This window comes from Hibiscus syriacus, unplaced genomic scaffold (genome assembly GCF_006381635.1).
Source record: "Hibiscus syriacus cultivar Baekdansim isolate YM2019G1 unplaced genomic scaffold, ASM638163v2 tig00110770_pilon, whole genome shotgun sequence".
Classification (NCBI taxonomy): Eukaryota; Viridiplantae; Streptophyta; class Magnoliopsida; order Malvales; family Malvaceae; genus Hibiscus; species Hibiscus syriacus.
Window position 1 is genome coordinate 368,368 of NW_024062854.1, and position 58,011 is coordinate 426,378.

The 58,011-nt window shown below is 34.1% G+C and overlaps 5 protein-coding genes and 2 pseudogenes across 6 annotated transcripts; 2 read left to right on the forward strand and 5 right to left on the reverse strand.

The window, feature by feature from the left end:
* Positions 1-1,071: 1,071 nt before the first annotated feature.
* Positions 1,072-3,237, reverse strand: LOC120139735 (putative protein phosphatase 2C 53). The gene is given in 6 exon segments (XM_039154880.1): positions 1,072-1,755; positions 1,843-2,022; positions 2,117-2,458; positions 2,677-2,729; positions 2,732-3,064; positions 3,067-3,237. Coding segments are annotated over 6 exon segments (1,170 nt in total). The 5' UTR covers positions 3,164-3,237; the 3' UTR covers positions 1,072-1,590.
* Positions 3,238-11,844: 8,607 nt separating this feature from the next.
* Positions 11,845-12,323, forward strand: LOC120139736 (annotated as a pseudogene).
* Positions 12,324-19,834: 7,511 nt separating this feature from the next.
* LOC120139715 (disease resistance protein RUN1-like) lies at positions 19,835-23,570 on the reverse strand. The gene is made up of 5 exons (XM_039154863.1): positions 22,947-23,570; positions 22,081-22,900; positions 21,784-21,968; positions 21,315-21,623; positions 19,835-21,223 (listed from the first exon to the last, which is right to left on the reverse strand). Exons 1-5 carry the CDS (start codon positions 23,418-23,420, stop codon positions 19,835-19,837), a joined length of 3,177 nt encoding a protein of 1,058 aa, XP_039010794.1. The 5' UTR covers positions 23,421-23,570.
* Positions 23,571-35,822: 12,252 nt separating this feature from the next.
* On the reverse strand, positions 35,823-38,027 carry LOC120139716 (TMV resistance protein N-like). The gene is made up of 4 exons (XM_039154864.1): positions 37,543-38,027; positions 37,288-37,457; positions 36,740-37,143; positions 35,823-35,879 (listed from the first exon to the last, which is right to left on the reverse strand). The coding sequence occupies exons 1-4, from the start codon at positions 38,025-38,027 to the stop codon at positions 35,823-35,825; spliced, it is 1,116 nt and encodes a 371-aa protein (XP_039010795.1).
* A 4,525-nt stretch (positions 38,028-42,552) lies between these two features.
* On the forward strand, positions 42,553-43,224 carry LOC120139718 (omega-3 fatty acid desaturase, chloroplastic-like). Its single transcript, XM_039154865.1, has 2 exons — positions 42,553-43,063; positions 43,152-43,224. Exons 1-2 carry the CDS (start codon positions 42,588-42,590, stop codon positions 43,222-43,224), a joined length of 549 nt encoding a protein of 182 aa, XP_039010796.1. The 5' UTR covers positions 42,553-42,587.
* Positions 43,225-44,800: 1,576 nt separating this feature from the next.
* Positions 44,801-46,865, reverse strand: LOC120139740 (N-(5'-phosphoribosyl)anthranilate isomerase 1, chloroplastic-like). Of its 2 annotated transcripts, none has more exons than XM_039154882.1 (5): positions 46,651-46,865; positions 46,029-46,091; positions 45,587-45,954; positions 45,351-45,514; positions 44,801-45,233 (listed from the first exon to the last, which is right to left on the reverse strand). In XM_039154882.1, the coding sequence occupies exons 1-5, from the start codon at positions 46,658-46,660 to the stop codon at positions 45,008-45,010; spliced, it is 831 nt and encodes a 276-aa protein (XP_039010813.1). In that variant the 5' UTR covers positions 46,661-46,865; the 3' UTR covers positions 44,801-45,007. The 2 variants fall into 2 exon arrangements, with proteins under 2 accessions (XP_039010813.1, XP_039010814.1); XM_039154883.1 differs by having other exon boundaries at positions 44,805-45,233; positions 45,587-45,951.
* Positions 46,866-51,475: 4,610 nt separating this feature from the next.
* Positions 51,476-53,628, reverse strand: LOC120139688 (annotated as a pseudogene).
* Between the last annotated feature and the right edge of the window lie 4,383 nt (positions 53,629-58,011).

The following is a 58,011-nucleotide window of genomic DNA, read 5'->3' on the forward strand; positions in this document are numbered from 1 at the left end:
TTTCTAGTACTTTCATGCTTTGGTGTTGCATATGCTCTTTTACCATATTTTGTTCTTTCGAGTCCACCACCACCACCCGTCGAAGAAAATAACTCAAAATGGCCTTTGAATTTTCTGGAATCAAAATTAACTGCTGGAGTAAGTACTTTCATTTCTCCTTGTATAGATGTGGGATAACACCACTTCATTTATTGATAAAAGTAAAAGAAAAGGAAAAAGGCGTTTCGGATCAGTTTGTTTGGTGCAAAAATGCAAATTAACGTCATTACACATCAGGTGTCACTGCTGTAGGAATCGGTTTAATCATTTATGCAGGTTTAGCAAATGCTGATAATGGAGTTGCAGAAGTGAGTTGTGCCGTGGTGATGGGAAAAAAGCGTCCTTCGAAAATTTGGGGATAGATTGTGATGTTTAAAGACCTAAGAAATATTTGAAGTCAGAGAGTTTGGAGTAAATTAGATATAAAATTATTATTCAATGACCTATTTGATATTTTAACAGTAGTTTAAGGATAAAATTAAATATTAACATTTTTATTAACATGTCGGGATAACATTAGGGTGATCATTTTGTTACAAATCGATAACGTTAGTGATCAATTTGTTATTTTTTAAAACTTCAATGGAAGTTTAGCAAATATTAACTTTTTTATTAACATGTCACATAATCAATTTAACGAGATAACGGTAGGGTGACTATTTTATTATAAATCGATAACATTAATGATCAATTTGTTACTTTTTAAAACTTCAATGAAAATACAAAATTTATTTAACATTAATAATCACTTGTATGGTGTATCCAATATTTTAATTGAGAACGATTTTCTTTTTTATAAAATTCTCTTTATTTTTTACCATTAATTTCAATTATCCATTTTTCTCATCAAACAATCCAAGTAAACGTAACAAATAAGTACAACAAACATTAATTGGTTTATTTAACCAACAATATATTTTATTTGTATATTGTTACATTAGATATCAAGAGTTTGATTTCACTCCAAACACTAATTCTATGTTTTTTTACATAAGCATATACATCACATATTCACATAACCCACTAATGCTATTAATTGCATTTTTTTAATACATAAAAGACAGGGAACATGAATTACATTAATCCCGTAATTATAATTTACTAAAACATAAAAGAAAAGCATTGGCAAACAATTCATCCATGCTTTTGGAGAAGTGCAGAAAGCCAGCTGCCAAATGTGACCCATTGTGCCTGATCAAGATGTCAACTCGTGGGGTTGATCATCAACAGCTGCTACAAGTGCTCCACTACCTGTACTTCATAAAAATTATTTGATGATTCCTTATGAGTCAATGGTAAAAGGTAACCACAAACTCTATGGGTGGGAACCAATTGGACCCTAATATGATATGCAATCTGCAAGGAACACATTGCCATGTCCATGTCCATGTCCAAGCTACTAACCCCACCAACACTGCAGCCACCGGATGAACGGATGAAGCAAAATTTAAAGTATAACTAGTCTAAGAGGTCTCTTCTAGCTTTTAATAACAGCGAGAGATTCGATCTCAGTCGATCGAATTTGAACTGATTCATTTTGCTCTTGACGGGTCAAGAAACAAAATGTTGTAGCTGGATTATCATCACACTAATGTCATCGAATGAGCCTCTCCATGACGATAATTCAGCCAGCTTTTTGCATGCAGAAAATGGATTAGGCATATCGAGGCCTACGCAGAATGGACGGACCAAATCGACCGCTTCTTGATTAGTAACCTGAAAGGCAACAGAAAACTAATGTTCAATTCAACATCATAAGTCATAACAACGGGGTTCAAAAACAATTCCGATCCAGGATATTACCTTATTCCAAAGACCATCCGAAGCAAGGATCAGAAACTCGCACTCCGGGTTAATTTTTATCCTTGTCGTCTCTGGTTCTGCGATTACCCATTGTTTAAGATGTTTATCACCAATTGCTCTTGAAACAGCTAAAGAACCTTGAATTCTCCAAACACCATGGCGACAATCCACATAACCACCCTACAAGATTGAACACCGAATTGTCATTTTTCTCTTTAATCTTCATTGAATTGAATTTGAGCTAAAGATGAACCAAGTGGAATTGTTCGTTTACCAAAGCTTCGATTCTATCTCTCTCGTCTTTCCTAGAAGGTTGATGATCGGACGTCAAGGCCTCTGCTACACCGTTTCGACTCAAAACAGCACGACAATCGCCTGCATTTGATACGAAAAGATCACCTTTACGAACCAATCCCGTGACACAGCAAGTACCACCACCCACATCGTCCTTGAGCAAATCTATATCGGTGGCTAAATATGCCTCTCTAATTGCATCATCAATGGCAACATCTTCACCAGTTTTCGACACCTCCGCCATTACCTTCTTATCTAAATTATTTGCCACGAATTCAGCTGCCTTTGAACCTCCATGCCCATCATAAATACCAAAGAAAACCTGGAAAAAAACCGCTAAATGTTCAGTTATGCAAAGATTATATGGGAAATTTACTTTTGTAGACCCTCTCAAAAGTTAGTAACTTAATTTCAGCCTTTTTCATCACAGAATCCCATTTTTTTATAATTCTTAGCTTCTACCTTAAATTTTCTATGCATTTCGTGTAAAATGATAGAGAATATTTGATTCAAAGAAGAAAATTAGAAGGGGGGAAATACCTGTTTGGGATCTCCGTCAAGATCAACGGCAGCAGAGTAACGGTCTTCCATTTCCCTCTTCTCCCTCTCTTACAATAAACAGAATATACATCCCCTTCCACCTGAACCTCCTCCTCACCTCTAGGCGTCTCCGCCGCGAATCCCAGCTGAACCGCCATCAACGTCGGTATCTCTATCTTCCCCGGCCTCTTCCTCTTCACAACAGACGGCGCCGGATCCGTTCCGAAGGGTAGCTGTTTCTTCGAGACGCAAAGCGACAAGGGAGATTTCAACGGCGACGAAGGCGGCGTCGCTACGGAGGAGGTTGACGAGAGCTGACGAGGCGATTTCGTGGGGGACAACAAACTAGATAACGGAGATGACGGCGCTTGAGAACCATTGATCCGAGAGATGAAGGCAAAGATGAGCCGTCCGATTTGCAGTATATTTTAGGGAGCTTCTTTGGGGTGAAAATGGGAGACGATGGCACAATTAGAGACAAAGACATTATTCTTCTCTTCTCTTATCTTCTCTTCTCGTTTTCTCTCTGAGCTTTCTTCTCTTCTGTTTGGGTAGAGGGGAAAAGGAAGAGAACCCCTACAAATAACTAAAACAAAACAAATCCTACCTTCTAAAATTGAATGATTTGTTTTGAGAAAGCCTTTTTAGTGTTTATATATACGTGAGAAGAAGGATCCAACGGCGTCGATTTCCTGTCAGCGGTTGATTATTTTGGAGATAAAATCAAACCTCTTTTTGTGTCATGGCGCGTGAATTCAAAAAAAATCCTGTAATCTATAAATATATATTTTTCTAAAATTATTTTTATATTTATCTTAAATTTTAATTTTTTGTCAATTTTTTAATTAACAAAGCTCCTCCTTTTTTTATTTTTTTTGGTAATATATTTATCTATATTTTTTTTACAGTTTTGTTACGAGATTTGTTTTAGTTAAATTCCATTATTTTTTGTTAATTTTTTCAATTTTCAATTATGTTATTACCTCTTGTGTTCGATTAAATAAATAAATAAATAATTGCAATGTTTATAAAACAAATTTTAAATAAAAATTGTATATATGAAAAGGAAAAAGTAATCCCTTTGAGATGATTCCGAAGACATTGCAGGCGCATAGAGCTAGAGTGGTTTTGACGAAGTTTATGATTTTTTGACTTTCTTTTGCAATTAGAATTTGATTTTTTCTCGTTTATGATTTTGTCAAATGAGACAAAATCATAAATCACAACAATGATTTCTGCTTATAATGTTAACTAGCAAAAGCCAAAACATGGAATAATTTTGGGGTCAAACTAATTTATTTATTTATTTATTTGAGCTTAGTCTTATTTTGTCCACTTCCTATATTTTTTAAGAGAACATAAATTTATAAATATATTTGTTCTCAATCTATATTATATTTAATATTTTTTATTTGATAATAATTTAGATTCTTATACATTTAAATACTATATAAATTATTTTTTATATATCTATTTATAAGTTTATATAGGGTGGAGTTAAAAGAAGGTGGGGTGTATAAATTTAGATATCGGATCCGATTCGACTCAAAAATTTGGGTATCCGAAATTTTAGATATCTAAAATAGTGATTCGTATCTAATCTGAAAAAATTGGATATCCAAATTTTCGGGTATCTAAATTTTCGGATTGGATATCTAAATATTCAGATCCAAAATAAAATTTAATTTGACAAAAAATTAATTTATATTTATATTTTGTGACTTAATGCAACTTATTCGTTTATTGGGCTAAAAACTATCTAAAATCTAAAAGTCTGTTTTTTTGGAATTTCAAATAATTATAAATTAAAATTTATTCGATCCTTATCTTATCCGATTATCCAAAAAAAATTAGATATCTAATCCGAAATATCCGAAAATAAAAAAAAAATGGATTGAATCAACATATCGAATTGATAAGATCTTATCTTTTTTACACCCCTAAAAAAAGTTGCATGGGTTCATGCCTCCTAATTTTTCTGATCTAATGATAATTTAAATTTGTATAAATTTAGATATTAGATAATTAAGACTTGTCTCTAAATTTTAAATTTAGTTATTTAATAAGTTATTATGTTTTTAAGTTTAATAATTATATTTCTCTCGCTATTCAATTCTAACTACGTCCTTATTTATACGCTTAATATATTTTTTAAGTTAGACAATTAACTTTATCCTAATTGTTTTTATTCTTTGAGGTCTCATATTCAAGCATTGGTAATGTTAGGAGCACGAGCGATAAGTGTCAAATGGTTGAGAATTATCTTTAAACAAATACTACATTGTACTTACCACAAATTAATTAAAAAATCGGTTAAATTTCAGTTATCAACAATTTTATTTGTGCTTATAATGATATATTTTAATCCTAATTATATAATGTATTGATTGTCATTATAATCCTAATTATATAAATCTATTGATTGGTATTTTATTTGTATCTCGAAAAATTTTTAATATTATAATAATGATAACTAAAATAATTAAATCGATATCACATATAATTGTATTAAAAAACACAAAGTATATCTAAATATAATTCAAGAAAATATAAAATATTTGATTAATATACACTAATAACTAGAGTTAATCAGAATGTGTGAGAGTCGTCCATAATTAAAAAAGATTCTAAATATACATTATCTTATAATCATCCAAATTATTTTCTACAAAATCAAACAAAAATAAATCTATGTGATAAAGCTAATACATTTTTGTTTTGTTGGTTGGTAAAAAGGCCGGTGAAAATTGAATAATATTTGGTCTTTATTTTTGGCCTCCAACCATGACCATACCCGGCTAGACCTCAAAAGCCACGTGCATGCATGCACCACATGTTCTTCGTATTCGCTAAGAACCAACACAACCTGAGACAGATTTGGTTCAAACTTGAATTTAATCTTCCTTTTCGAATTCAGCCTCATTTGAGAAATTGTGATAACATAATTATATATTCTTGTAATATAAATCTCGAATTAACTTAAATATAGGTGGTATTTACCAACAATGATTGGTTCAAGTGGAAACAACTTGATATCGTTTAAGTAATGTCTCAGGTTCGAGTCTTTAGAAAATTCTTGCTCGTCCACCAAAGTCATGTATGTGATACAGGTCAGTCCGGATTAATCAAGGCGAAGCCTTAGAATTGGGAGGGCAAAAAAAAAACAGAAGGTATTTTATATTTTCGTGTTGAAATTTTTATTATTTTAAATATTCATTTATATTTGATTAATTAGTCAATTAATTCAGATCGAATACAATAAAAATATTATAAGAATAATTCTCTTAATTTATTTTTTTATATTATTAAAATTTGAATTCGTTATCTTATTTAAAAAAATATAGTGTCTCAGAGACGAACACGTGATTTTATGTTATAGGATGAACTTATAAAATTTTAAAGGAAAATACAAACTTTTAAAAATTTTAGAAATAAAATTAGATTTTCAAACAAAGCAAATATCTAAAATCCCCCTGCCCCTATAGTCCATCCCTATCTCTTCTCATCAAACAACATAAAAACACATGCAATGTAATATCCCAAAATTTTGACTAGTGATCAAAATGAAAATTTAGTGGCCAAAGTATAAACATGGGAAAATTTAGGGACAAAAATGTAATTTTAAAAAGTTATGTAATCCGGCCCCGTAAATGAATAGTTTACCCCCAAGAATGATTTTTTGTGGGTTTCATATTTTTCTTATGGATTTTGTATTAAAAGCCATAAAGCAATAAAGTTCAGGAAAAATCTGGATAATCAGATCGAATCATATTTTTTAGATATTTTGAAGGATGATAAGGCAAGGTTAATAATCTCATTTCCATGTCTTAATTTGGAAGAATTTAATATGTGTCATTGGATTTAAGTTGCTTTTTCATGTTAAATTAGGATCGTTGGATGAAAATGGCAAAGCTATAATTTTGGAAAGTTCCAAGGGCAAATTTGGTAACTACTAACTTACTGGTTTAATTTTGACCATTGGATGAATAAAATGACATGTGGCAAGTTATGGAGCTTTATATTTCAAGGGCAAAATGGTCATTTAGCATTAAATAAAATTTTAATTCATTTTATTATTAAAAGATGACAAATAAACTTAGATATTTTGGATAGAAAATTCAAGAACTTGTTCATTTTTCTCCCTTGGTTCCGTGAGCTTCATAAGGTATGAAGAAATATTTTTTTTTATTTTCAAGCCAATTTATTAGAAATTTGGTTGAAAACATGAACTACAAAATTAATCTTTATGATGAAAACATGAAATTCCCTTGTTACCATTAGTTTATGTTTTTCATGCTTAAAACCTTAAGTTCTTGAATTTGATGGATAAATGGGAGGTTAGGTTTTGATGATTTAAGGCTTGATTATGTAGTTGATGTTATTGAATCATTTCCATGTTTGTATGATGATTGAAACCACTTGGAAATGCTTAGGTTAAATTCAGGCAAGTTAGAGTTTATGGTGGATGATGAGTGTTCAGAATCGTTAATATTTACTCGTTATTTCTTCGATCTTGTGAATTTATTGATGCTGATTTGGTTGTGTTATGTTTATTTTCGTGCAAGGTCTTGCTTTCCAGAATTAGTGATAAAACGGGGCGCATTCTGCATTTTTTTATTATTTGGTCATGGCTGGAGACATGTGCACGACTCTGGGCACGACTCGGTCTGGCGTGGCAGTTTCTAGAAGGTCTAGTTAGCGGTGGTTTCTAGAAGGTCTACTCAGAGCACCTTTTGGAAGATGGACGAGGCAGAGTTGCATTAGAAGACTTGTTTAGAGTTTGAATTTAGAAAAAACAATTATCTTTAGGATTATTTTATTTTAATTTCTTTGTTTATCCTTAGGCTTTGAGAGGTTATAAATACCCTCTTGGGGTAAGCCTAAACACACATCTCATATTACAATTCTCTTCTTCTTTATAGTTTTATTAAAGCTTTCTCTTTTATTTTACATTTCAAGTTTATCATTTTTCTTGTATTTTCAAGCTTTGTTTTTAAATATGCTAAGTATGACTTTTTTCATGCTTAGCTAAATTTTTCATAAACCGAGAGTTGAAGCGATGACTCAATTCCAACGGGAGAATTGAATCAGACCCTTAATATCTTCGGAATATATCTCTCAATCTTTGCGCTTATTTTTTTCAAAATCAAAACAGTTTTCAAAATCAAAGATAGACTTTGGTCTAGATTGTTATTGCGATTAAACGTGTGGGAGGAAGATTCGGCTTATAGAAAGCACATTCGACTTCCTGGGAACACACTTGGCGAGATAGCTTCGCCAAGGGGGAATTGAGATCGAAATTGACGGTTATAGAAGCAGCAATCCGAGTCGGTCGCCATGAACTTAAACGGTAATTGATCTACGACAATTAATGTTGATTAGATCAATTTTCGAAGCCGGAATCAAAGATTGCCTTGGGTATTCGTATACAAAGTAGAGTCACAGGGATTGCCCTTGCAAACAAAGTAACCGACGTGAATCCCGAAGGGAAAATCTAATTCGATGATCTAAAAGAAATTGAGTCAAAGCGAAGCTTGAGGCTGTTTTTACCATATCCATTTTCAACTTTAAATCTTTTCTTTATTTTACTTTAAATTGCTTTTATTATTATTTAAATATCCTTTTACCAAAATCCCCCCATTTTACTATTTCATGCCTCTTTAAACAATTCAGACAAAAATTTGGAATTTTCTAAGTCCATGTGGATTCGACCCTTATTTCTCTTTACTACGTATTTCCTTATTTATTAATCGAGAAAAAAAAGAATTTATTTTGATATCGAAACGACAGTTGTAAGTGGAATTTTGTTGTTTGAATTGAATTGATATGGAATTGATTAGAGATGATTGGAAATAATGTTTAGAAGTTGAATTCATGCTAGAATCAAGTTGGAAATCATGGCTAGTGTGACTCTTCATATTCGGCCAAGAGAAGAAATCAAGGGGAAAATATGTAAAAATTTCCCTAAGGTTAGAATTGATGAATGAATGATTATGCAAGATTTAGAAAGTTGTTTGAACCAATTTGGAAACTTAAAATGGTTAAGGGCCCAAATTGTAAAAAGAAGGAAATATGGGTTTGAAAAGGAAATTAGTATAAAGTTGATGAGTAATGTTTAAATGTATTATAGAAATGCTTGAATGTGTTGTTGGAAGTTTGAAATTGAAGTTAAATGAAAAGGACCATTTTGAATAAATTGGAAATGTTGAGATGAATTCTAAAAAGAATTCATTTAAATGGTTAGATTGTGGAACTTGAAATGATTATGTGAGTTATGAGTTAATATGAATATTAGGAGGAGTGAAATTATATTTTAAGTGTTATGGTTAATGTTGATGTTTTGAAATGATTTTAGTATCGAATAAGTATCAAAAGAATTTTTATAAGTTTTGTTACTAGATTGTGCCTAAGTTAGTAGAATACTAACATATGCTTTGAAATTTATGTGATGTATAAATTATGATTGTGTAGATCGTGACAAAAAGCATGTAACATCCCAAAAATCGGGCTAGTGACTAAAGTGTAAGATTTTAAAACTTTGTGATCAATTTTGATAAATTGAAAAGTTAAGGAATTATTTGGAATTTCTTGGTGTAGGATTGATTAGCAAAGATTGAAAGATGAAAGGGTATAAAGGTCTTTTAGTAAGGAAATGAAATTAAAATTCATAAGTGGTGTATTATATATATACACATGGAGAAGAGTTATGAGAAGTCTAGAATTCTCTCTTTTTCATCATTTCTTTCTCCTCTCCACCATGAGTGCTTGGCTAAGGTAAGAAATCTTTCAGTCAGCTATTTCTTGTAATTTTGATTTGGTTTTGATACTTGAGGAATTAGGAGAACTTGAGAAAGCTTAAAGAGAAGTAGAAACTAAAAGATTTACAAGTTATGGGTGATTGAATAAAAAGGGTTTTTGAGTGAATTGAAGAGAAAGAGTTAGTAAATGGATTTTGAAGTGAAATTTGACTTGTCATAAGTTGAAATAAGAAATCTAAGGTGTTGGAATAGGATTTTGGGCATGTTGATAAATTGGTATGATTTTTAGATTCAAGTGATTATGTGGGATTTTGGATGTTTAAGTATGTTAAAGTGATATAAGTTAGTCATGATAAGTGTAGTTGAGTTTAATGGCATGCAATGAGTTAAAAAAGTGGGGTTTAGATGAGTTTTGGTAAAATTTTTAGTTGTAATGGGTAAATTCTGGGCAAGGATATCGGTACTGGATGAACAGTATCGATACTTCAAAGCAAAAATAGGTGAAATCTGGGTTTGAGTATCGAAACTGGAAGAACAATATCGATACCATAAGACATAATTGTATGAATCCTTAAATCAGTATCAATACTGAAGGAGTAGCATCGATACCAAGGGTATCGATACTAATGGACAAGTATCGATACTATTTTTAGAAGTCGAATTTCAGAATGTAGAATGGGTATTGATACTGAAGTATAGTATCGATACTATAGTAAGGAAGTATCGATACTGGGCTTAGAGTATCGATACTTTTCAGTTTAAAATTTTAAATTAAGTGTTTCGTTTAGCTTAAGTTAATGATAATTGATTAATAGTAATAAGAACTTCGGCATTCATTTAGATCGTATTATTGTGTAGATAATGAACGAAGGCAAGTATCAGACGATTCAAAGCTATAAGAGCATGCAAGAGTGATAAGTGTTTTGCTTTGACTAAGTGAGGCCAATGTGAGTGCATACTACTATATATATATATATATATATATATATATTGTTTTATGAAAAGAAGACTTGCAATGAATCTATTTCCAATGTTTGATTAAACAATGTTTTGAAAGTTTATTGAATGTTTTGAATACATGTTTACATGAGTATATAGTATGATTTTGATTCCATTAGTACGTGAACATGCACTGTTTACATTTCATACTATGTGATATGGATCTATGTGATTATATGAATATGTGATATAAGCTATGTGAAATGGTATAAATAGTAAAACCCAAAAGTATGTAATATGAGAGGGAAATGTATAATTAGCATGCCAAGAGTCGAATACGAATAAACTATTATTATAACTATTAAAAAGCAAGAACCGTCCTCAGAAAAGTACGAACATGGATCGATTTGGTACTCTCAAATAGTTGATATGGTCATATGATAATTACTTAATAACGTTGGCCGTATTTAATTTAGTAAACCCACCGTTTTTATTTATTCATTATTTATTTGGGATTTAGAAGTTGGAACATTCTAAACTAAGCTTTGCATTATGATGATCTAATGCCCTCTCGCATAAAAAAATTATACTAATTTAGTTAGCCTTTTGATTTTTAATTTTTTTATTAAACTTTATTTTAAAAATTAATTAGACAAAAAAAAACAGTTCCATGACCGCCGCTGCCTGCAGCTTTGTGGACTGCGGCTACGGGTGACGCATTTAGGTAGATCACATAAAGGAAGAATTGAACTAAAAATGTTTGACTTAGCTATTTGATAAGGTCATATGATATATAATTGAACTATGAAAATGAAAGTTGGTTTTTGCTCTTAATTGCTGTTGATAAGGTCGTGAAATGTATAATTATGAGCATATATCTTGAACTGTTCCATTCATTGCATATTATTTTCATATGTTTCTTGCATAAAATTGCACCATCATGTTTTCAATGGCCTAATATATAAAAATACCTAAGTGGAAAATAACAAGTCATGGTGTTATGGGTGTCTCTTCACATTTATACAAAAGGGAATTATTCTATAAAAATTGGTCAAACAAAGCGTCCATATTCGAAACAAAATCAAATACATATATGCATGGGTTGAAGATAACACCCTTCCAATAATAATAATTTTACACCACTAAGGCTATTTATTTATTTATTTATTTTACACCTTAAACACGAGATATAACGTGTCACGAGTCCGAAGCGTTTCCCAAAGTTTACCATGCACGAACATCGTGACAGTAAAATTACTCGTGTCATCTCATTGGCCAACGGTAAACCTTACGTGGATCACGACCTGTCTCCTTATCATGCCAGACAACACCTGTCGTGGCAATGACCGAAACTATAACCTGTCAACTGATGTTCCATCACCGATCAACCCACCACCCTCGCCTATATATAATTATATTCCCCATCGAGTATCCCCATAGCATTCGCAGAAATATCATAAGAAAAAGAAGCATGGCGTCAGAGCAATATCAAGCAATGAGAAACGCACCACAGGAGGAGAACTAGGAACTCGATGAAAGGGCAAGGCAAGGGGAGACGGTGGTTCCCGGTGGGACTCGTGGGAAAAGCCTGGAAGCCCAGCTTAACCTAGCTGAAGGTATATAGCTATATATATTCTATATAAACTTTAACAGTAACCTATCTTCTCTCGAAAGTGAAGTATTTGATTGTTTTATCTCTGAAATTTTGCAATGAAGGGAGGCACAAAGGAGGGGAGACAAGGAAGCAGCAAATAGGGACAGAGGGTACCAGGAAATGGGGAGCAAAGGTGGTCTGAGCAACTCGAACATGACCGGTGGGGAACGTGCTGCTGATGGAGGAGTTGGCATTGATGAGTCCAAGGTCAGGACCGGAAGCTAAATCTCCAACAGAGCCTCGCCCTGAAATGGTTGTTTTTAGGTTTTAGGAAGAACTATACCAGTTTATATGTAAAAGAACTTGATGTTGCGGAAGACGGCTATCAGATAGAGCAAAATTGCAACTGATAATTTGAGAAAATAAAAATGAAGATAAAAAGAGACACAAAATTTACGTGGAAAACCCCTAAATAATATAGGGTAAAAACTACGGGCAACGGTAGAAGAATTTCACTATGAGAAAATAGGAATTACAACCTCTCTCTCGATCTACCAAGGAGAAAACAATGATAATTCTCTCTTGATAAAAAGGAGAAAACAACTCTCAAGAAACTCTCTAAATTCTCTCTAGTATTGGAAGAAAGTTAGAATGCTTTGGGATGGTTTTGAAGCTAAATGAGATAGGGTATTTATAGTTAAATCTTAAGGACTTAATCTTGTAAATACCCTAAATTTTAGTGACTAGAGTTTTTAATTTGACCATATAAAAAATAAAAAAAAATTATACACCTAATTTTTGATGCCAACCCATTTATTATTTTTTGACTTTCTACAATCTCCCACTTGAATATTTGATTGGAACAATCATATCTTCACACCATTCTTTCTACTTTGTACCATCATGTTGCTTACGTCTCTGATAGGCCACAGGAGGATCGATACCAAGTAAATTTATCAATATTGATCGCCTTCGTCATGAAATCTGCTATGTTGTCTTTGGTATGGATTTTCTGCATATCTATCGTCCCTTCTTCCATCTTTTCACGAATGAAATGGTACTGAACTCGTATGTGCTTTGTCCTTGAATGAAATGCTGGATTCCTTGCTAAATGCAAGGCGCTTCGACTGTCACAAAACATAGAGACATACGCTTGATTGTGCCCAAGCTCCTCCAATAGTATCTTCAACCAAATTGCTTCTTTACTGGCTTGTGTAGCTGTTATATATTCTACCTCTGTTGTGGATGTAGCCACAACTGACTGTAATTTTGAAACTCATCTTACAGCTCCACCAGCAACTTTGAACACATATCCTGTAGTAGATTTGCTTTTATCCAAATCCCTGCATAGTCAGAATCTACATACCCATTGATTAGTAAGTTTGATCATCCGTAACATAATGCAACATTTGAGGTCCCTTTGATGTATCTCAGGATCCTCTTTACTGTATTCCAATTCTCTTTGCCTGGATTTGCCATGTACCGACTAACCACTCCCACTGCTTGTGCAATGTCTGGTCTTGTGCATATCATAGCGAACATTAAGCTTCCCACTGCTGATGCATACGGTACTCGAGACATCTCTATCCTCTATTCTTCACTGCTAGGACTCATACTGGAGGATACTTTGAAGTTAATAGGAAGAGGGGTAGAAATTGGCCTACAATCTTGCATGCTAAATCGTGACAAGATTTTCTTCAAGTAATTCTTTTGTGAAAGCCAAATCTTCCTATTACTTCTGTCTCGGTGAATTTGCATCCCTAGAATCTTGTTTGCTGGTCCCAAGTCCTTCATTTCAAATTCCCTAGCCACTTGTGCCTTCAATTCTTCAATATGATCTTTGTTGGGTCCTGCAACCAACATGTCATCCACATACAACAACAATATAACAAAATCGTTATCACCAGACCTCTTGAAATAAACACAAGGGTCAGTATTAAGTCTGTTGTATCCAAGGCACATAATGAAGGAATCAAATCTCTTATACCAACACCTCGGCGCCTGCTTTAGACCGTACAAAGATTTGTTCAATCTGCAAAGCAAGTTCTTCTTTTCGTCTTCTTCAAAACCTTCAGGCTGGAGCATATAAATCTCTTCTTCAAGATTTCCATGAAGAAAAGCTGTTTTAACATCTAGTTGATCTAGATGTAAGTTCAATGTAGCACACATTGCCAAAACTACTCGAACTGTTGTTAGTCGAACCACAGGAGAAAATATTTCATTGAAATCAATACCTTCCTTTTGAGCATATCCTTTGACTACCAGTCTTGCACGATACCTCTCAACTTGATCGTCACCATTTCGCTTGATTTTGAAGACCCATTTGTTACCAATTGGCTTCCTTCCTTGTGGTAGTGGCACAAGGTCCCATTTATTATTTTTATGAAGGGTTTCAATTTCTTCTTGCATCGCCATCATCCACAGTGAAGCATCTGAGCTATTTATTGCCTCTTGGTATGTTGATGGCTCACCGTCCTCTATTAAAAGGCAGTATGCAATATTACCTTCTATAACATAATCTGAGTGCCAATTGGGACGTCTTCTCACACGATCTGATTGACGAGTTGTTGGAGTTTCAGAACTCCATGGTTCTTGTTCATCATGTGCTGGTTCTGCTTCAGAATAATCTCCTTGTTCAACCTCCTTTTCCATATGTATCTGTGTAGTCTCTGACTTTTCAGCGCTATCATCATCTTCTTTTCTTTGTAGTTTATCTTCTACAAAGATAACATCCCTACTGATGATCACTTTGCGGGCAGTGATATCCCATAAGCGATACCCCTTTACACCATCAGCATACCCCAAGAATTTGTATTTCCTGGATTTTGGATCCAACTTTGAAATTTCTTGGGCGTTGTACATCACATACACAATACTTCCAAATACATGGAGGTTTGAATAATCAACTGGTTTACCAGTCCACATCTCTATTGGTGTCTTCAACTCTATTGCAGTTGATGAAGCTCGGTTCACCAAATAACAGGCGGTGTTGACTGCTTCTGCCCAGAATGATTTTTCTAGGCCTGCGTCCCTCAACATTGCTCTTGTTCTTTCTAACAAGGTTTTGTTCATCCGCTCTGCCACTCCATTTTGTTGAGGAGTGTTCGCCACTGTGAACTGTCTTTTGATGCCTTCTTTCTTGCAAAAGTCATCAAATTCTTCGCTTGTGTATTCTCCTCCATTATCTGTTATGAAACACTTAATCTTATTTCCAGAATCAAGTTTCACCCGCACTTTGAAGTTTTTGAAAGTTGAAAACACGTCTGACTTCTTCTTAATAGGGTACACCCAACATCTCCTGGAGTAGTCATCAATAAATGAGACAAAGTATTTTTGCTCCGCCTAGGGATGTAACTGGTGCTTGCCATACGTCAGAGTGAACCAATTCTAGAACACTTTTTGCCTCTAGAATTTGATGTGTTGAATTTCAACCGGTGCTGCTTACTTGTTATGCAATGCTCACATAAAGTAAGTGATACATTCGTTAAGCCTGGAAGTAGCTTTTGCTCCACAAGGACTTTCATTCATTGTTCTGACATGTGTCCAAGTTTTTGATGCCATAGCATTGCAGAATCTGAACTACATGAGGCAACAAAGGCTTCTGTTTCTAGCAAAGTCTCTCCATTCAGCATGTACAAGTTTGCTGCTATCTTTTCGCCTTTCAGCACCACAAGCGCTCCACGGAACACCTTCATGATTCCTTTCCGTGTTTCAATCTTGCTTGCATTATTATCCAACAATCCATAGGATAATAAATTTTTCTTCAGGCCTTTCACGTGCCGCACATCTCGAACAACTTTAATTGTTCCATCATACATCTTCAATTTGATGGTTCCAACGCCAACGATCTCTAAGGCATGATCATTGCAACTATACACAGATCCTCCTGAGACAGGTTCATAATGATGGAACCATTCTCTTTTTGAGGCCATGTGATATGTTGTTCCTGAATCAATGAGCCATATATCTGCAAATCTTTTTCTGCCTTCCACGGTGGTTGACGCTTCACAGCATAGAGCATCTCCATCATCTGAAGTGTTTGCGGTATTGCCTTGTGGTTTGGAGTTTTTATTTAGACTCCAACAATCCTTCTTCAAGTGACCCTTCTTTCCACAGTTGTAGCACTTTAAATTCTTCTTTTTTCTCGACTTCGATCTACCATGTTTGTGATTGTTGCTTTGGTCACGTTATGTTGATCTCCCTCTCATCGTTGTCATCGTTGTTAACGCTTCTGCTTGTTGCAGATTTACTTGTCTGTCTTCTTTGTTATTGCGCTGATTTTCTTCTTGTAGAACAGTAGCTGCAACGTCATCGAAGACTAGACTGGTGACATTACTGTTTGTCAAGTTGATGATGAGTTAATCATACGAATCCGGTAGACTTTGAAGTAGAAGTTCAGCACGTTCTTGTTCTCCTATTTTACAGCTTAAAGATGTAAACTGAGAAAATAAAGTGTTCAGTGTATTTAAGTGCTCCGTCACTTAAGTAGATTCTGGCATACGGAGAGTGTACAATTTTCTCTCAAGGAAAATTTTATTGTGCAGCGATGTGGCCTCGTACAGTTTGGTGAGATGATCTCATATCTCCTTAGCTGTCTTTTTCTCCTCGATGCTTGACAATACTTCATCTGCTAATGCTAGATGAAAGTTTGTCATAGCATTTCCGTCCATTTCGATCCATTTGCTGTCATCTGCAAAATCCATCGGCCTTTCACTGATAGCCGCTAGACACCCGTCTTTCCTCAGGATGGCCTTCATCTTTAATTTTCACAATGAGAAATTTCTCCCATTGAACTTTTCAATATCAAATTTCGTTGCCATAGCTTCTTTTACGGATAGCTCCCACTATTTCACTATCGTGAATAGTTCTCTGGAACCTTCAAAGAATGGGTAATAACTTCTTACTTTCTTATGTTGGAGGATCCACATTTTGGTGGCAACCACAAAGACAATAAGCAGATATTACACACTCTAATCTAGTTCTGATACCAATTGTTGCGGAAGACGGCTATCGGATAGAGCAAAATTGCAACTGATAATTTGAGAAAATAAAAATGAAGATAAAAAGAGACACAAAATTTACGTGGAAAACCCCTAAATAATATAGGGTAAAAAACCACGGGCAACAGTAGAAGAATTTCACTATGAGAAAATAGGAATTACAACCTCTCTCTCGATCTACCAAGGAGAAAACAATGATAATTCTCTCTTGATAAAAAGGAGAAAACAACTCTCAAGAAACTCTCTAAATTCTCTCTAGTATTGGAAGAAAGTTAGAATGCTTTGGGATGGTTTTGAAGCTAAATGAGATAGAGTATTTATAGCTAAATCTTAAGGACTTAATCTTGTAAATACCCTAAATTTTAGTGACTAGAGTTTGTAATTTGACCATATAAAAAATAATAAAAAATTATGCACCTAATTTTCGGTGCCAACCCATTTATTATTTTTGACTTTCTACACTTGATAATGTTTAAGCTTAGGTAGGTGTTTTACTAATGATCTTTTAACTGTTTTTAGGTTTAAGGAAGACGTAAAACCAGTTTATATGTAAAAAAGTGGGTAATGTATAAGCTTTATGTAGTGTCTGGGTAATGTATGAGTCATCTGTTGATGTGTGCTTTGAACCTTTAATGGATATGCGTGTTCTAATACTTATTTTTCTTTTCTATACCGATTATTTTATATTATTTTTACTTTGCTAAAAACTAGTAAAACAATTCTTTTTAAATACTAATAATTAATACAAATATTTAATGTCAACTCGGGCTTCCTTTTGAGGGATCACCACACCCCCAAACAAAGAAAAGATTACTGCTGGTATGATTTTACCTCTTATAGTCCTTTTGCTTATCAACTTAATCGAATGTTTTATTGATAATTGAAGGTCAACAACAAGCATCCTTTGTAATATTCTTGAGAAAGTTCAAAACTATACTTTAAATGCACGCATGTATACTTATATGAAAATGGATATATACTTACATAATCAATATGTCCCATCTCGTGTGAAATAATCCAAATTATAGTCAGAGTGCATGTCAACTGTAGCACAACCTACTTCCCTGCTAATATGTCTATTATCAAAATTTCTCGCGTGTAATGTTTTACTTGCTATTGCAGTTGAAGACAGGTTCATGTCTGTGGCCCTAGACATTGGTATCAAGTGATTGAACTTGTTCCTGAAAGTACACGGAGTTGGTCGCTACATAGTTTGAAAACTTTTGGTGGAATTAACCCATTTTACGCAAACTATTCATAACAGTTGATATGCTTACAAGACTTTCTTATATCCGGCGTTCATCTACCAAATATGTGTTGAAAATCAAGTAATCAACACTAGTCAATCAGCACCACCCTTATGTCTCTAACTCTCCCTTTTAATGTACCGCTATCGTAAGCACTTAAACTAACTAGAATCACAAACACGAGATAAAATTTTAAGTTGGAAATTTAGGTATGCATTTGGATGACACCAAATATGTGTTGCAGTTGATATGCTTGCACAGTCCTTGCAGTTAAGCCATTGAAGGTTGATGGCTCCTGATATATTATGGATTTTCCTTAAATTCATGCAACCAGAAATTAGCTCAAGCCTTTCAAGAGATATCATAACCCTTACAAAAGACTTGAATACTCGGTCACAATCGTAGTTTCTTCCATGTTTGGTGGCTGAGATTTTCTTCTTAATGTCATATATTTGTGCGATATCATTAACTTTAGACTACGTTTGTTGAACAGACTCCCACATCTCTCCAGCAGTTCCAAGCAACATGCAAGTATCCCTCATTTCTGGCAGCATCGAGATCCAAGGACATTAAAAGGGTTCAAAAGCTTAAATGCAAATGTAGAACACAATTGAGGATAGCCATTGTCATTGAATTTTGTTCCCTTCGTATATTTTGTCGGTTCTTCCATTTTTAAGCACTTATAAATTTATGGATGTTACAATGATTTTATATCCTGTTTTTCTATTTTCTCTAATATTTTGAAGGAAGTAACGACCCTGAAACATAAAGTGATTTCAATCTCCATGAAAGGTGGTTTTGCCCTTACCAACGTATTCCCTACTCGAATGCCTTCTTATTCGATCAGATTTAAAATCATATTTTTTTATTGTCTATTTCAATTAAATCTTTAGAAACGTTTTCAGACTTGTAATTCAACTTTTCTATGTCGTATTAAACGAAACAAATGCAGCTTTCCATCGCTTCACTTCATCATGCAGCCTTTTTGTTTTTTTTCCCAGGAAGCTACACAGAGGAATTTGGTTAAACCAAATCATCCACATGGAATTTCCATAAAATATTAATTATTTAATATTTAAGTCAACTAAAAATATTGAAGATATCTTCTGTAGGTCATCCATCTTGTCTTCAACATTTTAACAATATAACAGAGGGCGGCATATGAAATTGGAATGTAAACTTTAAAAGGAGAATGAGTTCAGCACGTATAATAAATAGCTCCTTGTTCACAGTAGGTGCTGAAGATTTTATAATTACACAAGTAGACCTCAAATCTGAAAAGGCATCAAGCCCAACAATGTTCAATAAACCACAAGTTTTACTAACTATACCGAACAGCCTGATTAAAATCAAAGAATAAACATCAGATGATCTTCACAGCACGACATTCTCATAGGAAAGAAGCTACATATCAGGTTATAACTATATTATCCGAACTTCCGTCGGACATATCTCCATATTCGACACTTACTCTCAAATAGAGAGAACATAGTTTAGAAATGCTTGCCTCAAATCAAATTTCGATAGGAGTATTTGCTAATCTTACATATGAAAGGAAATTTTATTGGAGTTTTGAATAATGCTGGGACAACATGAGAGGCAGTAACGTACAAAAGAAGTTCAGCCGCAAATGACTTTGGTTTTAATAAGCAACAGGGACATGAAGATGAGAAAAACAAAAAACAAGTATGGAACACTATGATTTCTATGCCCTCCATCCCCTTCTTCAGAATCCAAATCCTGGTTTCCCACCACATCATTAATGGTATAACTCTCTGCATCCACGTAAAACACACGAACTCCACATTTCTCCACTTTAATTTCTGTACCGCGACTACTACTGATGTAGAATTCGAACGATGCCTCCTCATAATCATTGTCTGCTACAATCATATCCTCATTAAACAGAATCAAGGCGAAATCACCCTCGTAGAACTTGTCCCATCCGTGATCAGAAACGTAGCACTCACCTGTCAACTTTTTACCACCGGCGGATTTCAGTTGGTATTTACAGATAAATGCAAGAAATACGTTTGCAGGTGTGAGATCAGCTACAAGACAGACAGCAAAAGCTAAGAATCTGTTCCCACTAAACCCATTTGGCCTAATCTTCAAATTTAACGTATTATTCATGCTTCCGTAGAAAAACACATCTGTTGAAACTTCATTCCCCGGGAAACAGCAGAACAATAGATTTCGAAAAGAGTCCCTGTATTCCTCTCGGGATATCCCTTTCCTCCTTGACCATCTCTGTGCTAGGGATTGAATTCGAAGCATGACATTTGCTCCAATGTTTTTAATTGAATTCTGATCCAACCATCTGCAGTTCACGAATGACATGGAAATGGTTTCTTCTCCAGGAGCACCATCACCACCGTCATGGGAGGAATTGAAATTATGAGTGGTGAACGATACTTTTGTTAATGATCTGCAATTACTTGCATCCAAGCGCCACAGATATAGTGGAAGCTTTGGAAGTGTCTTGAGACTTTCACAATGATCAAGATCCAACTCACGAAGGGATCCCAACTTCGAAATGTTGCTCGATACATGTTCCACCTTTGAGTAACTCAACTTCAACTTTTTAAGTCCGACAAGATGTTGAATTGAATCAGGCACCACTTCTATTTCAGTGTGTGAAAAATCCAACTCAGAAAAGATATTTGGAAGCTCAGGAAACTTCTTGAGTTTATGACAACGCTCAAATTCAAAGCTTTTAAGAGACGCCAAATGATTAAGGCAAGGAAGTTCAACCAAATTTACGCAATCATTGCAGTTAAATAATTTAAGGTTGATGGCTCCTGATAGACTAGGAATCTTCCTTAAAGTCATGCAACCAGAAAGATCAAGCTTCTCAAGAGATGCCAAATGGTTGAGGCGAGGAAGTTCAACCAAATTTTTACACCTTGTACATATAAGGCTTTGAAGGTTGATGGCTCCCGATAGATTAGGGATCTTCCTTAGCTTCTTGCAACAAATAAGTTCAATTATCTTCAAATTAACAAGATCCTGTACAATGAAAATATAAAATAACTACATTACTTTATAACAATATCTGTTTATTTTGGATATCAAAATTAAATAAAAGAATATAAAATACCTGACTATCTTCGTTCCAAAGTTGTTCCATGCCGCCAAAATGTAATTTCAACACAATAAGATTTTTTGGATTAAAACTTGGTGATACGGATTTGAAGGGGTAAAACATCCAATAAAGATACCGTAACTCATTAGGAAGAGATACGCTATCAACATTGTCTGCAAGTAGCTTGTCGAAGAACACCGTAAAGTATGAATTGATGTGGATATATCTAAGATTAAGCATGTTCGCAAAACCAGAAGGACATAATGACATCACGTCTTTAATTCGATTTGGCGATAACTTTATTCCCTCAATTGATTTATTCATCTAATAACAAGAAATAATTTATCAAGTATTAGTAATTTAATATAGAGAAATTTATGGACATTATATTAAATTACTCGTTAAAAAATATAATTATATTACTAACCAAATAAACACTTGAGCAGATTCTATGGTATGGCAAGTAAATAAAATTATTGCTTACTTCATTATATTTAAGCACTTGATCGATGTCTTTGATATTCCATAACCTGCTGCGATTTCCAGGGTCTTTAGATTCTTGACGAACAATGTCCTTGCCCATTTCTTCAAGCATATCATGCATATAAATTGTTTTAGAGAGTGTAATATCAAGTAGGCACTTATCGAGCAAATTGTTTATTCCACACACTGCACCCTCATATAAGCAACTTAGAATTTCTTCTATCTCTTCCTTGGACTCCCCTTTGAAGAAGCATGCTATGTCAAGAAATATATCTTTCTCTGGTTTACCTAACCCATCAAAAACTACTCTTCAAAATCTGTAAAATTTCTGGTTGGCCATATTCCCTTAGCCTACGCACCTCGCTTTCCCAATCTTGTTTAGACTTTTTATATAGCTGCGAACCCAAAACTTTAAGGGCAAGAGGGCTGCCATCGGCATATTCCACAAACTTGTTTGATAGCGCTTCAAAACCAGGATCGGGATTCAACTGTTTAAATGCAAATGTAGAGAAAAGATGGAGAGAGTGGTCCTTATCTAACTTGTTTACCTCATGTATTTCCTCAGCTCCGCCATTGTAAAGTACTCTTCTATCTCTAGATGTTAGAATGATTTTACTTCCACGACCAAAATGACCAACACCCATAAAATCTATTTGGTCTGGATGACTAACATCATCGAGGACAACAAACACTTTTTTACTGTTCAGCCTCTCTCGATAAGGGGATCCTATGGAAAGGGTGTCTATACGAAGATCGTTTTCGTTTAATAATTTGGAAAGAAGTTCATTTCGTATGGATTCCCTCCCTTGTTTTTCTATGTTCTGTCTAACATTTTGAAGAAAGTAACGATCGTCAAACTTGGAAGAGTTTTCATGAAATACGGCATCAGCAAGGGTAGTTTTGCCTATGCCTCCCGGTCCCCATAGTCCTATTACACGACTCTCTTCTTTCTCAATTAGACCCAAAATCAAGTTTTTCTGATAATTTGTTCCAACCAATAGGTCACAAGCGCTTGGACTAGGCAAGCTATTCCTCAATTTTTTTGGTAACATCATCAACAATCTCCTTGATGTACTCGGTTTCAGGTCTAGCAAATAATAAAAATGTATATGTATAAACTAAAACAAATAAGCATAATAATAAGAAGAGAAATATATATAGTTACCTGTGGGATGCTATATGCCACCCTTTTAATTTACCGACTTCAGCAAAGGCCTTTTTCCATTGATCTACTTGTTTTAGCGCTTCTGATTCATGCTTTTCAAACGATGTTTTGAAAGTACCACCAAGATGTCGCACATGGGAAGGATTAACATGGTAAAAGACAGGAAGAACAATATGTTTTTGATTGTGCTTGCGATCCATGATGTCACAGAGTTCAGCCAAGCATGATTTCGAAGAAGCATAGTCTTCAGATAAAACGATTAGTGAGATGTTTGAGGCTGCAATTGCATTTGAAAGTGCTTGTGAAAGTTGTTCCCCTCTTTCCAATTTCTTTTCATCGAAGAAGACTGATATTCCCTTGTCTTCCAAAGCTTGGAGTAGATGAGCAGTGAAGTTAAGGCGTGTGTCTTCACCTCTGAAGCTCAAGAAAACTTGATGCTTCATTGGACAAGAGGAAGAATAAGAAGCAGCCATGGAGGAGTATGGATTGAGTTATTGAAGCAAAAGAGATATAGAAACAGCAAGGGAGCTTTGCTTTTCTTTTTTGAAGAAGAAAGAGTGCTAGTGCAAGATGCTCAACAAAACTGTCTTTTGCTCAGGAATGCGCATTGCTTTAATATGCCTCGTTTATATTATTATGATATATGCTATATATTATAGATGCCGGCTCTTCCCTTGTCCTCAGTGGGTAGGTTAAGATTCGCAAGTTGGTAAGGAAAGGAATTAAATAAAACAAAACTTTGATATTGTTGAGCCTCTGTTGGGTTAAAGTGGATCCCAGGTAGGGGTGTCTATACATGTGACGAGAAGAGGATTATGAAGAAGCAGCCATGGAAGAGTAGTGATTGTGTGGGTTTGGGAAGAGGGAGCAGAAGAAAGCACAATCCTTTGCTTTGTTTTTCCTTCACACACACATATTATATTAACATTGGATTATTTTTCATCGTAGAACTCAAAATAAATCATCAGAGTTAAACCATAATTTGGAGGAGCTGCAGTGTGAACCACACCAATTAAACGTTTTCAGACAATAGTATCTAATCTAATAGATTAAATTAATTAGCGAAGCACATGCGTATGCGATCTCCAAGTCAAGGTCTTCCAATGGGACAATAGTTGTCTTCCAAATCAACTAAACTTTGCAATATAAAATGATTATTTGGGCAGAAAACACAATTCGGTTAACTCCACCTTGGTTAGTTCCACCACCCCACGCTGATATCAGTGTCAGTTGACATTTGGGCCACAGGAATGTGCCTTGATCAATAACAAACGTGGTTTTACTATCAAATAATTTATTTTTCTTAAAAAGAAAAAATAGGGTCGGTCTACAAAAAATTTAAAGTTTATGATATTGTGGACTTCCTGATTCTAGATCTAGATAAATATGAGATAAGATATGTAACATCCCGAAATCAGAGTAAGTGACTAAATTGTAAATTTTGAAAATTATGTGCTCGATTTCGAAACAAGTTAAAAGTTTAATGACTTAAATAGGAATAATTCCTTATTGGATTAGATGATAATTATGGAAATTTTGAAGGGTATAATAGTAATTCCACAAGGAAGATTTTTTCCTCCTCCTTTACATAGGATATAACACGTGGAAATGAAGAGAGACAAGGTTCTAGTTTCCAGAGTTCTCTTCTTCTCCTTTCTTCTTCACGTGTGGAAGCCAAGAGCAAAGGTAAGATTTCTTGTTGGTTGATATTTAACTGAATTTAAGACTGGGTTATGATCATTAGATGATAACTAAGCTTAAGGAAAGTTTAGGTTATCTTAAAACCACAAAATGAGGAGTATATGAAGAATTTAAGAAAGGAAGTAGAAAAATGAAATCTTGGAATAGAGTTCATAATAAGCATTGGAAGTGAGATTTGACTTGTCATCAAGCTAATTAAGGGATATGAAGTGTTAGAACTAGATTTAGAACATGTTGGAATTTGAGTGAGATTCTTAAATTCTATATGGAGGATTAGATTTCTAAGTTTTAGAGGTATTGAATGGATAATAATTAGTTTAAGTAAGTGTATGCAAGTTAGGGATATAAAAGGAGGTGAATTATGTAGTGTTGAGGGGATTATGAAGGAATTTCGTGCTAAAAAAATAACATTTCTGGGCTATATGCATCGATGCACATTCAATGAGTACCGATGCATCAAGGGTAAAATCCCAGAAATTGTTCAAGGTTTATCGATGCACATGAAGTGTATCAATGCACTCCTTTAAAATAAAAATAAAAACATCGAATGTCATCAGTGTATTGATGCACAAGTAGTGCATCGATGCACCCCCTTAAAATACAAACATCGAATGAGATTTATGTATCGATGCATAGATAGTGCATCGATGCACCCGTCAAGGGATGCATCGATACATGGTGTAGTGCATCGATGCATACCTTCATTAAAAGATGAAAATAACTTTTCTTTTAGCCTAAGAAATGATAGTTTAGAATATATTAATTAGTATACTGATAAGTATTAATGAATTACTATGTAGATACAGAGCCTAAACAAGTTCCGGAACTTAGCAAGTAAGATCGATCAAGGAAAAGATAACAGATCGGTATTAACGAGTGATGCCAGGTGAGTGCGTATTATTAGAATATACGTATTGTATATGGAAATTGGACTTGCGACAAGTATGTTTCCAATATGTTGAATATATGATTGTATGATTAGAAGTATGATTATGTTTGATATTACGTGAATATGATTTGTTGTATTACATGTTAGGTGGTATGGATTTATATGATATGTGTTATATGGAAATGATTTATGTATTATAGGAAAATGTTAGATGAGTTATATGAACCTGAGATATAAATTATAGGATCACGAACTATGTAAAATACCAATGACTTATGTGATAACAAGAGGAAGTGACTATATAAACATGTAAGATAAATTATATGGGAAAGATCTATAGGCTTAAATGAATTTATAATAAATAAGATTTATAGTAAAAATCTATGAAGCCATAGAGAGATATTATAGGAGCTTTTGATGATAATTTATTAGAAGACTTGTATATGTGATAAGCTATGTGAAACTGAACTAGGTAAATATATGAAATTAGTAAATAAATGATGAGAGATAAGTAATTATGTAAAACATGGAGTTATGATATATATATATATATATATAGACTATATGAAAATGAGTACATGATATTAAGTATAAGTTATTTATGGAATTAAGACTTGCGATAAGTTTAATTATGATATTAGATTACATGAGTACACGAATACAAGCATGTAGTGCTATGATGCTTATGTGTACATGAGTATATGCATATGTCTAGATGTTAAGTGCATCTTTATACATGATCTATGTGAATGCATGTGCATGTGATAAACCATGTGAACAAATATAATTGACTTATGTAATTAAAGGGAGAAATGAAATAAGGTATGTGATTATAAGATATGTGATAATAAGTTATATGATTATATGATCATAAAATATAAGACATGTGACAAGAGATGTGTGATTACATGAAAGTATAATATAAGCTATGTGAAAGTGATCTATAGGACTATTTGTCTATGTGAATACCAAGATATGTGATATGATATATATGATAATAAGATATGAGATTCTACTAGAATATTACACGATCTACGTGACAATAAGCTATGAGATTATATGCCTATTTTATACGAATGTATGAATATGTGACATATCAATGCCCATGTTATGTGTCTTGAGAGCTAGAGGTATAGTTGGCATGCCAAGAGTCGAGGGTCTACGCGGTCCTTCGGGACATATATGTATTCTTTGGAACATGTATGAGGTCTTTTGAGACACATATTTGGTCCTTAGCATATGTATATGATTCTTAAGGAATTTTCTACGTGGTCCTTAGGGACATCTTATATGGCACTACGGTGCAATTCTACGCGGCACTTCGGTGCAATTCTACGTGGCACTTCGGTGCATTTATATGAGCTATGGTGACAACATTAGTGCACAACCTCTATAGACTCATATATTTATAGTTCTCACATGTATACATGGGCCATTAAAGATATAAGATGTGAAAATTCTATGTGATGTTATATGTTTGTTGGTGATGTGATGTTATATGATATGTATATGTATTAAAGATAAGAAGAATAAGAAGAGGATAATATAAAAAGGGAGAAGTGATGATAACATATAAAAGATTATGAATGTACATGATGATATGTATGTCTATGTGTAATTAGTACATCAAAGAATATATGATTTGGTATGGTATATATATATGTATGTAATTATGTTTTGTAGGTATTATGAGCTTATTAAATTACTATAATTCTATGAAGTGTGTAGAGTAGGAATTAGAGTTGAGATTTTATTTTTAAGTGTTAATGCCTCACTAAGTCATCGACTTAGCGTGTGAATGTTTCACACGTAGGTTTCGAGAAGAGGAAAAAAGGGATCGAAGATGAGCTCATCAGGTCAACATCTCTTTCCTGAAGTTCAAATCAGAAAAATCTTGAATTATATGCATTTTATGAAATGTAGTTGGCATGTAAGATAAAAGATTGGTGTCAGATACGCTCTGATAAGTTTTGTAAATCAATATGTTTTACATAATAGCAATTATTTGGTTTATTGAAAATGTCGAACTGAATCTTTATTTAATTATTTTATTTTTTTGTCAAAGTAAATGATTTGAAAAGTTAATGTGACATCTCAGACTCGTATTCGGGTCGGATATGGGTTGGGGTGTTACAAGATATATATGGATTTGGATAAAGATGAGTAGGGGATTTAAAATTGTTTAAAATATGAGATAAGGATAAAATAAATTGAAATAAAGAGAACTTATGGTAAAAACAACATCAGACTTTAGCTTTGTCTTAATTCCAACTGACCCTTGAAATAAATTTTCACTTCGGATAACTGTCGGTTATAGTCTACAGGGCCCAACCCTTGTAACTTGTTTATCTCTCTTGTAAACTGATAGTCCTAAAGCTATATTTGAATTTCAGTCCTTTTGTGGACTAACTATAACTATCGTCATCAGCACCGACTCAATTTTAAAGATTTGGAAAAACTGGACTCGAACTATGATGTCTCAATGAGAAGCCCGATCGAAATTTTCCTTAACGGACCGCTGCTAAGTGTTTTCATATGAAGTTGAACTTGCTACTAGTCGATTCTTCCTCCCAACTTTAAACCATAACAACATTCAAACCGACATATACTTTTTGATTTAAAAGCATTTTGATTTTAAAGGAAAGACCGATTGTCAATCCTATTTCTCCAGTTTCTGGTGTTTTTCAATCCTCACAATCGGAATTGAATCATTGTTTCAGCTCTTGGCTTTTGGAGAAATTAGCTAAGTATAACAATCATACTTAGCATTTTGAAAATAAAAATAAATAAAACTTTTATAAATTCCAAAGTAAAGAAGAAAAGTGAATTTGAATGTGTTTTCAAATTTACCCTGAAGGGTATTTATAGCTTTCTAAATCCCTAAAAATAATGTAAAGATAATTCCTAAAAACACGAGATAATTCTAAAGATAATTCTTAAAAATATTAAAACTAAAATCATAAAAACATGAGATAATTTTGAATTCGAATTTCAAAAACACGACTGATCCGTTCATCCTTTTAGAAGCGTTAGTTGGACCTTCTAGAAGCTGCTGACTCAAAGTCACATCAGATGCGGTATGTCTATAGTCATGCACACTAATACAACCTTAATTCCGAAAATTAAAAAAATTGAAGAATTATGTCCTTTTAATATAATTTTCAGAATCTATTGTCCCGCATCGAAAATGAATTAAAACGTACAAATCAACCACAAAAACCAACAACTAAAGAGAAAATTAAAGACAAAATAATAACTAAATAAAATCACCTATCAATCCACCACTCCGATAATGTTTTGGAGGGTAGTGCATGTTATTGGCAACTACTTGGTTATTTATTTGGTAGCTGTGGGAATTTGGATGTCGTCAAGGTTGATTATGAGAAAACGGGTGACCCACACCGGGATAATCTTTTCTAGGAGGAACCATACCAGACTGTCCCTGCTTATGAAACCCATAATATACAAACTGGTGGCAAAACATGTTAAATAGGTAGTAAATGTGTTCTAGCAATGAATGACATGCACTATGGCAAGAGAGAAAAAAAAAAGGAAACTTGAGAAACAATCTTTTAAATATCCACCTATCCATATGATGCCCAGCTGCAGCCTGCCTACCATCCCAAGGTCTCCTCCCCACAATCTTCGTGCCATACAAAAGGTTCGGGTTTTAAATCTCTGAATTGCACTATCTGAGAAGCACAATGTTGAAAAATATCAATACAATTCTTATGGCTAAATCAATCTTGACAAACATTTTTCCCTCAATTTGTGAAGTATATTAAATTATAGGTTATACAGCATCACTTCAAAAGAAACTAAAAAAGTTAAGCAGAGAACTACAGCTGCCACGTACCTTCGGAGGGAAAGCAACTCCCGGGGGAGGATGCTTATGAGCTTTCGGAATTCAGAAACTTCATGTTCAAAGGAATTCCTTCTTATGGAACTCATCCTAACACACTCACAAGTGTCTTTGTAGTAGAAACTCTTGATTTTTTTTTCTTCTTTCAAATTCGAGTTTAGGATAATGCTGATACAATTTGAGAGGCAGTAGCATACAATGAAATTTGAGCCGCAGACTGATATAATAATATATTATGTACCTATAAAAGAAGACAAACACAAGAGTAGAGTAGAGGTGAGAAAACATAATCTATAATTTCTAGAAAGAAATCCAACCTTTTTAATGTACAACTATCTTAATCAATTGAATTTTTAATAATACAAAACTTTTCCAACTAGAATCAGACATAAATAAGATAAATTTTCAAGCTGGAAATTCACCTATGCATTTGGATGACATTAATGAGAAGTTGCATCTTCTAGGCCAAAGCATTCCCAAAGATTAAAACACCGAAAGCATTTGAATCTTGTAGGCCCTCTATCCCCTTCTTCACCATCGACATAGCTTTCTGTAGCACAATGGTGGTGGGATTCCTCAATATTAATATCTTCTTGAGAATCAAAAACCTGGTTTACCGTCACATCCCTAATGGTATAACTCTCTGCCTCCACGTAAAGCACACGAACTCCACATTTCTTCACCATCATATAATCATTTATGAAGTGGAATTCAAATGATGCCTCCTCGTAATCATTGTCTATTCTAATCACATCCTCAGTAAACAAAATCAACACGTGGTCACCTTTATACCTCCTGTTGGATTTATCAAAAAAGTGACACTGACTTGTACACTTTTCGCCACTGGCGGCTGTCAGTTGATATTTACAGATAAATGCAAGAAAATCGATTGCACGTGTAGTATCAACCACACAGCAGATAGCAAAAGCCAAGAATCTGCTCCTGCTACACCTATGTTGGGCTAATCTTCAAATTTAACCAAGAATTCATGCTTCGATGCTCAAACTCATTTGCTGAAATTTCATTCCCTGGAAAACGGAAAAACAATTTATTCTGAAAAGGATCCCTTCCATATTCCTTTCGGTATATCCCTCTACTCCTTGCCCATCTCTGTTTTCGGGATTGATTTTGAACAATGGCATTTTTTCCGATGTTCTTAATTGAATCTTGATTCAAGCTTCTACAATTCCAGAATAACATGGAAACATTTTCTTCTCCAGGAGCATCATTACCATAACGTAAAGAATGGAACGGGTTGAAATTATGATTGAAGAGCAATACATTTTCTAATGACGTGCACTCATTTGCATCCAAGTACCACAGATATAGTGAAAACTCTGGGAGTGTCATAAGGCTTTCGCAATGACCAATATCCAACTCACCAAGAGATTTCAAATGATTGAGGCAAGGAAGTTCAACCAAACTTTCACACCTCCTACATTTAAGACTTTGAAGGTTGATAGCTCCTGATAGATTAGGAATCTTCCTTAGTTCCGTGCAATAACAAAGATCAATTACCTTTTGTTGAAGTATGGTGCCAAGCACACGCTGGTACGCTCGTGCATGGCAGCTACTGCTAACGTTCGTGGAACGTTCTGGTCTCATGTGCAACGGATCTCTGCTTGTGGAGTTACAGCAGTTATTGCTGTTAGGCAGTTAGAGTCTTGTTAGAGTAGTTGTAGTGCAGTTAGTCTCTTGCACTCTTGTTGAATCTTGTAGTTTTGCTAGCTATATAAGGCATGTAAGATTGAAGGAATGAATGAAAAAGAGCATTATTTGTTTCTAGCTATGTTGCAAACTCATGGTTACTAAGCTCTCTCAACATGGTATCATTCGCTGATACATCCTAGGGTGTGCTTTCGCTGTTCGTTTTCCTATGGATCACAGTACCTCGTCTATAGCCACATCAATGGAGTTCTCATCAAGGAACACTAAAAGTCTTTACCAATAAAAGAGAGTGAACGTAAAGCTTGATGAAACTAACTTTCTGTTGTGGAAACAACAGGTTCTGCTCACTGCAAGGAGCCATCGCCTTGAAAGAATGCTTAATGGTACAACTCACCCACCTCCAGAAACAGTGGTTGGTGAAGATGGAGTTGTAGCCGCCAATGAAGAACATTAAGAGTTCTTGGCTCAAGACAGTGCGTTAGCTTCTTGGCTGCTTTTGACGATTAGTCCTCATTTACTCCCATAGTTCGTTGATGCTGAAACGTCTGCCCAGGTATGGAACAAGGTTTTACAATTCTTTTCCAATCGCTCTACCACTACAGTCATGAGCCTACACTACAAGCTCCAATATCTCAAGAAATGAGGAGATAGCATGAGATATTATCTCACAAAAGTAAAAGAAGTCATTGATGCCATGTGAGTATTCTCAGGGGCCTCACAAGGGAGTATCAACCCTTCATCGCGGTTATATCTGCCATGCGTGACACACTGTCACTTGACAATATATGCACGATGCTCATTGACGCTGAAACTCAACTTGAAGGCTTTGATTATCAACCTGAATCCTTACCTGTTAGTGCCAATCTTGCACAAGGAAAAGGCGAGGCTGAATCTTATAAGAACCAAGAAAACAATAGCCTCGATCAAGCCACTCGTCCTACTCTCGTGGGAGATCTCGTGGTAGAGGCAGGACACGGCCGAGAGTTCAATGCCAACTATGTGGCAAAATTGGTCATCTTGTCAACCAATGTTGGCATAGGTTCGATGAGGACTTTTCTGGTATTTCGATTGACGATCACACTGCTGGCTCTGACTCCTCTAAAGCATACTATACTGCAACCAGTAACAATGAAAGCACATGTGCTTGTTGTAATCACAACAGCGCACATCGTGGTGACAACAGGAGTACTACAAAAAGCCAACCGCATGCAGTATATGCTGGCCAAGATCAGTGGATAACTGACTCCGGTGTAACACACCATGTCACCCTCAACGAAGCCTCCATCACATCTCACTCGAGCTATAATAATCCTGGTAACTTGATGGTAGGAAGTGGAGACTACCTACCAATTCACTTGGTTGGTAAGGCTGAGTTGAATACTTCTTCTAGAACTTTGGCCTTAAGCAACATCCTACATGTTCCCTCAATAACGAAAAACTTGCTTTCTGTTTCTAAGATTGCTAAGGAAAACAGTGTGTTCCTCGAATTTCATGCCAAAACGTGTTATGTTTGAGATGAGGCCTCCAAGACAATTTTGCTGCGAGGAGAAGAATGAAATGGGCTATATACTTTCAAAGCAAGTAGAGCTCGATGCCAAAACAGTGTGGTTGAAGCACAGACTACTATAGCTTCCTCCACAGCCTCAGAAATATGGCACAGAAGACTGGGTCATCCAGCTCATGACACACTTGCTAAAGTTTGTAAACAATTCAATGTAAAATCATTAGATGATATTAATAAGAACTGCATTGCTTATCATCTTGGTAAAAGCCACAAGTTGCCATTCCCTTGCTCGGACAGTGTATACAACAAACTGTTTGAACTCGTGTATTCTGATTTGTGGGGACCTCCACATGTTTCATCTAATGGCTTTAGATTCTATATTTCTTTTGTTGATGCTGCCACACGATTCACTTGGTTGTATCTACTAAGGACAAAGGATGAAGCCTTAACCGCGTTTCATCTATTTCAAAAGCTAATTGCCACACAATTTGGTGCATCAATCAAAGCCCTTCAAACTGACTGGGGAGGAGAATTTTGACCATTGACTAATGAGCTAAGCAAAGCAGGTGTGGTTCATCACATCACCTATTCCAACACGTCCGAGCAGAACGGAGTAGTGGAACGGAAGCATAGACACCTCGTCGAGATGGCCTTGGTGTTATTTGCACAAGCATCCATGCCTATTAAGTACTGGTCCTATGACATTCAAACCACTGCACATCTTGTAAACAGACTTCCTTCAAAGTTACTTCTAGACAAGTCCCCGTTTGAGATGCTATATGGCAAGCCACCAGACTACAGTAGCCTGCGGGTATTTGGGTGCAGGTGCTTCCCACACCTAAGACCATTTCTGCAACACAAGTTAGAGTTTAGATCCCAGCTATGTATATTCTTGGGGTACAACAAGCAACACAAAGGTTTTCAGTGCATGGCAAGTAATGGGCGAGTTTATATTTCCAGACATGTTGTCTTTAATGAAAATGTCTTTCCTTTTACAGGAAACTCTGGCCGAGCCTCAATTGTTGCCCCAATTGGGAACACTTCTCAGTCGCTCAAACTGGTCATTGATGTCACCAGGTTAGAATCTTCACGAGTTGGTCATAACATAATATCTTTAAGTGCTACCAGAAGCAGCTCAATGAGCAGTCCACAAGGTTCAACTGCCAGTCAAGATGTATTGGACGTTGTGGTTGCCCTTGAGGTTCCTGCTGTTGATACTCATGGAGATTATCAAAATGAGTTACATTCAAAACAAAATGTGCATAACTCACTCGTATACGATGACACTGAAGATGAAGAACAAAATTCGATATTAAATGATGGCACTGAAAGTGAGGCTGCTCGGGTCAATAATCACCCAATGATGACTCGGAGTAAATGCGGTGTGTTTAAACCGAAAACTTACCTAGGAGCTTCTGTTGATGATGTTTCATACAGTGTGCATGAAGCACTTAAGTCTCCAGAATGGAAGGCTGTTGTTCTTGAAGAATACAATGCATTATAACGCAATGGGACTTTGGAATTAACCAAGCTACCTGAAGGAAGGAAGGTGATAGGCTGTAAGTGGCTTTTTAAGGTCAAGAAAAATCCTGATGGCACCGTCCATCGCTACAAGGCACGACTAGTGGCTAAGGGTTTTTCTCATATCCATGGCTATGATTTTCGGGACACATTCAGTCCTGTAGTCAGGTTCAACACACTGAATGTCATACTATCATTGGATGTAACCAACAACTGGACCCTAAGGCAAGTCGATATGAACAATGATTTTTTAACAGACTTACAGGAGGTGGTCTTTATGCAGCAGCATCCCGGATTCGAACAAAATGCCCTCGATGGAAGCAAACTGTTGTACTACCTGAAAAAGGCGTTGTATGGATGAGGCAAGCACCAAGGAGTTGGCATACTAAGCTTCGAGATAGCTTGCTGAGCATTGGGTTCAAAGAATCGAGAGCAAATGTGTCTTTGTTCATTAAGAAGGATGGCCAGCACTATGTGTACTTGTTAGTCTATGTTGATGATATCATCATCACATGCCACTCGAGTGATCGAGTCAATGAAGTAGTTCGGTTACTGAGTGACAAATTCTCCCTAAAAGACTTGGGGCAGCTCGCGTACTTTCTGGGAATTGAAGTCAAACGAGCTAATGGCTACCTTGCACTCTCACAGAAGAAGTTCATCATGGAAATCCCTGAGAAAGATGGTATGTTGAAAGCCTCTTCAACACCAACTCTTATGGTGGCAGCTACCAAACTACGTTGTGACGATGGATAACTCATTTCCGATGCTCACTTCTATCGCAGCATTGTTGGAGGGTTGTTGTACGTCTGCCATACAAGACCTGACATTGCTTTATGTGTTAACAAAGTCGCTCAGTTCATGCATGCTCCACGACAATCCCACTTGGCTACAGTTAAACGAATCCTGCGATACTTGGCTGGTACATTGGATTTTGGCCTAACTTTCACTGCTATTGGAACTGGTGTGAAGGTGGCTGCCTTTGCTGATGCCGACTGGGGAGGCAACCTCGATGACATGAGGTCAGTTTCTGGGCACAGTGTGTTTGTTGGAAACAATAAAGTTGCATGGAGCTCAAAGAAACAAAAGTTCGTGTCGAGATCCACCATAGAGGCAGAGTACAAGAGCGTCGCCGACACAACTGCCGATGTAGTGTGGGTTGGAGCCATGCTAACTGAACTTGGTATATGTCAGAAAGAGGAGCCTGTCATATGGTGCGACAACACCAGTACTGTAGCTTTTAGCGCCAATCCAGTCTACCATGCTCACAGCAAACATGTTGATTTGGACATACATTTCGTACGCGAGAAGGTTGCTGCCAAACTGATGAAGGTCAACTATGTACCAGCTGATCATCATATTGCTGATGGATTAACAAAGCCACTAGCACGAAATGCCTTTGAAAAATTTCATGCGAAGTTATGTGTGAAGCTATGCTGAGAAGAATGAGAGGAGAGAAAGCAGGAAGAATGTTGAAGTATGGTGCCAAGCACACGCTGGTACGCTCGTGCATGGCAGCTACTGCTAACGTTCGTGGAACGTTCTGGTCTCATGTGCAACAGATCTCTGCTTGTGGAGTTATAGCAGTTATTGCTGTTAGGTAGTTAGAGTCTTGTTAGAGTAGTTGTAGTGCAGTTAGTCTCTTGCACTCTTGTTGAATCTTGTAGTTTGCTAGCTATATAAGGCATGTAAGATTGAAGGAATGAATGAAGAAGAGCATTATCTGTTTCTAGCTATGTTGCAAACTCATGGTTACTGAGCTCTCTCAACACCTTTAAATTAACAAGATCCTGTAAAATGAAAGTATACAATAACTACATTACATCACAGCATTATCTGCTTATTTTGGACTGAATAAAAAAATATAAATTACCTGATAATCTTCTTTTCCAAAGCTGTTCTATGTGGACAAAATGTAATTTCAGCACAATGAGATTTTTTGTATTAAAACTTGGTGACAAAGATTTGAAGGGATAAAACGTCCAACAAAGATCATTAGAAAGAGATACGCTATCAGCTCTCCGACAAATACTTCGTACAGAGGTGGATAAATTTAAGATTAATCATGTTCCTAAAACCAGTAGGACATAATGACATCTCGTGTTCAATTCCAGTCGATTGTAATTTTATTCCTTCAACTGATTTATTCACCTAATAACAAGAAAATAATTTATCAAGCATCAGTATATAAAAGTTAATGGCCATTTCATTTAAAAGAATGTAACTATAATAGGGAAGGCTTAGACTGATTGTGTGGGCATACGTTTTTTATTACTGGAACTTTTAGACAATAAAAAATGTTTGTTCATACTTGAGCATATCCCATATTATACTCTACAACATTGGTCATTATATGGTGTGGTAAGTAAATATTCTGAAATAATAATTGAACGGATTAATATTTTGATACACTTTATAAGTAATAATATATAATTAAATGAATTTTTGTATTAATAAATATCAAGTATTAATCCTAATTAAAATCATTAAAATAAAAGAGAACATGGATACAATTAGCGCTTTATTATATCTAAACACGTGACTAACAATCTTGGGACTCCATAACCTACTACGCTTTCCAGGATTTTAGATTCTTGGCGAACAATATCTTTGCCCATCTCTTCAAGCATATTCCTTTAATTTTATCTACCTCGCTTTCCCAGTCTTTTCTGCACTTTTTATACGGTTTATAACCCAAGACTTTAAGAGCAAGTGGACTGCCTTGGGCGTACTGCACAAACTTGTACGATAAATCTTGAAAATCAACAGTTGGATTCAACAGGTTGAATGCAAATGTAGAAAAAAGTCGAAGAGAATCGATCACATTTAGCTTTTTTACCTCGTCTATTTTGTCAGCTCCTCCATTCTTAAGCACTTGTCTATCTCTTGATGTTACAACAGTTTTACTTCCATCGCCCAAATATTTAACACCCATAACATCTATTTGGTCTGAATCATTGACATCATCAAGGACAACAATTGCTTTTATATTGTTGAGCCTCTCTCGGATAAAAGTGGATAGGATGGAGGGGGTGTCTATACAAACTTCCGATACTAATAATTTGGAAAGAAGCTCATTTCGTAAAGATTCTTTTCCCTGTTTTTTTTTTATTATTATTTTCTTTCTAACATTTTGAAGAAAGTAAGAACTTGAAACGTAGGAGAGATTTCATTATAGAAGGGTAGTTTTGCCTATACCACCCATTCCCCAAAGTCCTATTATTCGACCGTTTCCTTGTTCGATCAGGTTCATAATCATCTTTTTCTCATATTCTATTCCAACAAGTTCTTCAGAAACACTACTAGACTTGTTATTCAACTTTTCCATGACATATTGAACGACATCGTGAATGTACTCGGTATCAGATCTGAGAAATAGTTTTGGAAAAAAATAAAGTCAAAAGGAAGACAAGTCAAATATAAGAAGATGAAAGTATATAATTTTATATTTACCTATCGAATTTGCCTCCGTCTATATGCCTCCCCTTTATTTTACCGATCTCAACAAATGCAGCTTTCCATCTCTTGACTTCATCGAGTGGCCTATTTGATTCATGTTCTTCAAAGGATGTTTTGAAGCGTCCACTGAGATTCCGTACATCGGAGGGATCAACATGGTAAAATATGGGAAGAACGATATGTTCTTGACTGTGCTTGCGATCCATGATATCAGAGAGCTCGGCTAAGCATGATTTGGAAGAAGCATAGTCGGCAGATAAGACGATTATCCAGAGACTCGATGCTGCAATTGCTTGGGAGAGTGCGAGTGAAAGTTGCTCCCCTTTTTCCAGTTTTTCTTCATCGAAGAAGACATTCATTCCGGTGTCTTTCAAAGCTTTGAGTAGATGGCCGGTGAAATTGAGGCGCGTGTCCTCACCTCTGAAGCTCAAGAAAACTTGATACTTCAATTGAGGAGAATAGGATGAAGAAGCAGCCATGAAAAGGTACGAGCGTAAGACGAAACAGAATGGATACCGTAAAGAGAAACGAGAAATAGTCAGAGAGCTATGATTTGAAAAAAATAAAAACCAGGAAAGGTAAAGCGTCGATTCATTTCAGAAAACATAAACATTTGTTTAATGGCTGCTTTTTCACATAAAGGTAATCAAAGGGTCAACATTACGATGCAAATCCCTAATAGATTGACTCATGAGTTTGTAATTTAATCGATTTATAATAAAAATATTTACATTGTATAAGAATTATAAAATTTTCAGATAAAAATTAAAAAAAAGTAAAATTTAAAGTTTAACTCGAATCGAAAATTCGCAAGTTATTTACATTGTATAAGAATTATAAAATTTTCAGATAAAAATTTTAAAAAAATAAAATTTAAAGTTTAACTTGACTCGAAAATTCACGAGTTTAAAAATTTTAAGCTCAACTTGAAATCAAAAATCAAAGGTCCGCTCAAGCTTGAAAAAACTTGAACTCGAAATTTTAAACTTAGATCGATTGAAGCTCAAACTCAATCTCGGTTCAAATTCGAGTTCGAACATGAATATTAAGTACATAAAAATCTTATATTGTATTTAAAAAATAACAACATATAAATGCTAATCTTGTTAATAATTTGATTTAAAAAAATTAAAATATTTTATCAATTATTTACGAGTTTTTCTAGTCAGATATCAAATAACTCGTTTCGGCTTGTTAATAACTCAAGTCGAGTTCGAACTCTAGTCAAGTCTATTTGATTCAAATATTGGCCGAACTTTGATCAAATCAAACTCTAGTAACTCATGATATGTTTCGTATTATTACAACCCTATTTAAACCATTTATAACACCAATATATATATATATATATATATATATATATATATATATATATATATATATATATATATATAAACTAAGATTAGATCGGATCGGATCGGATCAGATGAAATCAGCTGAATTATAAATAAATTTAACTGCACTATAATTTTTACATCTTAGGATTTAAATATCTCATACACAAAATTCGTCAACTATTGTAATTGCACCTGTTCAAATATAAAGAAACACTTTTATACTCCCTTAAGAGACAGAGGGGAAAACTTTGAGGATACTTTGCGCAATCACACCTAAAATATGAATCCATATTATTAAAATTAAGAAATATAAAAGCATTTTATGAATATAATAATTCAATTTTCATACTTGTAGAATTAATGGGTTCTATCAAAAGCCCAAAGTTTATCGATGGCCTGTCCAAAGTAAGAAAGCTTAAAATATTAAAGGCCCCATTTTGTAATTAATTGGACTAATTTTGTGCCCTTTATGTTTTTTGTATGTTCAAATTTGCTTTTTAATTTTTAGACATTGATTTAGGGTATTAAAAATATTTTAATAGTTAACTAAATAATTACTTTATTTAATGTAATTATTTTGGTATTTTAGTCTTCAACATTTTATTTTAGAGTAAAAAAATGTTTGACTAAATAGTCACTTTATCCCTTATTTTTTTAGAGCATTTTGGACTCCAACATCTCATTTTAGATAAAAAAAAATGCATATATTTTAGAGTGTTAATCATTTGTTGACTAACTATTTTCATCCATGGAAGGGCTTTTTTATCCAAAAATAAAATATTTAGGGGCAAAATACTCTAAAGAAAACGAATAGGCCAAAAAAAATATTTAATCAAATGTTAATGATATTTTTTACATTATATATTGATTTAACATATTTACGTCCTTCGGGTAACATGTTTTTTTAAGGGTAAAGTACACAAATGATCCTTTGACTATAATGTATTGTTTTGTTGAGTCCTCGACTATTAAAAGTTACAGAATAATCACTCGACTATTCAAATGTTCCAAACTCATCCTTTTCAATTAAAAAATTAACGCCTGTATGAGTGGACGTTAATATGTTAATTGTGATATGATAAAATTTACTCTCAGAACCATTTGAGTTGTATTTTATGGATTGACTCTCCGTTTACATTATATTGCCGAACCAATAGTTGAAACATTATGTCGTTCAACGAATGCTTGAAAACAACGGTAATGCTAATAGACATTATTAAAATATGATTTTATCATATTTCAGTCAACATGTTAACGTCCAACTCAGACGATAGTTATTTTCTTAATGAAAAATGACGAGTTTGGAACATATAAATAGTTGAATGATCATTTTGTAACTTTTAATAGTCGAGGGACTCAACAAAATAATGCACTATAGTCGATGATCATTTTATAACTTTTAATTGTAATGAACTCAATAAAACAACACCATATAATCAAGGGACCATTTGTATAGTTTAACTTTTTTTAAGAAAACATTTTTATACTCATCGTGTTTATATAGTTTTTTTAAAAATTATATTAATATTTTGATTAAAATAATTAATGATATTAATTATTTAAACTAATTGATAATATTATAATATGTTTTTTTTGAAAATACCTAAATTTAAATTTACACATGTGCATACTACACAACTTGAATTCAATTCATCAAGGAAAAACAAAAATTCTTTAACCGCTAGGACCACCATAAGAATTAAATATTATAAAAAATTGAATAGAAGTCGCTAGATTTATTAAAAAAATATCCAAATTACAATGAAGGTTTAGAATCATAACAATAAACTAAACACATAATACAAACATTTTCCAAAGACAAGAAAGCTAGCCATTTAAGATCACAAAATGATCATACAATGAAAATGTTAAAACCTAAGAAAATAAAATCAAACAAAAAGCACTTAAGAATATATTTGACCGCATCGGCAAATGAATTATATAAGGGGTTAAGCTATTGAAATATCACTGAAAACTACAAATTAAAGTCGAGCAACATGAAAAACTATACACAAACGCAAGTTACGTATCTAAATCCAATATGAGGGTCTGAATCAAGGAAGATCAACATGATAACAAATAACCGACATCTTTATCAGTCACGGTGATGTAAAATCTAACCCTTAGGAAAAAAAAAGATAAACAAAAAAAGTCAAACGACTGAAAATGTGTCATAAATATTGAGAAAATCATGCCATAAAGACATAGAAAAATGTATTATAAAGATAATATTATTAAAAATTAAAAAATTAGAAAAAAAAGATACATTATAATAAAATAAATGAAAAACAATGAATACCAACGGTCGATGATCAACACTAAAGTTGGTGTCGTCATTAGAGATGGGCACAGGACCCGAACTCGACGGGTTTCAACTTAACCTTATTCTATTGGGTCAGATTTTTAAAAAAAAAAATAGGTTTGGATCGAGTCGAGTTAGGGTTTAGGGGGAAATATATGATCTGACCTGACCAAAAAATATATAATTATACCTTATATATTTAGGGATAATTGTAATAATATATCTCTATATATTATTTTTTAAAATTAAATTTATATTTTTTTATTAAATAAAAGTAATATTTTTATACAAATATATTATTTTGAGTCGGGTCGGATAGGATTCATATTATATCTTAAAATGGTGGGTTAGGTTCGGGTTGAGTGAAATGTGTATATTTTTGGATCAGATTTAGGTCGAGTAGAAGGTGTATAATTCTCAGTTCAGATCGATTTGACCGAAAACACAACCCATGCAATCCATAGTCTTCACCAATCACAAAGATTAAAAAAAAAAGCTAACGATGATTAAAAAAAGAGAGAGAAAACTAGAACAAACCCTAATATTAATCTCAATATTATAAAATTTTAGATATTATAAATATATAAAATCTTATGAAAATTGCGTGACCATGACTGAAATATGTGGACACATTCCGACTTGTGTAACAAAGAAAAAGGTGGCATTGATCTCACCTTATTTTTTGTATTATATAAATAAAATAAATCTAAATTATTATAAAAGAAGATGAAATGACCACGTCACCATCCACAAATTTTAAAGTGTGATTAGTTGTGTCACGAACGTTCATTTAGTACGAGAATAATGTAAAATAGATTAATTCATCAGTTTTTAGAGTATAATATCTATAAAGTTTTTAAATTTTTTATAGAATACTTAAAATACTTAAAAATTTTAAATTTTAATATTAAACATCATGATTGAAAAAATAATTTTCAATATAATCTTAAAAGTTTGAATTTTTTAATTTTTATTGTGAAAAATCACTTTTGAGAGATTTTTTTATTCTCAAATATTATATTTTCAATTTATAATATAATATATAAAATTAATATTTTTTTAAAATCATTTTTCAACAACAATCTCAAACAATTAAATTTAAATTATATTTTAAAACAAATAAAAATACAATTTTTACCAAATTTATCAAAATCATTTTTAACGATTTTAAAATATTTAACATTGTTTATTAGGATTGAAAATCACTTTTACTGTTTCCCAAAGCCATCAAGTTCCAATGTACCGTTTATTTGAATGATTTAATCGGTTCACAAGTGCAAGCTAGGCAAGTTGCTGGAAAATAGGAGCAGAGAAACCCCTTAGCCCCATATGTCATCTGCTCTATTTTAAAGGCTAGAACTTTGTCGCATTAGGCTTAGGCTCAGACTCAGAGGACTCCAATGGCCAGTTGGATTTTGTCAGAATATGGCTTAAGGCCCCTCCCTGGAATCAGTTTCTATGCAACACCAAAACCCAGATCTTCATTTCCTTTAATTAATGTTTTCAAGTTCAGAACTTTCCCTGCTTCATCTTCATTCAAGGACTCATCAACTTGGTTTAAAAGAAGAAACTTTGTGGGTTCTTTGAATGTCAGTGCTCCTTTGGAGGTACAGACCATTAATGGGATTGAAGACGATGATGGTAAATTTGACCCTGCTGCGCCTCCGCCTTTCAAGTTGGCCGACATTCGGGCTGCTATACCCAAGCATTGCTGGGTTAAGGATCCATGGAGATCTATGAGTTATGTTTTGAGGGATGTTGTTGTTTTTGGTTTGGCTGCTGTAGCTGCTTATTTCAACAACTGGATCGTTTGGCCCCTTTATTGGATTGCTCAGGGAACCATGTTTTGGGCCCTTTTTGTTATCGGTCATGACTGGTTTGGCTACTGTCGCTGCTTATTTCAAGTTTTTAGTCTTTGATTGTCATGCCATGTCTGGTCTTAGTCTGGTTTTGTGTTTTTACAGTGGCCACGGTAGTTTCTCCAACAGCACGGCATTGAACAGTGTTGCAGGTCATCTTCTTCAATCCTTGACTTGAATTTGGACTAATATTTTGGCCATGTATAAATCAAATTGCCAACTTGTTGAGGATATATGCAGGAGAATTAGTAACAGAACTCGTCATCAGAACCACGGACATGTTGAAAACGACGAATCATGGCATCCAGTAACGTCTTCAATTCTTTTTCTGAACGAGTTATTTACATGTAAATTTCATTTCAACTTATTTAAATTTGCAATTTACTCCTTTTTCTGCAGTTATCTGAGAAAATTTACAAGAGTTTAGATACTGCAACCAGATTACTGAGGTTCACCTTGCCTTTCCCTATGCTTGCTTATCCAATCTATCTGGTAAGCCGTAGATTCTATCACCGATTGTATTCGTTTACGAACCTATGATTTGTGGTACATTGATTCGTTTTGTCGACGACACTGTGGGGTCGAAGTCCCAGGAAAAAGGGTTCCCATTTCCATCCGGACAGCAATTTGTTCGGCCGGAACGAAAGAACAGATATAATTACTTCAACTGCTTGTTAGGCAGCAATGGTTGGTTTGCTTGTGTATTTATCTTTTGCAATGGGTCCAATTCAGTTGCTTAAACTCTATGGCATTCCTTACTATGTTTCAGTTCCTTCAAACACATATTTTCTTCAAAAGCCTTTGTTTTCCGGTATTATATCACCTGAATGCGCCTATAAAATTCAGATATTCGTCATGTGGTTGGACTTGGTTACTTACCTACACCACAATGCCTGGAGGAAGGGTTTGAAAAAATGTTTCTGCTACAACATGAAACATCATGATATTGAAACTTTAGTACCCTGCAACTGAACTGCTATATATATTTGATTACTAACCAGGAATGAAGTTATTTGAGAGGAGGGATGGATCAACAACATCCACCACGATATTAGAACTCATGTTATACATCATCTTTTGATCCCACACTACCACTTAATTGAAGCCGTGAGTATATCATCATCTCCCTCTCCTACATCAGTTATGTTTCCTGTTACTGAAAAAAATGTTACATGAACTTGAATTACAGACAGAGGCAGCAAAGCCGGAGCTTGGGAAATATTACCGGGAGCCACAGAAATCTGGGCCTTTCCCGTTGTATTTGCTCGGGGTCCTCATAAGAAGCATGAGAAAGGATCATTACGTATGTGACAGTGGTGATGTTGTCTACTATCAAACAGACCCTCAACTATATGAAGCTAACAAATCAGATTGAAAATGCTGAAGTTTTTCCAAGCTGAACTAGTAAATCCCTACAGATTTTCTCTGGTTAAACCTCGATTGCCGGATATGTAAAACAGCATGCAGATCGTCATTCTTTCCTCCCCTATTGAAAATTAGCCTGTGATGTTTCTACTTCACAATACCCAAATCTGCACTATCAGTTAGGAACCTCTCATTGGTGCTCGATTTCCACTGTAGATTCTTTGGATGAAAAATTGATAATTGTAGCCACACAAGGTTGTCTTCATTAATGGTCCGCAAGACAAGACCAAAGTACAGACATATATTACAACAAAAGTAGCGTTTTAATAGTTTTCACCACATAATGACCATGTGCAATGTTCTAAGGTGCAAACTGATCAATGCAAACTGCAAAGTAGATTGTTTTGCATTTTCCATTCATCACCTATGAAGGTGGGACATTATTATAAGTTTTAGCTAAAAAATCGAGGGCAAAAAACAAAGAAGAAAAGACTAGTTTCCGGGTTGTAGTTCAAGGTACATAAATTACATAGTCGAATGTGTTTGATGTAACTTATCCATGTGCGGGGACGGTTCAATTGCTGTTGATGGATCAATCAATATGGTGAAGAACGGACTGCATTCATGAAAGAAAATATCTGTGATTGGTTCTTCTGAATACCATCTGGGCCGCAAATGCCGCTACTTACATCAACTCCATGAGGTTTGAGAGTACTAATGGCCTCACAGACGTTATTAGGGTTGATTCCCCCAGCCAAAAGCCAGCCGTGTTTGCTTTTGATTGACGGTAATTTAAAACGAGCCCAGTTAAATCCTTTGCCACTGCAAAGCATGTATCCGAATTAGTTTAGTGTTTATAATTGAATTAGAATGGCATAATGAATTTTCCTTTTTTAAAAACAAATGTAACTTAAGTTAAACGAAGATAAGGTTACTAACCTGCCACCTTTCGCACTATCTACAAGAACCCAGTCTACTAAAGAACAGTCTTCATCGGAAATCTGGTTTTGAAGGTCTCCCTCTTCATTTGCGTGAAGAACATACATGATTCTGTTTTCTTGCACTAACTTTGGAAAAGCTGCCCGAGAAAGATCTCCATGAAGCTATATAAGATTGAAACAATGTCATTTACAAGAAAGGTAATTGAGAATTTGAGACTGAATAAGTATATATACCTGCACATATTCAATGTTTGATGCATCGGAAGCTCTTAAAATTGTGTCTAAATCATCATCGACAAAGACTCCAACAGGCTCAGCCCCATATTCCCTTGCAACTTCTGAGATTTCCTTTGCAACTGAAACCGAAATGGAGCGTTTGGACTTGGGCCAAAGGATCATCCCAATGAAATTGGCGCCGGCTTCTGCTGCCATAGCAGCATCTCTAGCCGATGTAATGCCACACATTTTGACCAAAGGATGACTCTTTTCATTCCCCTCGATCGAAGAAAAGTCCAGGTTCGATTGTGCAATGTTGCATCTAACTTTATTCTTAGGATATGACCTGGTTCTTAAGGCGAGCAATTTCCCTCCACTTCGGCCTGCTAATACATTCATGAGGAAAATATAACACTAAACATTCAAAGAATCATCCGAAATCGTAAAAATCACAAGCTACCTGCTATTTGCCTCGAATGAAAGTTCAAAACTTTAGGCTGGAATTGACTTCCAGTAGCTAAACCTGAGTCAACAATGAACATAACAGTAAAAAAACAGTGCCTTCCAACCGAAATGCAGAAAAAAAAAAGGACAAAAGTATTGCAATTTAAGTTGGCTTCTTACAAAAAGAAGGTAAGATTCAACACACAAAGTCCATTGCACGGTAATTAGTGATACCAAAAACAGACGGAAATTTCATTCATTGGAAAATAAAATTTGATTTTAATCTCTTAGAATGATTTTAACATTGATATTGGACTCAGATACAGTAAAATACACATTAGAAATCTACTTAGGAAGGATCAAATAAATTCCCCAAGACTATAAAGTATAACAAAACATAAAAATGAAAGAACTTCACATCAAAATAGATGAATTTACTCAAAATTCATCAAACCCAGAAATAATAAGACATCTGTATTCGTCCCAGATACATCAAAATGTAGATAAATCATTTAGATAGAGATGGTCAAACAAGTTCCCCTAGAAATAACGAGAGATCACTTCAGAGAATATTAACAAACAAGTTATCTACGCTAATCTTACAAGAAGGAAAACAGAGAAAAGGGGAAAGGTGAAACCTGAAAGCATCACTCTTTCCTGCTTTTTTCTGGGAAATTGAACCAAACAAACAAAATTTATGAAAAGCCAAGTTGAAAATCAGAAAATCAGATGTCGATTTTGCGTTGTAGAAATGCCAAGGTGAGAATGTGAAATAAAATTTCTACAGCGGGCTCGAATAGGACGAAAGAGAAACTTGTTTTAAGAGGGCTTGATGGGCGTTTACATGCCCTTAAAGCCCAATTATCTAAGCATTTCAACGGTTCATAGAACAACTTTAATAAGTTAGGCCGAAAGCAACCCTTAAAATCCATAATATTTGGGTTTGGGTCCAAAAACTTGTAGTTTTTTTTACACTATTTGGATTAAAAAAATATTTGAATGAATTAAAATATGATTTTCTTTGATTTAAAATTTTGGGAGATTTTGAATCGTTTAAGTATTATATTAAAAATTGTAATTAAACTCTATCCCATAAATATTGTGAATCTAATCCAAGCTTTAAAAATAAAAGGTTAAATTATACTATTGGTCCATATGCCACTATAAGTTCATACACACCAATTTAATCACTTTTAGTCAATGGACCGTTTTAAGTTTTAAAATTTTGATCCTTAGTAGTTATTAAATGTATTAAGTTAAACTTTATTATTACTCGCTATACAATGCATAATTATAGATTTATTTTATAGACTCTAATTTATTCAATTTTAGTCTTATAAATTTGTCATATTGATCATGTATCATTAAAATTGAAATTTTAAATTTGTAACACGTACAAACTAAAACTGACCATATTAAAATGTATTTACAACTTATATATAATATTGGGAGTGTTGATGAAATTTTACTAAATTCATCCATCTCGTAAGATATTTTCAAACCCAAATCATTATCAGAAAAATATAATAAAAAATTAATTCTAAGTATTATTAGCCATTAAAAATAATATTTTACATAAAATAAAAAAGAAAGAAAGATATTACTAAATTTGGTTAGTGGGAGGAAGAATTAGAACCACAGTTTTGATAGAAAAGAAATCAGAAATGGAAAGCATCACGCCTGCCCTCATATTGTTTCCTTTGCATCGTGCACAAAGGCTGCAGCAGCGAACATGAAAGTGGGAATCGCACCCCCAACCCACCATTCTCACACTTATCATTTTGTCAATTAATTACATCCACACATACACTTCAACCCTTTTGTCCCTTATGCTCTCCAAAAAAAAAAAATCTACTTGAAATTATGTTCCAATTTAATATTTAAGTTGATCTTAAAGAAAATTATTCTTCTTAGAGATTTTTGTTCGAGCAACTGTATTTACAATGTGCGTGCATTATCAATAAATTAAGGAAATTTTGAATAAATATTACATTATAATCACTCTAAGTTATTCAAAAAGTATACTTAATTTTTATACTTCAATTTATTTAGTTCAAATAGTTAATATCATTAACTATTTCAGATTAAAAACATCCTTCCAACTCATTAGATTGATATGGATTTTCACAAATTTGGAAGTAGGACGAAGCCAATTTTTTGTAAGGGTCAAAATTGTTTTTTTCCCTTCTCTTTTCTACCATTGAGTTGGCTTGTAATTTTATGATTTGTGAATGTAATAAAGTAAAATTTACCATTTTGAGGGATTGAAAATATAATTTTATCATTAAAGTAACTTATAAATTTTAGGGGATTTTGCTGAAAGATGACTATTTTAGGTTAAAATATAATTTTAATAGTATAGATGAATATGCATCTGTATTTTAATCAAACTCAAAAAACAATAATTCTTTATAGAGACCAAAAATTAAACAAAAATAACAGTCCCTACTATAAACTCCTAAACATCAAGGTCCTAGTTTGCACAAAGGTGTCATTCACATTTCCCACCTTACTTGTGTTCTAGCCTTCAAAGTAAGGAGAACAAGCTGCTTTACCAGCATGATAATATCCGCAGGAAATCGGTCAAGGCGTCGAAACTGTCTCCGGTTCCTTTCCCTCCAAATCTGGGCGATGCAAAACAATTCCAAGCCAGCTTCAAGAGGAGCGATATCATAGACTTTCTCTTCAATCTGCAATTAAACCAATCCATTCCAACACCAATCCATAACACTCCTACTAACCAGATAGATTTTAAGGTAAAATTTCATATCTTATTCATCGATATAACTATATATATATATATATATCTATATATATATATATATATATATATTATTTTTATTAGATAATATGTAGAGTTATTGAAAAATATATAAAGAAAATAATATTATAATAATTATCTTTAAATATATAAAGATTAATTATACTATTATTTTTAAATCAATTAGATTATACACCTTAAATTTAAATTTATCTTAATCTTATCTTTAAACAAATTCTAAATTAATACAAATCAAAATTTAAAAAATATAATTTTATAAAATTAAATCAAATCAGAACCCACTAAAATCGAATGTAATGGCCTAATGGGGGGAAATCCAACAAATTGCAAAACGTTTGGTTGAGAAATGAGAATTAGCCCTTTTTTGTTTTCACTGTTCCACCTCTTCAAACCTCTTATGTCTGCACCGCGCAGACCACACGCATACATAAGCTTCGCAGACCGTTTGTTTTTTAGAAGGCAGAAGCTCTTCTAACGTCTGCGCGAGCTCTTCTTGGTGCAGACATGATTTTATGTCTTCAAAGGTCTTCAAACCTCTTCAAACCTCTTCAAGAACAATTATAAAATATGGTTATTTATTAAAATAATTTTAAATTATTTAATAAGGTTATTTATTTTAAAATAAATTATTATAAAATGTGGATTGATTTATTTTTAAATAATTTATTTTAAATAATTTATTAGTATGGATTGATTTGTTTTAAAATATGGATTGATTTATTTTAAATAATTTATTAGTATGGATTGATTTATTTTAAAATATAGATTGATTTATTTTAAATAATTTATTTGTATGGATTGATTTATTTTAAAATATGGATTGATTTATTATTGTAGTTGTATGGATTGATTTATTTTAAATAATTATTAGTATGGATTGATTATTTTAAATAATTTATTAGTATGGATTGATTTATTTTAAAATATGGATTGATTTATTATTGTAGTTGTATGGATTGATTATTTTAAATAATTATTAGTATGGGTTGATTATTTAAAATATAAATTGATTTATTTTAAATAATTTATAGTATGAATGATTTATTTTAAAATATGGATTGATTTATTATTGTAGTTGTATAGATTGATTATTTTAAATAATATTAGTATGGATTGATTTATTTTAAAATATGGATTGATTTATTTTAAAATAATTTATTAGTATGGATTGATTTATTTTAAATAATTTATTAGTATGGATTGATTTATTTTAAATAATTTATTAGTATGAATTAATTTATTTTAAAATATGGATTGATTTATTATTGTAGTTGTATAGATTGATTTATTTTAAATAATTTATTAGTATGGATTGATTTATTTTAAAATATGTATTGATTTATATTGTAGTTGTATGGATTGATTTATTTTAAATAATTTATTAGTATGGATTTATTATTTAAAATATGGATTGATTTATTGTAGTTGTATGGATTGATTTATTTTAAATAATTTATTAGTATTGATTGATTTATTTTAAATAATTTATTAGTATGGATTGATTTATTATTGTAGTTGTATGGATTGATTATTTTAAATAATTTATTATTGTAATTGTATGGATTATTTAAATTTCAGTATTGTAAAACTAAATGATTTAAATCTCAGTATTACAAAACTCTTTTAAGTTAAAAAATCAGTTTATTAAATTTTAGTTCATTTTAGCAGTCTGCAGACGTTAAATAAAAACAATCTTCTTCTTGATGACTGCAGACTTTTAATCTATCTCTTCTGGTGCAGATGTCTGCAGATATAATCCGCAGACTGCAAACCTTTTACCTCTGTAAAAACAACCATTACCTTAATTTTGTGGGCGGCTCTCAAAACAGTGACACTTTTATATCTTTCTCTTCAAATGGGGAGAGCAAATAAAAATATAAAATGATACCCATTTCTTATTATTTATTTAAATATATATTTGGTGGCTCATTAATAAAAAAATCTTATCTTCTTCAACAAACATAATGTTGAGCCAGAGCCTCCACAATATGTATGTATATATATAATGATTAATGGCAACTTGGTTTGTGGGTATATAATTAGATCATACAATCGACAATGGCATGGTCAGCTTCAAATTTCCCAACTAGCACATAGACAGAGAACATGATATCATCAATAATTAAATATATATTTTCTAATTTTTAAATCAAATATTCGAGCTTAACTCCCCTTATGTTGGATGTAGTCTGGTTTTGGAGCTCTTCCATGGATTTGGTTTTCTGAACCAAAGCAAGTTTTATCTCAGTTTCTGCCTTAAAAACCAACATGAATAGCTAAAACAGCTGCAGTATTTGAATTTTAAAGACAGTTCCTTTGAAGGTTATCAGCAGAGAAATAAGTACAAAAACACCACAACAATGGAGTTCATATTAAAACGGAGTTGATAAAATTACAATGAGTCACTGAAGAAGTAGATGGTTACAGAATTGATCAGAGAAAGAAGATAACAAACACTTCTCTCTGCCATTGATTGACCCCTTTTGATAAAAACATAAAGAATTAAGAATATAAAGTAATAAATAAAATTTATTTGTTGCCTTGCTTCATCTTCTTCCTAACGCTAACCATGAGCACTTGAACCTTATTGCCCATGTCTGTTTACTTCTCGACCTATCTACTATGACTATTGAATACTGTTACGAATAGAAGAAGAAGAAGAAAGGGTCTTTCTTCTTACGCTACATCTGTTCCTGTTCTATACATTGCTCCACCCATGGTGGAAGCCTTTCTCGAACGCCTTTACCGATATTGTATTGCTGCTGCATTGATCTGCCTCCCATGGGAGTAACGTCTTTCACGAGAGAATTAACCCATGACACGTCTGGCTCGTCAATGTCGGATGGTATCATCGTTGCTGCCCGAGTGTTGTTCCGAAATGCGAAGGAAGCGGACTTCTTAAGCTTGTTCAGCTCATCTCCTGGCATTCCCCAATCCAGTTTCCCGTAGAGGAGCTCCAGTTGGATATGTTTGAAGACATTACGGTAGCGGAATAGCCGGCGCGGTGAGTCCAGCTCGACCGCGGTCGATTAAACTCTGGCTCCGTTTAGCGAAAGCAGAAGACCTGGAATTCATTACTGCTGCTGCCACTGCTGCAGATGAGTCAAACCGAATGGTGAAGGATTCCTCGCTGGAGAGGATGGAAGGTTGGTTGGATAGCTTGCACGGAGTTGGTTTTGGCGAATTTGATGTCCCTTCAATGGAGACAGCAGAGAAGGATCGAGGGACCCGAATGTGTCATCGAGATTAGTAGGTTTCAAATCGCCAAGCCTACCGTATCCTTGCTCCAGCAAGATGGGGAGGAGAGGCTAGATATCTCATCTATCAACTTTCTCGAGCCCTAGTATTTCCATTTCCAAATCAAAATCCCGGGAACTAAAAGCCGTCTTCAAGCGGCTACCCGGTAGCTGCAACGCCGGTGGGGTGAGGTTCATTTTGTTCTGCCACAAGCCTCCATTCTTCGAAGAGGAAGAGCAGTCAAAGGAAACATGGGTTGCGTCGAAGCAGTAGGCAATGGCAAGGATGATGAACCGAGTGCTAGAGGGCTCAAAGTTGCCATGTCCACTACATTAACCGCAGCAGACCTCGGTGAAGGCATGGCCGAACCGGTGGAAGCATACACCTGGCGTAATTCCTCATGTTTGTGAGCAAAGAAACAAACTTTGCGTGTGCAGCCAACCTCATCTTTGCAAAGTCTTGTCCGGTATTGAGCAGGATGAAGCCATGATTCGAACACACCGTGCGCGTATTCACAAGCATCACCCTTAGGGCATGCCCCCTTACGAAACTCCGGGCAGGGCACACAGCTGTAGGGGTACTTCCTCGGGTCCCTCCTCCGAGCGTTCTCACCGGGATGAACAAACGGACACTCGGTCCAATCATGGGAGTATGCCCTCGAGCAAGGCTTCACCTTAAAGGTACATCCTGAAGTCGTCAGTTCCATATATGCCATTGTTGATATCAGGCAACGATACATCAATAGGATACTCTTTCTTCTCGGAACCCACTTTAGGCACAACAGCCTTTTCGGACTCTTCTTCGGGTTAAAACCAACAACATCATCACCTTGCAGCAGCAACTCAATCACCTTTCTCCTGGCACCACTCAAAGATTTAAACCCTGCAGGACCAAATCGATCGGTTTGTTCCGATTATCATCGACACAATTAGCATCCGCAGACGCATCGAGCAATAGCTTGACGATCTCTACCGAAGAATTCGAACCACCAGCAACCGCACAATGAAGGGCAGTAACTCCATCAGTACCACATGCTCCATTCACATCAGCCTTCCCACTACGGAGGATGTATTTCAAGACATCCACGCTACCGAACATGGATGCGATTACCAGCGGTGTCCTCTCTTCGAACCCCATCTTTCTCGACCCTATTCTTCTACCATACCAGAAGCTTGCCTGCAAGATCCAAACCCTGTTCTTCCACTTCACTTTTGAAGGCCACCAGGTCATCGATGGCGGCTAGTTCGAGCAAAACCGAGCATTTATCGGCTTTAAGCTCGTGCAATTCACCTTCCATGATGAAATTTGTAGGAACAAGTTCACTCATTGAACCACTGCACATCACAAACAAACCCTGCATCATCATTAAAAGCAACAAAAAAGGGGAAAAAACTAAGTTTCCATATAAACATAACAGATGTATAAGCTGTTCTAATCAAAGACTGTACATGTTCCTCTTAAGTTAAAAAAAATCACAACTTCTGACCAAAAGAAAAGCTCAAGAATTCATCAAAAACAAGAGAATCGAAGGCAAAGATCAAGTCTTTTTACCTATGTAAGCAGTCTTCGATAGAGAAAAAAGGGTGTTTAAGAGAATTGGGAATTGAACAAGTTTGTTCTGAGAGGAAAAGAAACAAGTAGAGGTGGCTTTTTATGTATGAGGAAATGCTGGTTTAAGGAGGAAGAAGGAAGAAAGTGGGACTTCTCTTCCCTTCGCTTTCTGTTATGGTGGTCAAAGTCAAAACTTCAAAGAGAAGGCTTTTGAATTTGGATTCAAAAGGATAATGAAATGGGAATGAAATGCAAATTGCAATAAAGTTGATTTTTATGAAGTTCCAAACTGGCTGGCCAGCACGTGTGAGTCAGAGGTTGGCTTCTAGGGATCCCCCCCACCCCCAAGTGGGGACTGACCGGGAGATTCATTGATACCAAGCTGTAACCGAGTCAGTGACTGGGGACTGAGCTGAGCTGCTTCATCGCTTTTAACGCGTTTCCTCTCTAGGTGGGGTCTCGGTCACAGTCTTACACACACGTTCGGACAATATATGGTTGCTTCCCATTGACTCACCATTCCACTTACTCCTTTGCTTGATACATTCACCTTTTTTTAAAAAAAAAATGGTTAAATTTGTCTATTGGACTATTACTCCTTGTACTGTAAGTAATTTTAATAATAAATATTGGACATTATCAATTATACATATCATATACAAAATATTTATTATAGGGATATCTTTTAATCTAATTTATTTTAACTACAGATCAATAAACTAAATTAAATCGTTAAAAGAATTTATTAAATTAATTTTTACTATGTCGAATTATATTTAATTTTTATAATCTTTTTAAATTATGTAATTTAGTTATTTTATGTTATTAATTAGATGAACATATAAAGTGAACTCAATGATTAAAATTAAATTTATTCTTTCTAAAGATTCTATATCCGAGATGATGCGTCTACATGTTAATGTGTATGTGTTAATAATTAAAAAATTCTTAATAATATTATCTTATAATCACCTCAATTATCGTAATTAATAATTTAATATCATCACTATAATTGTTATATTGATTACCATGATTGAAGATCATTATGCCACGTGTAAATCAAACTGTTTTGTTTGACTAGTGCACAATAGGTGTTGATTAAATTTTCATGAAAGTTCAACATTTATAGATTCTTTTGTTGGACCGTCACATTAATTCATTATTATATGGTCTAAGTTGGTTTATTTATTATTTCTCAAATGGGCAAACCTAACATGCTGACTCTTTGGCCAAAGGCTTTGACTTGTCAAAGAAATTTTCTTTTCCATGTGATCTACTGTTATTTAGGTTTCTTGGATCATGTTTAAATTATGATGATAAACAATACGAAGTATTGTTATAGGTCATGAGTTTAGTTAAACATGCACTGATCCTTAGTTTAAAGGTTTTAATGATTTTTCGTGTTGGTTGTGGGTAAAATATACATATGGTTATTAGTATGTTGGAATATTGTTTTTGTCACTAAACTTTTAAAAATTATAAAATGGACATTGAACTTTTAATTCTATCACAAAACATGTATTACATTGCTAGTTCTTGTTAAGTTATTAAAGGAATGACGTGATACATTAAATTATGTATAATATCTTATTGATCTATTAACCGTAATTAAATGATGTTATTAAATTATAAAATTGAACTAAAGTAACTTTTGATCAACGTGGTCAATGAATATTCTTTGATCAATACATTGCATATATCGAGTTATTGCTTGATTTATGTCTCGCTTTGATTAAGGATTAGTCACCTTAATTAGGCATACTAGTTACAATTCTAAATGATCAATGAAGTTTCTAAAAGTAGGCACAATAACTTATCGTCGAATGACAATCTTCACAATCTAAAAATAATGAAAGATCGACAGTCACATAATAAAGCTTCACTTTTCTCATTCATTTCAAATTTTGACACACTAAGTTCTCAACTAAATGATCTCGTGACATATATCCAATCTCAAAGGAATGTTATTTATAGCACCCTTACATCCAATAATTCATTCGGATGTCACATCAATGGTTGGAATGATTATAAAATTTAAATTTGAAAATTAAAATCTATTCATCTAATTTAAAAACTTAAGGAACAAATCAAACATTGTAACACAATTTAAACCTTTCAATTATTAACAATCCAACCATACAAATTGAAAGTACCCATCAACATGTTTGTCAGTTGTAGTATGAAATATTAATATTTAAACGAGCTATAAATACTGAAGCATAAATATTAATACCAATGTCAATATAATATAATAAACAAAAGGTATGAACATTACATGATGAGCCGTCTATAACCGGGGTGGAGGTATAAGATTTTTTATGGAGCAATTAAACATTTATTTTTTATAAAAATAAAATTTAATTCAGTTTATTAAAAGGAATAAGAAAAAAAATAGAAAATTTATATACCCATCCTTGGAATGAAAAAGAAATAAAATTTTGCTGTGGGCCTAATCCAAACAATCCCTTGTAAGTTCCAAAGAATCTGCTAAAAGAAAAATCAATCTACCTGTTTTCGATGTTGATGTCAACAAAACTGACAAATCGTCCTTTCCCATCGTGCGTCAAGATAACTGTGAACAGTGATACCATGGAAAGTGCGTCAAGATAACGCCAGTCAAGGCCGAAATGATTAAGGTTTACAAATGCCCATCGTGCCAGAAAAAAGGCCAGGCAGTCGCAGCCGATGTTGGCAGTAAAATCTTCAGGTTCTTGAAATCCATCCTTAAATTGTGCAACCACAATATCTTAGTTCTTTACATAACATGAATGACATGTAGTGCCATACAGAAATGGATGATGCAATGGACTTTGTGTAGTATATCAGTACTTTTATAACTCATTGTCTTCCATTTTTCAAGTTCCGGCATGTTATTCGATCTAAAAACCGAGTCGAATCTTCAGGTTTTGCCGTTGTTATTTTAACAATTATCATATGCATCACAGGGCATCGGTACATGGTACCTGGTACATGGTACCTGGTACATTTATCATTGTTTTCCTATGGGTTATTGCATGTGCGGTACATGGTACATGTATTATATAGTTTCTCAAAGATATATATTTTTAATCTCAATTCATTTATGAAGTATTTCGTCCAACCACTTCAGTCACTCTTCACATATATATTTAACATTTGAGAATACTTATATCTACATAATGTGTGATCTAAAAAATCTTATGAGTAATTTATTATTTTGAATCGTTAAAAATCTGATTTAGTACGATAGTTAAATACCACAATTATTTGTGACTAAACGTGTGAATGAGCTGAAATCAGTAATGATACAATCATTAAAGGCATGATTTTATGCACGGACTTTTGGAAAAAATTTAAAAAAATAATGTTTATGCACGTGAGAATTGTCTTCAGGAACACCTACGTATTCATCCATTACATTGAGAAACGACCCCAGGAGTGTCGCGTCTATGTTCCTATTTCGGCGCCGTGATCAACTTGCGTATTGCCCCCCACAATATTTTTCTCTTTTTTCTCTTCATCGCTTATATTTACATTTTCTTAATGGTTTTGATAAGGAAATGAATTTTAATTAATCTATTTTTCAGAATACTATTAATATGAACTCAAACAAATGAATAATATTACTATTCTGACAGGTCCTTCAAATTAGTTAATACCATTAATTCTGGAAAATTTTAGAGGGGATACCATGTTAAGACTATAGCGTGTAGTTAATCTCTTTATATCTATCATATATATATGTATATAAATAATAGGTTTAAAGTTTAAAGAACTATGAATTCGAGTTTAAATTCGAATCGCAAATCCTTTTAATTTTTTTTCTAATCTTCCTCATAGGGAGTTTCCCTCCCTCAAACCTCAAACTAACATTCAAAATTCAAATCCACTTCATCACACTAAATGTTTTACCCTTATCCCTGTCCTTATAAATCTAATCTGTTAAACTAAAAAGATCGATAATTATAAACCTATTTAAACTCATCGAAACCCACAAATTCAAAGAATATAAGAAAAAAAAATGAGAAACTATAGCCTACGAAGAAGTCCGAATTCATTGTTAAAGTTCACATCGATGATCAAGATCTTTTTAACTTATATTCAATTTGTTTAAGTATCATTTGATGAATCGATTCTATATTCAAATTTGAGAGGTTGAAAAGTTCGAAATGATAACATTTTAGGCTTTTGATCATTGATGGTAACGACGATAAATCAATAGTGATTATATAATAAGTGGTGGACGAGGCATATTGATGATCGAGAGATTGAGGGAAAAGAAAAAAAACAAAGGAAAATGAGAGAAAAGAAGAATAAATCATTGAAAGTCTATTAAATGATGTTGTTTTGAGAGTATTTTGTATGTTCAAACAATAGTTTTGAGTGAAAACTTTCTTTCCTCTCAAAAATCCTAATTGATTCGTGCTTGACCCAGACCTAGACCTGCTGT

What these genes read in the sequence shown, in the direction of transcription:
- LOC120139715 (XM_039154863.1), bottom strand. Translation starts at nt 23,420, where the DNA reads ATGGCTGCTTCTTATTCTTCCTCTTGTCCAATGAAGCATCAAGTTTTC. An exon ending in GGCATATAGCATCCCACAGG is followed by an intron (nt 22,901 to 22,946) that starts TAACTATATATA and finishes TATTTGTTTTAG; the next exon opens with TTTATACATATACATTTTTA. An exon ending in AAGTGCTTAAATATAATGAA is followed by an intron (nt 21,624 to 21,783) that starts GTAAGCAATAAT and finishes TCTTGTTATTAG; the next exon opens with ATGAATAAATCAATTGAGGG.
- LOC120139716 (XM_039154864.1), bottom strand. Translation starts at nt 38,027, where the DNA reads ATGGCTGCTTCTTCATCCTATTCTCCTCAATTGAAGTATCAAGTTTTC. An exon ending in GACGGAGGCAAATTCGATAG is followed by an intron (nt 37,458 to 37,542) that starts GTAAATATAAAA and finishes ACTATTTCTCAG; the next exon opens with ATCTGATACCGAGTACATTC. An exon ending in AGGACTTTGGGGAATGGGTG is followed by an intron (nt 37,144 to 37,287) that starts GTATAGGCAAAA and finishes CCAAATTATTAG; the next exon opens with TATCGGAAGTTTGTATAGAC.
- LOC120139718 (XM_039154865.1), top strand. Translation starts at nt 42,588, where the DNA reads ATGGCCAGTTGGATTTTGTCAGAATATGGCTTAAGGCCCCTCCCTGGA. An exon ending in TTTGTTATCGGTCATGACTG is followed by an intron (nt 43,064 to 43,151) that starts GTTTGGCTACTG and finishes GTGTTTTTACAG; the next exon opens with TGGCCACGGTAGTTTCTCCA.
- LOC120139740 (XM_039154882.1), bottom strand. An exon ending in TCATTCGAGGCAAATAGCAG is followed by an intron (nt 45,955 to 46,028) that starts GTAGCTTGTGAT and finishes TGAATGTATTAG; the next exon opens with CAGGCCGAAGTGGAGGGAAA. An exon ending in CAAACATTGAATATGTGCAG is followed by an intron (nt 45,515 to 45,586) that starts GTATATATACTT and finishes AATCTTATATAG; the next exon opens with CTTCATGGAGATCTTTCTCG.